This window comes from Chelon labrosus, assembly GCF_963514085.1.
Source record: "Chelon labrosus genome assembly, chromosome: 3".
In the NCBI taxonomy this organism is placed as follows: domain Eukaryota; kingdom Metazoa; phylum Chordata; class Actinopteri; order Mugiliformes; family Mugilidae; genus Chelon; species Chelon labrosus.
The window spans coordinates 22,451,360-22,511,820 of NC_140339.1; the positions used below are offsets into that span (position 1 = coordinate 22,451,360).

Consider the following 60,461-nt stretch of genomic DNA (forward strand, 5'->3'; position numbering starts at 1 on the left):
AGTGGCCCTTTGAAGAGACTAATACATAGGCTGCCTGTTAGTGCTATAATGACATATGAAGTTTAAAATATTTAGCTGCAATGTTAGTGAGCTAGGCCTGAATCAAAATACATTTATATTGTGTTCCGTCAGATCCTCCAAATACCCAGCAGAGGTCGTCTTGCGGACTCCTCAGCTCACACTTTCTCCAGACAATTAACACAGAGCTTAATTTGCTCATTTTGACCAAGAGGGTGGTAGTCTTAAAAAATATCTCGGGGGAAAAAATCCGATGTGCAGCAGTAGCTTTAAATCCGAGCACGGCTTAACGTCTTCCATCCGTCTGGTGCAGGTCTGAATGAGACAGTTTTGCCGCCAGCAGCTAAATGTCTAGAACCTTTGGAAAAGTGTGCGCGCCGCCCTGCGCCACACGGTGATGATGGGTGGACCGAGCGCAGCGGAGCGATAGGGCGCATTCCTTAATTTCCCTTCAACGCCGCTTCCCTCCCATCCAGCCCTGGACATACGACGAGACCGCGGGACGGCCGTGTTCCCCGTTCACACGCGAGGATTGATCCAATGTATTATTTACGAGCGAAACTTCAGCAACTTATCCACTGGATATGGCTCCCGGTTTGAGGAGTGGGCGGACAGGTCACCCCGAAGTGGCAGTGGTGGGAGCCGACGGAGCGGAGCCCGGTGGGTGCTCGCCGCAAAGGACGGATGCCGGAGGAAAGGGGAGGTGTTTGAGGACCGGGTCGCGAGCCGGATCAGCGGGGATGCTTGCGAACTGTCTGCTGTCTGTAGCAGCGCTTTTACTTCTTGTCCGGTGCGCTTTGGCCGCAGAGGGTAAGGAGCTATCTGTCTCAACACGCCGACACACACACACACACACATGCTGGTTAGTTGCGTTAACCTCTTACACATCTGGGCTGCAGTGCGAGTGGCATCTAGTGTGCATGGAAAAATGAAAATACAGAGGGGGATACGGGTCTTTTGTTTTACACAGCGTCGTTTTTTAATCCGCTCCTGGGTGCATGATTCACAGGCTGTGTGGATGGAGCTGTGCTCGGATGAATAGCTTGTTAATGCATTTTTAGGAAAGATAAACTTCCATTCATCAACTATGTGCTACCCAGGCATTTATAAGGTCTTAACATGTGCTGTGACATCCACTGAAATCATGGTAAATGGAAAATGTCCACAAGGCTGTGTACTCAGGATGGATCCTCTCTGACCGCACCGACTTGACATGTTATTTGAGAGATTGTGTTGATTCTGCGCCGCTGAGGGCTTTGCTCTTATGTGATGTAACTCTCTCACATCTTTCCACCTGAGCCTGGAGCCAGTCAACTCCTTTGTCTCAAAGATCAGATTCCACTGCACAGAACACAGAGTCTCTGCGTCTCGACCTCGGCATTATCTTCCAGTCCAACTCCACTTTTCCATTTTTTTTCCCTCTGCTGGCATTTCATTTGGGTTGCATTTCCACGACGGAGCGTTATTAAACATTATTCTTGCCTGTAATGGGCCGCAGGGGGTTATTCTGGGAATGCAGCGCAGTCACAGGACAGTCAGTGTTTCAGAGCATCTGGGTCAGCACTAATGACACACATACTGTTGCCCACTGTAGGTCTGCTTGTCTCTGGCGGCGTGAGAGGCAGCTGGGGTAAGGCTGGCCGACTTAGCTGCCCTTCAGACATCAACAGTGACTGCAAAACACATCTAGTCTCTGCATGTGCACTAATTTACCTGCACCAACATGCACACACACACACACACATGATTATTTACATTACTTCACAGGAGATGGTTTGAAAACAGAGCTGCAGAACAAGATGCTCTTTGCATGTGCTGAACTAACAGTGGCTCTCTCACCCTTCTCCAGTCTGCAAACTGTGATGTAGTGGCTGTAGTCTCACCTCTGCTGATGCACTGCTACAGTAGCAGAGTCTCCTCCTCCTCCTCCCTCCTCCTCCCTCCTCCTCCTCCTCCTCCTCACAGTCAGCACATCCATTCTTAAACATACGAGCGCAGCAGCACCTGAGCTATACAGTATATTATTGGTGACAGAAGTATAGGACTGCTTTTGGTATTCACTTACGTCAGATTCTACGGACAACAGACCGTGCCCTGGGACTGCAGGCCTTCGTGTAGATATAAGAACTGCTTTACTGTTGGACTCGGCGGTCTACCACACTGGTTGGTTGTTTACAATAGACTGCATGCTGTCTTTTGGCAGTGTTACTTAGAAGATGTTCTCTTAGCTCCAAAATATGTTGCTGAGGCCTGACGATTTCATGTTAAATTTGAGTATGCGAGACCACTTAACTGACTGACTCATTTTGAACCTCTAGTAAGCATCACATCAAACAATCAAAGGCTCAGTTTATATAACACAAAAGTCATAATGTCTCCATCCATTGTCTCCACCATTTTCTACTCACCAAAACCTCCAGATAACCAAACGAATGGCAGCGAAACACAAAATGACAATCCTCAGCCACACGGAGATCTTAAATCCCAAAACTGCTGCTCTTCATGAATCAGCCCACCTCAGTTATATTTGATTCGGACATCATTTCTAAGCTTTGGCTTTTTCCAAATCTCCTCCTTCCATGGTCCTTTATGGATCTTTAATGAGATACATTATTCAGTGAATTAGGGGTGCGCTGATTCCGATGTGCTGGATTGGTCTTGACACAAATACCAGCCTTGTTAAATGAATCCGGTATCGGCCATGAAGCCCTAAAGTCTTTTTTTTTTTTCTGTTCTGCCATTATAAAATAATGTTTTTCCTTCATCAGATACATTCATTCAGTGGGCCACTGATTCAGGTTTTATTGCGGCTGTAATCTGTGGTCTCTTATTCCCTCTGGGTTGGGGGACATTTCTGTTCACAGCTGTGGCAAAGTTACACAATATGATTACCATCATAGATACTTGTAGGACGCCACGAATCCCACTGCTTGTGAGGGTAAAACAAAGGTACACAGGCTAAGAAACACTCTGTAATCCTCCACAGTTACACTTACCACGAACTGTGCGTCGTCGGAGAGCAGTGCAATGGTATAAAACCATTTCTAGAACTTAGTGTTCCCGAGAACAATGGACCTGAGAGAATGTAGCTGTCCGTCTAGCCAAACTAAGTAACCAAGCAATAATGGGCCTTGTTCGGCGAGATGACTAAGAACCCACCCACCTCTCAATATGCAAATAGAGCATAAGGACTCTTCTGCAAAGATGGGAAGATGGTCATTTCAGCAGCCCTCCATCAATCAGGCCTTTAACGTAGAGTAGTTGGACTGAAAACACTATTGAGAAAACGGAATATGACAGCCCGCTTAGCGTTGCCAAATTTCATTTAAAAGACTCTCATATGAAATGAGTCAGAAAAAAAATAAAAACCTGTCCATAGCTAGAGAAGACTTATCCAATAAACCTCAAAGTTTGAATTGTTTCCAACAGGGCTTCTACGAAGTCCTGAATACTATGGATGAAAGATTTTTAAGTGGCTAAATTGGCAGTTTTACCATAAAAACTATATGTTTGCAAAAAGTCATTGTGTCTGAATCATTTCTAGTATAAAAGTAAAAAGAAATACAAGAAATGTCCAACAAGGCATTGTATTACATTTTTATATCGTGTTGTCGTTACATAGTCTCTCCACCAGAGGGTACTGACAAGTTGATTTTTCAAAAATCACTTTTAGTATGTACAATGTCCCACAATACTAAACAAAAAAACATCTGATCAGAAAGACAGATCTTGCCGAGATTCATACTTGTATGACATAAAACAATACACTTGCACACATTGAATACAAAACAAGCAAATATTCAGTATTTGTTGGGGCCATAGTACTTGGTTGCTTGCATGTGTGTGTCTAAGGTTTACTGAATGAAAAACATCCACTGCTGCTGTTGGCCAGTACTGTTCAGACTCATGGCTTAAATCTCTTAATGCGTGGAACCAGCACAACATGTGGTTTCTAAGGCAACTCCAATTTTTGTGCTACAATGACATTTCCCCCACTCTCCGTCAGACCCCTCAGTAGTCAGAGATGCTGAGTCAGTGTTTTTATCTTGAGTCATTTTAACAGCAGAGATGCCTTTTTATAGATTGATTTTAATTAACTCGCAGGATCTCTTGTCGGCTTTATTGCCTTCTTATTAACATCGGCTGAAATTATGCTGAGCAGCAGCTCGAGGACACGGTGTAGAGCGAGCTGAGCAAAGGCTTCCTTGCTCCTCCTACAATCCCGTGACCTCTTTTGACGTCAGCTCTGTTTACTCCTTGAACCGCAGCCCCGTTGTTTGTGATTGCTGACAGCTAGGTTTTGACATGGGTTAAGCTCATGGACCTCTCTGTATGAGACACTATCCACGAGCGGTTTCCAGTCATCACTTCCTGTTTAGGAATTCATTGAAGGAAGACATGAGAGCAAGGTTGAAAGCCATTTCCTATGTGCAATGCAGTCTAGGGGTTTCACCCATAAAATGACTGCTAATGTGCATCAAATGACTTGGGGCACGATGTGTTTGTGTTTCTTTAATGCTTCTACCTGTGCACTTTGTGTCGCTGTTGTCTTTCCCTCCATCTAGATTAGCCTTTTCAGAGCAGTCAAGAAGGTTAATGTTAAAATAACTGCCAGGAATTGATTAAAAAAAGAAAAAGAAAACATGACTCACCCTTGGACTTATGACCTGTCTGTGAGCTCTGCATTTTCAGGAGTACACAGAGGACATGTTTATTTCTCTGATTTCACTTCACTGCAGAGATTTACCGTACAACAGTTAATTATGTTGTGGGTAAGCACGTCAAGAGGGCTTGAGATGTATGTGCCTGAGTGTGGCTTCTGTGTGTGTGTGTGTGTGTGTGTGTGTGTGTGTGTGTGTGTGTGTGTGTGTGTGTGTGTGTGTGTGTGTGTGTGTGTGTGTGTGTGTGTGTGTGTGTGTGTGTGTGCGTGGTAGCCAGATAGATGTTTCCTTCTTTAACTGCATTTAGCTGCAAACATTTGTCTTGGTGAACAAATATTAAACTTAAAAGCCTGAAAATATCTCGGGGAATTAAAGCCTTGTTTATATAATGCAGTTCTTCTTGGGCTTCCTCTTGCATGTTATTTTGAGAGAAGGGGACGGTGTGACTTCTACTCAACAATACGGAACAACCAAAGTGCAAGAAATGAAAATGCCAAAAGGGCAGACAGAGTCTTGTCGACTAATTAAAACTATATTAACAGTGGCAATCATTGTCAGAGTGAAAGAGCATTCATTGCAATCTTTCCCTGCTATAATTTACCCACAGGGCTCTTTAATTCTGTTTCTGTCAGATCCTGAAAACAGTCAAAAGGTCTGCAGTTTTCTCTCCTTCCCTGCTGTAAATAAAGCAGGCAGCACTTCGACAACACACGGATGTAATCATAGGAAAAGCGTACAGGCTTCTAATTAGTATCATGGACCATCTGCTTTGCATCATCCCATGTATAGTTAAGCGCAATTGGGGAATATTGTGACTGTGCGTTATGAGCTATCTCCATGTTTCCCTCCAGTATCTCCCTGTACCTTTGTTCAGCTTGTGTTCTTTTGTTTCTCCCTCCCGTCTGTGTTTGGTGGAGGCTGATGGCAGATGAAGGTTTGGCTCTGCTGCTGCCCGAGAAAGGTTAGCAGGCAGCCTGATTTATTGCAAATACTGTATGATACACCACACCGCTCTGCGCAAGGCCAGCGGTCATCGCGCCTGCGTCACACTGGATCCCAGCAGAAGACGGCAGGAAGTCAGGAAAGTCCGACTGTAAAAGAGCAACGCTTCAGATCAGCTTGTTTCTAGAGACCAGTAATTCGTGCCAACTCAAGTTATTTTAGTGTTTACATGTCCTGCATTCCTACACAGCTGTTTTATTTGTTGTGGCTGGTTAGAGTGCTGCTGAGTCTGAATGTGGGCATAGCTGCATAGGATGTCATCCAACCTAATATAGTAATATAAAGGTGTTATTTATCTCACCCCAGCACCTGCAATAAATCAAAGAAGAAATTTCAGCACAGTCTTGGAAATAGTTCCAATCAGCTGAAGAAATCACCTCCTTGAGTTTGAATTAGTCTGCGTGTTTAACGTTGTGTTTAATCTGAATGTGTCTCTAAGAGCTATTCCAGAGATGCACTTGTTTTGAGCATCAGATTGAGCCTTCACACTGGAATGATATCAAAGGTGAAGATTTCAAACAAGCAAATGAACAAGGCTGGATCGGATCAGGTTTTAAGTCTGTGGATAATAATGCCAGACAGACGGTCAGAGAAAGGGAGGTTTGCATCTTCACAGCGGGGGTTATCGGTCAGAATTAATGGCAAACTGCCATTGTATCACATTTAGATTTTGTCTGCTCTTGTTATGAATGGAAATGCTACGTGTAGCTGTAGGCTTTGCTTTCTCACACAGATGCCTCCGTGGACTGTGGCATTTCAGCACAATCGCTTTGAACCATGGGAGGAGGGAACGTGAGATCACAGAGACGTTCAAACACTTTCATTACATATTCATTCAAAAATGTTACACTCCTAGCAGCTGGCAAATTCTGCACGCACCATGGCCGTATTGAGGAGAACTGGATATTGAACACCAAAGATGGTGGCCACTCAATGAATGATAATTACTTGCATAATTACTTTCCCCTCTGCCCATAGGTATTACACTGTCATGACATTTCCAAATATAAAATCTCCATGAATATATATAAAAAAATATAATTTAAAAAGAATATAATAAAATATATATATATACATATATATATTAAATATTCAATTCAATTCAATTCAAAGCACTTTATTTGTCCCCAAGGGGCAATTTAAAAAGGCGCATAGTAGTAGCTTATTCAACAAGGGACAAGAGACACAGTCAACAACAAAAGCAGCACGCATACTGTACAATCAACCAGCACATATTCCACAGGCACACTGCACAATCATACACTGCATACCACATATCGTCATTCATCGCATAGTATTGGTTCTAAAAGTTCTAAGAGTTCTTAAAGTGCTTCCTTAGTGCTTCAATTAAAACAAAGTGCATAAGAGGCAGTTAAAATCATGTGTTCATGAGTCTGTTGTCATTCAAAAGCTGGACAGCCCTCGGGATGAAGGTTGCCTTCCTCCTCTGTGTCCGGCAAGGCGGACAGCGGAGTCTGCGTCCTGACGGGAGCCTCTCGAACTCAGAAAACAGGATGTGAGAGGGGTCCTGCATAATCCTGCGTGCTGCCTTTACGATCTGTTGGTCACATAGGGCAGTGAGAGTTCGGACGGGCTGCTCAATGATTTTTGAGCAGACCTTAACCACACTCAACAGGCGGTTTCTGTTTTGCAGGGTAATGGAGTGGAACCAGCTAGTGAAAGAGAAGGTTATTATAATATAATATAATATAATAATATAAAAAGAACTTAAAGTGACGTCAACTGGTCTATGAGAAAATGTAATTTTTACTCACAATACTGTGGCCACCAGGAAGACCTGCCAACGAGGCCGAGTGGTATCGGTCCCTCCAGAGCATGCACATACTCGCAATGCAAACAAGCTTTGCCGTAAGTCCTACTGATTTATTATTATATGCTTCTGTTAGAATCAATGTTAAGCACATTTGCTGGAAGTTGAGCTGCATTCACTTTTTTGGCGAGCAAAATAACTCACACGAAGCACAACATACAGCTGTACGGTAGGTATGAATGCTCTCATGGCTAACGTGATACAGACACATGTGCACTTACAAATCTACCAGATGTTAATTACTATGCAAATAGTTTTGGTGCGTCTGAGTAACCGCCCACACTTTAATCAAAGTAGCTGTTAGACTTTTTTCGCTTGATTACTTTTGCTTGGCTCAAGGGAAGTACAGTACAATGGCGTTGTGTGAGCTTTTATTTTTTATTTTTTTATGAAAAATTAGTGCTTGGAGCCAATGCAATACAGTTATCTAACTTAGACCGGTCCCTAAATTCCTTAGTTTTCAAGGCACACTTAGTGGTGGTGACTTCTTTTGGGGGAGGAAAGAAGGAAAGATATTCTACCACATTCAACCACAGTATTTGCTGTCAGTGATTTTCTCTGTAGACTGTCCATGTCCTTGTTAATAGTTTAGTTAGCATCAAGCCCTGTTCCATGAAGTACTGCTGGTCCGCCTCTTTGGCTGCAAATAGTTAATTCTCATAAACTCTCATGAAAAGGTAGTTTTTTTTTTTTAACTGCAAATTGTGCAGCGCCATCTGAATGACTTCTACCTTATACATTATTTTGTCCGATCGCTGCAGCGTCCAGTCAGCTAGAGATCAAGACGTCTCTTTGAAACACAGGAGCACTGGTCATACTTTCCAATGGAGAGGGAACTAGTCAGTGACAACCCTGATTTCACTGAAAGGGGAAGTTCATCCTTTTCCTGCTTTGAAATAGAGACAACCAACATTTCCAAATAAATCCGTAATGTTACTGACATTGTGAGTTATTTCAGTGCGTTTCTTCTGTTAAATGCGATAGCAGAATTGTTTTGCTTCATTGCACGGTGCCACTGCGCTTTATTCCGGATGTATTCACCTAAAATCTGTTATGTACTGAATCAGATGATTGCGAAGAGTCCATTTATTCTTCATAAATCTTATAGTAGCTGTATTACAATGGATAAATGGTAGCCGTCTAATGGTTACTGGGGGTATTGCTACCCGAGTTAAACCAATTTACCCATTGAACGGATCTCCTTAACAATCATAACATCAGTTGCCCTCATTGAGAGATTTGGCATGATCTGCCATTTAACGCTCATGATGTAATCAAAACCCAGAGATTTCATATTTTTGCAGAATGCAGAATGTAAAATGAATTCCATTTCATTTCCCACACTGTTTTTTTTGCTTTTTCCACAAAATTCTGGCCTCGAGCGGCACAGTGGCGTGGTGGTTGGCACCGATGTCTGACAGCAGGAATGTTCTGGGTTCGAATCCAGGCCGACTGGGGCCTTTCTGTGTGGAGTTTGCATGTTCTTGTTGTGTCTGCGTGGTTTCTCTGGTGATTCTAAATTGGCCGTAGGTGTGCATGTGAGTGCGAATGGTTGTCTGTCTCTCTGTGTTACCCCTGCGATGGACTGGCGACCTGTCCAGGGTGTACCCCGCCTCGCCCGATGACAGCTGGGATAGGCTCCAGCCCCCCCGTGACCCTCCAGAGGACAAGCGGTTACAGAAGATGAATGAATGAATGAATTCTGGCCTCTGTACCTGTTCAAACTCAGGGGAAGTAAATTTGTGTCTGATTAACCAAAAGAATCTAAAAAGGTTTTTACTGCAACCAATTGTTTTATTTACTTTACACACATTAATTTTATCAATGCAGGACCTTGCCACTGAATGGTTCTTTGTTGGTCTGTGACCCCTTTTTCAGTTTTCAGAATTCCCACGACGCTACCTATCAGAGCATGTTCATATCGTCATGTACAGTAGGTCTGAGTATGTCATTCTTTTGTGTTCTCTAATTGGATTATATGGAAATTGAGGCTATGCTGTTGAGGCTAATTGTCTGTTATTTAAATCAACTATTCCAAATCATACAAATCATAATTTAATATGCAAAAAATATAGTTGCTATCATTTGTTATGTTTACCATGTGAGGAGGTCTGATTTAATGGGTAACAGTGGAATTTGCAGTTTTAGATACACTTTCTGACCCTCTATTATTACAGTTTCATCCATATAAATACACCCACTGACCAACACTACTCAGTCTGTATGTTAAGCGTCCCAAGTCCAATGCAAAGAAAGGTTGTTTCTGACTCTTAAAAAGAAAAATCAGCCTCCCATTCAAAGCCTGCAGAGAAGCCTTTAATTTTAAATCCCACTGACATCGCTGAGGCTCACTCTCTGATTTCTAGCTTCGGTAAAGCAGGTTGAGAGTGGAGGCAGCCCACTTGCTGCAAAGATGACAGTGTCACTGCAGCATCAAGAGTTAGCTGAACTCGGATGGCACTAAAGAAGTTCAACAGTTCTTGAAGCCTGTCTTATTAATCAGTGATCAAGCTGTCTAAGGATTTCAAAAAAATGGTTCTCATGACAGAAGATAGAAGAAGTTTGGGAGGGAATTTGAATCTCTTGCTGTTCCAGTGGGCTGCAGGACATGCAGTTACAGAGTGTGAATGCACTGAACTGTAATCCTGCAAAGACAAAAATGTGTCATACCTTTTCAACCCGCACAGCACGTAATGATATTCATGCACTTTTATGCACATTAATAAATCTATACCATGTAGCATATGTTTGATTTATGCCCTTACTTTAGATCTCTGAAGCAACCCCTTAAGTCTTAAAATAAGACAGGCAGTTCCCCACAGGCCAATTCATTACTGGGGTGATCTGAGTGTGTAGCTTCACTGCCTCTGGAGAATTAACCCTTTGCATACACACACGCGCTCCATACATATGTAGACAAACACAGTACCGAGCTTCAGATTTTGTTTCCCTACTTCCTCCTTGGATACTGTCCCGTTATGGTAGGGATGTCAAACTCATTTTAGTTTGGGGGCCACATTCAGCCCAATTTGATCTCAAGCGGGCCAGACCAGTAAGCTAACAGCATAATAAACTATAAATAACGAGAACGCCAGACTTTTTGCATTTGTTTTAGTGCAAAGAAGAAGAAGTAAATTATTTAAAAAAAAGAAAGACATTTCTTAAGTAAAATAAGTGCAATTTGGGCACATTGCCATCTGCTGTTTAGCCTCGCATCTCAGTGTTGTCTTCTGTCCACTTCTCTTACTAAAACAATGGACAAATTAGGGATATCAGTTATTTTCACTGAGTTTTCGCACTTTGCAAATTCATGCTGCGGGCCAGATTAGACCCTCCTGCGGGCCGCTTTTGGCCCACGGGCATTATGTTTGACACCTGTGCGTTATGGGCACATTTGTGCATGTGTGATGTCTGTTACAACTTTACATTCTCAGTACTTTCCAACCTGTTGCAGAGAGACGATAGTTTTTTTGCAATATTTAATGTTATAATACTACGGAGCTACTGCATTGGATGTTTACTTTCTTTTGTAATGTCAAGTGTATTGTTTTTAAGACAGAAATACAGCACAGCACAAGACTTGATGTACTGCACAGGAGACTTACAACTCTTAAATGAATTAAAATACAGCAGTGAACGTCTCACGGTTTTCATCCACTAACCAAACAAGCAAACCAAATAAACTGTTTTGCAGTGCAGTGTATCAATGCATTTCAGAGTTGGACTTGTGTCACAGCGACACGTTAAATGACCCATGAAGGTCGAGAGCAGGATTAGACCGTGATGCGTCATGGTATACATACATCTCAGTAATGATATCGTCACCTAGGAGACAGGCCTCTCCTCGACAGCGGACGCCATTATGAGACACTAATATCACCCATTAAGTTGTGGATAATAAATGTTGATGTAGTGGGATAGGGAAGTGTCCGAGATCAGATTAGAAGATTGACAGGATATTCAATCGTCTGTGTAAGTCTGCGAGGAAGGATGACAAAAAAGTGCAGCTTAGAGATGATAGAAAGAGACAGATGCTGTTTGGAGCTGGAGGTAGAGTCAAACTGACAGAGGGAAACTTTGCGTTTTAATATTTAAAGCCATGTATTTAAAAATCAAGGCATTGTCTTTGTTCTTTTCAAATGAATAATCATTAATGGTTATAAACAATAAATTGCACTCCTAAAAGCCAAAAAAAAGATAAATAAATAAATAGTGAGAGTACAGGAAAAGATAGTATGACACAATGATAAGAAAAGTCACATCACAAAATCTAATTTCTGCCCTTCCCTATGATAATTTCCTCAGAGACTCTTGAAAAAAAAAATTGCACAATCCTACCCTCTTAAATTCATGTGACACACATCATAAAAATGTCCCCATTTTCATACTGATCTGTCCTATTTCTCATTCTAAAAGGAACCTGCTTAAAAAAAAAAAAAAAGCCTACCTAGCCGAGCCGGATAAACCATTCCTGAAAAGATGGCTCCCGTGGGGGCGTCCATCCTCTTAACAGTATCTGTCTGTCCAACATTTAAATCTGGAATAAATGTACTGCACAACAGCGCACAACCCTGAGTGCATGTACAATATTAGTCAAAAACTCGAGACGAGGATTGGCAAGAGATTTCGTTAAATTATGAAACGTCTTCCAGAAAAAGCTAAATTAAAAAATATGCTCATAGCAGATGGTCCCGTCTGAACGTTTACACTCCTAACAGTTTGCATTATTTGTCTGTCTGCAGCTCTGGTAGTTGAAGCAGTTAAAACCCTGTGAGAAAAGCTATTTTTCAAAAATAGTGTTAACAAGTTCTCTAACAAAGAGAGAAAACATCTTTGGATTATACACTGATCAGCCACAACATTAAAACCACTGACAGGAGAAGTGAATAATATTGACCATCTTGTGACAGGTCCGTGTTCTGATGGGAAACTTTTGGACCTGGCATTCATGTGGATGTTACTTAGACATGTACCACCCACCTAGACCAGACCAGGCACCCCCCCCCCCATAGCAATGACACTCCTTGATGGCAGCAGCCATCCCCAGCAGGATGCAGCCTGACACAGACACACACATAAAAACGGTTTAGGAACAACTCACAAAAACATGAAAAACAGCGCAAGGTGTTGACCTTTCCTCCAAATTCACTAGATCCCAAACTGATCAAATATCTCAGGGATGATCCACAGAGGCCCCTCCTCTCAACCCACAGGACCCAAAGGCCCCCACTAACAACATTCTGTTGCCAGACACCACAGGACACCCTCAGAAGGCCCATGTCCATTCTCTGATGAATCACAACTGTTTTGGAGGCACAAGGAAGACCTACACAATATTAGGAAGGTAGTCATAATGTTATGCCTGATCTGTGTAGACCTAGTATATACAGTCAGTGGTGTAGACTGGTGCCATTTGTCTCACCTCCATTATACTTGAAACCATTATAACATTAGTATACATGGTCAAGTGGTGTACAGCTGATCTCAGCGTGGCATGTCTTATGTTCAGGTATTCCCAGAATGATCTCCCAGACAATTTACCCTTTTCACTTGCAACAAATGTTTTCAGGCCATGAAAATCGTATTTCAAAAATTGAAACCCCCTCTTCACCCTATTTCCATACATGGAGCAGGTGTCCCTTTAAGTGCTTGATTGAATATTATGAAGTCACACAGCTGGACCATGTGATCAGCTATACTGAAATGTGAAATGACAGCTGGGACGTGAGCAAATGTGAGTCCTTTACTAGACGTCAGAGCATCAAGACACTGCATCTGTCCCGGGCTTACATCGTTATTAATTGGCGCTGGTGTTTTGCCGTGTATCATGCCACCAGCGTGTGTCGCACTTAGAGCTGACAGTAAATTATCTTGCTAGCTGCACAGCCTCACGGGATCTGACATTGTTTAACCAGGCTTACTGTACAGCGTGTCACTGTCTTGCAAATGACAATTTTTCCTCGTCCGGTCTAAAACGCCAAGACCCAAAAACCTCAAAACTAGTACTGTATATCATGATGGATGAAAGTTCATGTTTGTTTGTCTTGTAACAGAGAATGCATCATTAGTTTTTCCCTCCACACCTTTCTCTACAAGGTGATCTGTGTTCATATTGACCCCAACAGTGGGTGCTGCTGACCTAGGAGGTCTTATAACGTCATTAAATAGGCATCGGCCGGGATATACATGAGCAAACAGTGACCTAGCACTGGTTATAAAGTCATTACAAAAACAATATCTGTATTCACCGCTGACACTATTTTCTGCGCACCCTATGTCGAAACAATTACAAATGAACTATCCCCTGATTATTCAAATCCTATTAGGATAAACTATTCTGGCTGTGTCTGTTTTCACCTTCCACACAGCGCCTGGTTCTTTATTTAAAAGCTGTCGAATCTGGTGCTACTTGCAGACAAAACCTCCACTCTTTTACCTAACTCCCCTTATAAAAAGCAGCATTTGACAACGGGTTTAATGGTTTCAGACGCTGTATGTCTGTTAGCTGTGAGCTCTTTGGTTGCTCAACTGTTCTCATAGTTAAACCAACTTAATTAAATGTTTGTCTTTTTACTCAGCTGAAGCAGTGTTGCATAATTACCCCTAAATCATTTAATTGCATGTCAGTTTTTGTTAAAATGGAGATTTTTACACAAGTCTGCAGTCACAGCTGCATTATAAAGCAGCGACAGAGCGAACAGTCAGTTATTATAACCACTTCATTCCAAAGTCAACGGAAGGTCCTGCATTGATAGTAATGTATTCACAGAAGGATGCTCACCAGCTCTTTACCAGTGCTCCGTTATGAATATGAGCAAAAATTTGCATGCACCCTTGCTTGTCAGTGTTTGTCAGAAGCATCTTATGCGGCCACCATCACAGCAGCAGCTGCAGTGTGACGCCGCTGGCCCTGCAGTGATGTGCTGAATTGAGGATGTAGCCGAGGCCTTTGCTTGAGAGCTCATCCATCATTCTGCCTGCCGAAGTCAGTGGTGATCTCTTTGTTTGCTTCAGCTGCATGGAGTGTCAAGGTTGAATGTCTGAGCGCTGTGATGTGAAGCGTGAACAGTGTCGCTGTTGTAGCACAAACACGCGTTGTTTGGCCTGGTATTCAGCCGTGATAAACTGCATAATGCAGCCGTGTATCAGCTGCACACTGTAGGTGTAAGACTTTTTATTTCCCTTGGACTTGGCAGGAGGAACTCATTGGCATTTATTGGTCAAAGGCCGCTGCGACCCTATAAAACCATAACTCTCTGGATATAATTTTGGCTAAAAGGATAAAATTAGGAAGTGATGACATTTTATATGGAAAAAGGTCAAAGGTCAGCTTCACTGGGACACGGTAATGTTCTGCATCAGCACTTCCCTGTTCATTATTCAAGAGTATAACTCAGGAGGAGAAGGGGAGATTGTGACCACGTTTCAAAACAGATACTGACTTTTCTAGTTTTTGGTGTTCACCTCGGAACTGTCATGATTATACTGTATGCACTGCGTGTTGCCAGTTTGAGGATGTGTGTGAAGCATGCTGTGGAACGTGTCGCTCCTTTGCTATGACGTCCATATTTTAAGTATTGCCTGTGTGCATGATCATGGCTACACATTTGTGTTCCATTGCAATGTGCTCTATTGGACAAATCTGTTGGACTAACAAACAAAGACAAGTCAAATTTAATTTATTCAGATATCCTCATATTCCAAATCAAAAATCTAACCCAAATTTCTTCACAGTTTTCACTACTGGTTTAATTTGAGTCTGGATGGATGAACCCGTGGAGTTGGGTTAAACTATAGGCCTGCAATTTAAGTTTGTTTTCATAATCTACTCCTTTCTTAATGAACTGACCCATGATTTAGTCATTTAGTCTACAACAGCCTACAAAAACTAAAATCCTATCACAATTTCCTAAAGCTCATGTTGACATTTTTCTTTTCTCCAGCCATCAGACAAAACATTTTGTTCACTACACAACAACTGAACCACACACTTTTTTAGCTTAGAATAGTGAAGCAGTTCATGTATTATTACTATAAGTAAGTGATTTATGATTTGTTCTGCAAACGGTCTTAAAGGATCACTTCAGGACTTTTGAACCTGAGAACCCATCTATCTGAGAGTCGATGATTGATAGGAATAAAAATCTTTGCAATTGGCTAGCTGCCCCAGAGCATCTATCTGCATCAAGTTATGTTTACTAAAACTGCTTGTCTTTACCCCTGATTGACTCACTTGATACTCAGTATGTACTGCTGACTTACTGAGGGATGACATTTGCCGTTATCCTGCCATGCTTTCACGTGTACTGATGCCAAGTCAACAAAACAGCACCGTAGACGTCATCCTGGTTAAATTTGTCGCTCGCTGCAAACACGATGTACAGACGGGTGTTGGCATCCGGTTTTCACAACTTCGCTGTGTTCCTGTCCCTGAAAGGCAGCCTGTGAAAGTTCTGAAGACAGTTTAGAAATATACCAGCTTAGATAACTAAGCTACACTTTTAGTTGTCCGACTCTGTAATGTGACTCCACACAACTCTCACATCAGTGTGTCTCCAGAGTGAGACTTTTCCTTGATCAAGACGTCTCCTGTGGGATCCTTTCCATAGCCACTTATAGTAACAATCTGAGTTTTTTTTGTGATGGTGAGGATAGCTGCCCTGCAGGATTATATTGTGGCCATTTTACGGTTTCTGTGTATACTATTCTTGATAAGTTGTGGACAGATTTTTATCCCTAGCAATCATTTCAACTCAAAAAAGTGGAGACATGAGCTGTCTTGAAGGGGCAATAGTTTGGTTTTGCATTTTACCAGTTATAGAGGACAGCGTAACAAGTGCTGTCCGAAGTTCCCCCAAAATCTGTTGCTGTTGCTGCAATGACCTCTGATCATAGAGCTGTGTGATTATGCATTTTGACATTCTTGTGCTCGACTCTTGTGTGCGGATTTCACAGGGATTCCTGGAGGCTTAAGGGGCTTATCCTACCTTATATCATTCATTGCCCTCCTCCCTGCATCGTCCTCGAGGCTCAGCTAACCTTTAAGGCACTGTATTCAATAAATACAATCAGAGTCCATACATCTGCTCGGCCGCACAGGTTATTGGTTTTCAATCTTGGGGTCTGGACCTCTCAAGGACTTGTGAGTCGAACATGCGGCCGTGCGGTATGATTTATTATCCTGCCTGTTTCATTTTAATTGTCTATTTTTCATTAATTCAAGCCTTTCCTAGTGAAACACTGAATGAGTCAAAGGCCTGTGATCTTTCGGTTTTCTCAGATTAGCAGCTCTACCACCTTGCATGCATGATCAAGGTCAAACATTGGATAGATATTATTTTTAATGGTACAAGCAGCAAATAGGTGCAGTGTCTTTGTAATGTCACTTCAGAGTCTTGCAAATTGCCTGTTTTTGCACCATGTTTATGTTAACACACCGTGGAGGCAATTCGATTTGACATGGAAGGCATGAATTATGCATGGATGTGATAGCATTAGAGTCACTTTATTCACCAAGTACAATAAATGCACTTATTAGTGACAGTGATGCTAAAACTTCAGAAACAAGATGCCAGCAGTGGGAATTTGACATGAACAACCTATTAGTAAAGTCATTTTGGATCGTTTGAATTAATGCCATAAACAAATTAGGCCTTTTAGAGGTTAGTGACTGGCCTTAATTCCCTACTTGTCTACTGCATGGAAAAAATACTGAAAGAATAAAGAGCGAACTGTTTTCCAGCACACATGGATGAAAAACATACGGTATATGATGTTTATGACCTATCACTATTGGCTTACCTGTGCAATCACATGCAGATAAATGGCAAGGAAGGACAACATTTACCCGCATTTGTGATAAATATGGTTTAATGTTCAAGGTGCTTTGCTGCATATTATCTCATTGTGCAGGAGTTTAGCGCAGGGCATGTAAGGCACAGCAGGTGCAGTGTTCAGCATTCTGTCCCTTTACAGGATGAGCTCTGACTTCCTCTGAAGTCTCTCCGAGGGCCCAATTAGACGGTCAGAGGCACAGACATGTGATCTCCTCTACAGCAATACCAGAATAAAGTAGCAGAAGCTGACACAGGTGACTGATCTGAACTTCACCTGATGGGATCTGATGGTCTTTTGAATGGCAGACTGTATACCTCACTGGGGGGATCACGCTACACGCACACATTATTTTTATTGATCTGTTTTACTTATAGTTTGTTGTACTGCATTTTTTTTACTTAAAGGTATGGGCATGGCAAATCAACATCAAAGAACTCAACTGTGGTGTCGCCACACTTGAACACACCGCAGAGACTAGAGCCAGCGGCCCGCTTGCACACACATTCTGCTCCGTTACTTGAAGCGGAATTAACGTTTTTTTACAACCTGGACCTTATTTCTGGCATAAAATACGATCGTTTACTCACCCATATAACTTTGGTGTCATTTGGAGTCGTTCGGACGACTCAGAGGTTAGTAGGTCAATCTACAGACCCCGAATGATGATAACAGGTAACTCCGGACTCAACGGGGAATAGCACTAGCGTATCATAACAAAATATTGGTGAAATGAACAAGTTTCGCAGCAGATAATGCGTTATTTAGAGGCTGCGTTTCGGTGCCCCGATCACTCCTACTATATGGATATACACGCTGCTCCACTGGATTTAAATATCGTGCAAACGACTCCAAATGACACCAAAATTATATGGGTGAGTAAATGATGGTATTTTATGCCAGAAATAAGGTCCAGGTTGTAAAAAACGGTAATTCCCCTTTAAAGGAAATCTCTTCGCACCAGCAGGTGACACTAGTCTGTATTTGTCATTCAAAAGGAGAAACTGGAGGCGCTACTATTAGCTAGAAGGCTAGGAAGTGCTACGAACCATTGTGCAGAGCTGTACGATGGGGAGAGCTTCTGTGTCTTTTGAACTTTGTCCAGTGCTTACTTTCATCATCTTTCTTCTTGTACACTTGTACAGGAATCTCTCTCACCGACTCGTTCTGACTCTAATTCAAAATGCTAAATTGTCTGAAAGGCTGTCAGCCAGTACCAGTGGTATGGGACTGCTGCTGCCTAGGGCCACAGATGTTCACTAACAGTCCTTCACCACCAAACACCGTCTCTTTGGTGTGTCGTGGCCTTTAGAAGTTCTTGATTCCAATGATGGAATGTACTCTTGTACAATTTTAGGTAGTACTACTTCATTTATTTATGCTGTATCTCTTCTCCATTAATCTTCAGAAGGAGATATTGTTCCTCTTTATTAACTATATTCATATGGCAACTGTAATTGCCAGCATCTTTACAGTTTAAGATTAAAAAAGAAAGGAAGAAAAATATCCTTATAAAAAGTTTAGTTTGGACCCCTAGACATTTATTTATTTATTTTTTTGTGGTTTTTAATGTTTCTATTAAAAGCAGAATAGATCAGAAAGAAGCAATGTGTGCTCGCATTAAATTCAAGGCCGACTACTGATTTTGTTCCAGTTTATGAAAATAGACTCAAGATTTTCTATTTCCGTGCTTTTCTAATTTAGGTTGAGCATTTAGTCGTACTCCATGACCCAGTATTGAAACAACTGTAGCAGAATGGCATTGGATGACTGACTAAACTTAATGTTACACACGCAATGCCACAGCTAATAATTGAAACTTTATTTGGAAAAAAACGAACGTATCGTATTCAGGGATATGCCTAAAACTAAATGCTGTAAACACGTCTATGTTCATCTTTGTATGCAGTCAGTCTCTGTGTCACTATCCAGATATGATGCTCTCCCTTCACAGCCTGTCTTGTCAAATGGCTGCTGTAATCCCATGACCCATCACAGCCCCCCGGCATGCAGCTAAACCCCTACACTCGTTTCCCTGCCCGCTCTGATTTGTATGTCCTCAGGAGACGGCTGTAAGCTCCAGTTTGATAAAGTCCCTTCTCTCTCTTTGTGAAACATGCGCACACTGTATGTAGTCTTAGACTGTACCAGGATGGGACGGTGTTATTTTTAGAGTATGTAGTGGTATGTATAGTAGTTCTGGTGATCCATTTGATACGAAAGATTTTGTTATATGTTTTATCATTTCACCAATCTTTAATTAAGATAAAACGGAAGCGGCATGTAAATGTAAGCAGCAGATTTCATTTGTACGACTCCGCGGCAAGACAGCGAACATTTATTTACCTTTGCTTTAATCTCTTGAGTTCAGAGGCCAGCGTTGCCTCTGGGCAGGGTGCTGAAGTGAAAGATGACTTATTTTTGGAAGTCTGCTCTTGCCTGGAGAACCATGCTGAGGCCTCTGACTTCCAGTCTTCTTGTCTGCCCCGGCAGGGTTCATCTTATCACTTCATGCATCAAAGGAATATTTTACCCTGAAATATTCTTACATGCTTATATCCCATTAATCTTTAATGATCAGTGCACATGTCTGCTTGTAATCCAAGAAATACTAGTGGCCTTTTAAGATTGTTGATGAACAAGCTTAGATTTATATGATACATTTTACAAATTTAAATGCATACATACATGTTACTGCGTTTCATTTTATAGTTAGTGATGCAGTTCCAGGGTCCTGGCATTATTTCACACTGGTTCACTGGAATGGGCTCTTTCAGGCCCTCTTTTTTTTTTTTTACAGTAGATAATTTGGCATGTCACAACAGGAAAATTGCTGGTGTTAATGAGAAAAATGGTTGAATGTCATTTAACTCCTTCAGTGTCAGGGTCCTGCCATTGTACATGCAGGATCATTGCCATACTTATTTTTATATATTAAAGGCAACCTACTAACTGCACATCTAATGTTCTGGTATTTAGTTACTACTGTCTTCAGAGCAGTATCCTCTTGACGATACGAAACAGACAATCCTGTAAGTGTATAATCGCACCATATTTTGCTTCTCTGCGCTGCAGGTGATGCTAAGGAGAAGCCTTTCTAATATTAATATCAGACGGGCCAGTCAACTGTTACTTTCGCAAAATTCTCAGATTCTTTCTCTGGAAGATCTTTCATCAAAGCTATAAACACATGCAACATTTATTTGGTCTGTTCGGTGCCAGAAGTGTTATTTGAACCTGCTTAACGTGCCTTACTTTGAGCTGCAGTGTTAGACTTTCACATATAAGTGAACATCTGTTACATTCAAGCCCTTGCGCACTATTCACACAATGTTTATAAAGTCTATCGGTGCCAGGTGTTTTGCAGAATACCGGATTTTAAATTTGTTGTTCGTTTCTGCGCTGGTGATGTACAGTACGTAAATGATCGGCGAGTAGTGTATATAAATATGAGAATACTTTCAAATCTGGAAAATCTAATGTTAGCTGCAAATACTGCATTACTACACTGTCTGATGGGTTTTATGTCAACCTGCAGATAATGGTTTGCCAGAGCTTAATAGGGTGGCAGCCATGGCAGTGTAGATGGAGTAGGCTACAGCACCTATGGCAGAGGCTGTGGTGGGAAAACCTAGGAAGCATCCCTGAAACATTTCTGATGCCCCAGACAAAACTCAGCTCAGCCTTCAGCGGAAAAACTACACAGAATGCATTTACAATTACTTTCACTGTAAGAAGAGGGAGGCGAAAGTTCTGCACTGCAGGTTTAAGGTCTTTAAAGCGTTTGCACCCTCCGTATTCATTTAGTTTATTCAAACTTTTTACTGCTGACATAATAACTGCTCATATGGTGGTTTATTTTATCGACCTCACCATTACACAAAACTGTTAACTAAAATATGAACCCTCTTCCATATATTTGTGTATACGTGTTAAACAATAAATGTCCTTAGGCCTCAGCTCAGTGTTACAATCAGTTGCTGCCACAGTCAGCATTTATAATGGGCCAAAAATTAAGATTAGATTAAGCATATTTTTTGGAGAGAGATAGTGTATATGGCGATTCATTTAGTACTGTAGTCCAGCTGTCATTCTTTTCTTATGAAAACAGTGAGGCCCAAGAGTTATTGCATGAGAATAGAGACACGGATAGAAAAGGTTTATTACTTCCTTGGCCTGCACATTTGTTTCCATATTATTTCTCTGCATATCGAAGGTACTTCCTGTGTTTTGGAACTCTCTTGTTCTGGTTCAGATTACCAACATATTGCAGCAACATCTTAACAGATGAAAGAAGGGACATCAAATGAGAAGATTTGTCATGTATCGTTCTGCTGAACCGCACCGATACGATATTAATTCACTGGATTGTTGCAGCACCTTCATTTCTGATTTTACATAATGAGGCAGAGAAATCAATTAATTTTGGCTTCTGCTCCTCTGATTTTTGCCAAGAGCGTCTGAGCAAGCAGATATACAATCCCCCATGTGAGAGTGGAGGGAAAAAGTCCCCTGTCACCTTCCAAAAAGCTTGCTAAAAGCCTTGAATTATGGCACTCTGGTGTGTTGTACTAAACCAGTGACGGCAGTGACAGACATAGAAACACTCAGCAGGAACGTTATACTAATGTGTGCCGTCTAGAGACGCAGACGCACAAAGAAATGAGTGCTCATCTTCAAAAATCGGGATTAACATCATATTGCTCAACCCTAAATGAGGATGCTTCAAACTCGGGGACAAGGGCAGCGGAGAATAGCTTTGTTAAGCAGTAACAGGAGTGGACAGACAGCAACTACATAAGCCGTGACTACAGTGTCCTGAGCTGCATCGGGACAGAAGTCAGTGTGTCGACGCGTCAGGCTGAAAAAAGCCGAAGAGCTTCAGTGGAAAGGCTGACTCTCATCTGGGAGGAGTGAGGGATAGAGAGAGCGGGAGAAAAAAAGACAAGAGAAAGAAGGAGGGAAGGGAAAATAGGCAGCAAGAGAGTGCTCAGCTTTCACTGAGTCGGTGTATTGTCCAGTGCTGGCTCTTTTCCTCTAAGGGTGCTTTTTTAGAGCCTGGCTTATACTTTACTTTTTTTTGGGTGGGGGGGATGCCAATAACAATTTAAGAGAGTGAAAGAAATGTATTTCATTTTACCGCATATCAGACTAGATATTTGCTGATACCAATTTACTTCACATCACATAAAAAGGATGGACTACACGTGTCAGAGTATTGCTGCATTTGAAGCACGATGATGAGAACAGACATTGGAGCATGGAGGTCATTAATGCACCAAGGCTACACAAACTTCAAAATAACTTATTTTAAGACAGTAATAAATGCATTTTCAGTCTGCATCAAAATACACATACCGTATGTCATAGACAGTCATAAAGGACATGTACCTGATTAGATGCCCTGTATTGCCATGTTAAGAAATACATTCTAGGATATGTAACGTTTACTGAGCCGTGTCCTCTGTCAACAAGTGACATTACAAGATAATAGAAAATGCTCAAATGTAGCCTGACAATACAAAAAGCATTCATGGTCAGCAGACTGAGTAATGACAGTTACACAACAGCATCTATTTAAGGTTTGCAAACACTAACTGTCATAAGCAGCCTGTCGCTCCAGACGAGGTAAAGCTGTTTGTATTGAGCAAAAGTGTGTTTCACTGCTTACCAGTTCTATTTTTTATTTGCAAGAAGAGCGTGTTTTTTTTCTTCATTCCAAATTTACACAATCAAACTATTTTTAAAAAAAAAATCCGAATTACAAATGAACCATCAAGCTGGTCCTAAAACATACTTTAACCTCCTCGTCTGGGGTAATGGATGAGTGTACGTCTGATTGAACACATATCGGCGTGTTTGCAGGGTTAAGTGTCCGCTGGGCTCCGTTCCATACAGCTGATGCGTGTCTCATCCTGCTGTGCTGTTTGCACCATCTGAAAAAAAAAAAAATGAGGCATAGCGCTGTGAGTGTGACATCCCCCCCTCCCATCCGTGCTGTCACCTCAGCAGTGCTGCTCGAAATCACTGCCAAACCCTCCTCCCGCAGACCTCCACAGACATGCTTCCACACAGACGAAAACGATGTGAAATAAATATCCTCATATACTTTTTTTTTTTAATCATAATTTTAATAGAACAACAGCTTAAAGCAGTCATATAAGCCTTTGCCTTGCACGAACAGCCAAAGCATAAGAGGGACTTTTAATTCGCTTCCTCGGAAGGAGTTGACCAGGCTTCTCAAATCTGTTCTCTGCTCCCAGGGTTCCATCCAGCTCACTATTGAATTATACTCTCTTGTTTACCATTTTCCGCACATAAGAGAACAAAAACAGCTCAAAGCGAAAGGAGAAGCAGTGTATAATATGAGTGGAACAGCGGGAGCCCCAGCAGTGTCATGTCTGTGTCCTGGTAGCTCAAAGATAGTGCTGGCTGCAGAGGGGGAAAAATCAGCGTGGAAATTAGGTTTGGGCTTTGGGGGTGCTGGTTGGAGAAGGTTTTAGAGACAAGTCAGGATGTACTGTAGTAAAGAGTATGTAGAGAGGAGAGCAGGTTTTGAGTGACCGTTGCATCGACCATGCATGCTTGAAGTAGGAATTTCTCGTTGGAGGGTAGTCCAAATTTATCTTATTCAGCACTGCCTGATACTGTTGAATTCAGATGCATAAATTGTATTACTGCATATTCCAAGTTATGACCATTTTTATTTTTATGGCAGCTCCCATCAAATGGAAATATGCTAGATGTCTTGTGCATGGTGTAGGCACAATATCGTCAAGATTGCAATTAAAATTCCGTATAATGTTGCTGTGGTTTGGAAGAATGGTTTCTTATGCTTCCTTATATGCCATCTATTTATTTTTATTGTCCAAAAAAAAAAAACATCACAATGTCCATAGCTCCAAGTTACATTAATATTTTGTTAAGCCAGATAGTTTAACCGTTCTCACGATCACAAAAATTCACTTGCACTTACGTTCAACTTTAATAGTGTAAGTACTAATACATCACTATTTACTTGCTGTAATGTGATATATATTTTAAGTCACTAATGACGGGAGCCTGGTGATGAGGAATTTGTTGTGAATGACCCACAGATGGCCTCCAATTCAACCAATTTTTATTTTTTTTTACCAGCCAGTTCTTTCACTGATTCACTCTCCATTTATCTGCGCACCTTGTCCTCCACAGTCCATTGTTAAAGCCCTCCCATATGCTCAGCTCTGTCAGAGCAGGTGGCAAACCGCGGGTGGACCCCGCATGTCCGTTTGGACTGGCGTAAATCCCGCACACCCAAATTCATGTTGCCACTGAGCTCGCTAATCAGTGTGGAGGACAAGGGGGAGGGCTGGGGTAAGAAGCTCTCTTCCACTTTGACGACCAGGTGGTGTCTCACTGACCTCTTAGTGGCCTTGAAGCATGGTCTTTATTTTGTTGGCGCTCTTTTGTGCATACACGAGTGTAATTCTGTTATTTCCTCACTCTGTTTTTTTTATATCACCAGTTCTTAAGAATGGATTAAAAATGGCAGTATAGCAATTTCAATCATCACATTTTAAGCATATATTGAATAAAGGGAATTAAGCGGGATCATGAATACAGCATGAAGAGGCTGGCTTTAAGAAACGAATACTGGCAGTTAATGAAATTTCAGTGATTTATTCCTCTGAAAACAAATGATTAAAAGCATTACGCCGATCCACTGGGAGACTGGTGACATTTAAGAGTGCATTCAGGGTTAGTAACTAAATTTGCAGGTATTAGATTCTATTACAGGTACATATTTAATATACTGCAAATATTAGATGGGGGGAAAAAAAATCCATGCCAGCTGTGTGAGTACACACTGCCTCAGGCTAATCATCGAGTGTAATTCTGAAAACATGGTCTCAGAGGCCTCACATTTCTGCAGAATGCGCCGGACAGCTGCTCTCAGGTCATGCTCAAGTGTGTCTTTAGAAGAACAAATGGGATTGTAAAACAAAATAGGCAGTATTTCTTGCTATGCAGTTGCATGTCTGTATTTTAAAGGGTCTCCTCTCCTGCTCATGTCCCTCCAATGCTGCAGGAGTTGCGTTTTAGTGTTAGCTGGATGCACTTCATCAGGAGAAACGCGCTGAGGTGTGACATGACTGCAAAGCTTTAGAAATGGACCAAAGAAGCTGTGTTGAATATGTGCTAGGAATAAAAGGAGAGGCAAGGAATGGATGCGAGACAACTCGACGTCAGCCATATTGTTTCAAATAATCACCTCCACCATCTTCATATCTCTTTCTTTCTGCCTTGTACCGAGGCATCCGTTCTGCAGAGGTGCAGAACGCTCTAATATATATATATAGGAGTCAATTGTGTGTTTTTAGAAGTGGCTTTATCTTTGCTATACTTTAGCTGCTATCTCTTGAATAATTCCATTTGTTCCTCTTTGAAGTTTGGCCCTTTTTTTTACTCCTCCTTGTTCTGCCCTTGGTATACTGAGACTATTAGAAGGATCTGTTTACAACCCAAAACTTGGTTTGTGTTTGTGCTGTATGTGTTCACCTTGGCCTATAGCCAATTAAACATGAAAGTAAACTTATTTTTCATTATAACTTCGACGCCTCGAAGGCCACATCAAAATGAATTCTGACAATCATCTGCTCATGTATACTACTTGAACCTTACATGGACGTGTGACACACCTGGCTCTTGCAATGGCTTCTGTCTGACTGGCTCAGAGAATAGTTCAAAGAAGGTAATTGTACGGCGACATGCAGGCTCAATGAAAAAGCACGCTGCTTAGGCAGTTTGATTTTCACACCATCAGTTAATCGGACGTGGCGTCAGCTTGACACTTGCGTGCAGTTTCTTGGCTTAAAATAATACGAAATATATAAAAAATGAACATCCATTATATTCAAGTGGAAGAAGTCACATTTCTAAGAGAACAATCCTTTAATTTGAGTCCGTTGATGTAATTCTTACATAGCCCACTCCAAATAATCTACAAATACCAACCTGTCCAACATCAATAAAGCGCTTTTAGCACTCTCCAAGAGGAAAATCCACACTAGTTTATATGATCTGTGTTAGTGTGCAAGCAAGCATTGTTACGTACAGTAGCTGTTACATCTCTCAGATTACTGGCCTGTGGGCTGGTGCATAATCAGTCCAATGACTCTCTTGGTAGCTTTGTAAGGTCCAAGCTGGCCTAGCTTAGCTCTTATCTTATACGACTTGTCCCTAGACAGTCCAGGTATCACACCATATTGTGTGGTTCAGAAGTGTTCACCAGTAGGCACACATCATTAGCTGCTGTATGCGTCAACAGTGTTTGTGTGGTTTCTCTCACTACCAGAAGAGGGGGACAAAAGTTCCACACTATAGCTTTAATTAAGCTTCAGTAGAGTGTTTGGCTCTTTACTCTCTGGAAAAGAGTAGCAGAGCGTTTACACCAACATCCGTTTAGTAATGATTTACTGCAACATTTTTAATTGTTAACTTGAGGGGTTATTTAAAGGTAAGTTTTGGTTCAAGTATACTTACATTAAGTGCATGTAGAAATCAGCCTGGTCAGTGCATTGGCCAATATTGGTATGTTGGTGTCTGTGCATATGCTGATTGATAAGTAACAACAAATGTCAGTAGGGGAATGGCAATGAAATGTAACTTGACTGTTAATTGTCATCCATCCCTTTCTCTTGTGTTGACAGAAAAATCCACCTTCGATGCCTCCGGCTCCTCACCTTTACCGAGCGACCCTGCAGTCACGGGTGCCCGTGCTCACCCACTGGCTAACCTCTCAGGGGCGGAGGAGGTTCATTCAGATGGTGACACAGAGTCTGAGGGGGAGGGTTTATCAGGGCGGCCTGCTTTTTCTTCTGTATTAACTGTGATGGCAGAAACTGTCAAACATCCAGTGAGCCTTGGTCAAAGTAGAACCTTGCCGACCATCACCAGGGATGAGACCCACACCACCCAATGGCCTTCACATAGTTCCAGCCAGGCCCCGGGTATGTCCTCCTCATTGTCATCCCTTGCATCCTTTATGGATGGAAGCAAGAATGTTTCATCCTATCCATCATCAACAGCACGTCCAGCTCCATCCATGTCCTCTGTTTTATCATCCCCTGTGTCTCAATCGTCTTCCACTGAGTGGAGAAACGAAACGGCTTCATCAAAAGGTCAAAAGGCTGAGACCGACTATGTGCCTCAGACAGAAACAGCAACATTATCACCAGCAGAGTCTCAAGGTTTGACAGACAGTCTAGCAACTGCACAGTCCACCACTCATTCAGTTGTGGCTCTACCAGCTATTATACAGGAAATGCAAAGCACAACAACCAAGCCGTCACACTTTCAACGGGAAACCGCCTCTGAAAATAGCAATAACAGGACAAAACACTCCTTCTACTCGTCACTAGATCAAATCCATGAAGTGAGTGAAATATACTTGAGGAGTGCAAACACTAAAGCAAACGAGGCACCATCAACCAGCACGTATACATCATATTCTACTCCTAATTACTATCAGAATCTTTTAAATATTTTATATGGACCCACTCAAACCCAGAACCAAGGTATAAAATCTGCGTCTGCTAGTAATCTAGAAGTTAGCACCTCGTTTCATTCCAGTCAAGGGAATCAAGCTGTTCAAAGGCGAGAGGGAGCTTCACATAATCCAGCATCAGCCCAGCCGCCTGCCCCTCGTAAAGACTATTCAGTTTCAGGTCATGTCACAGAGCAGATGTTTATCCAAACAGCTTACATGGAAAAGGAAGAAAAGGCAGCAGCAGATAGTCACACTTTTGTTCACAAACTCAGCTCACATTTATTAAATCCAACTGTATCACCAGCATTTTTCACAGCTTCCTCAGAGACCCCACCAGGTAGAACGTCTCTCTCTGAAACTGCAGACGCCGAACTAACACGTATCCACTCTGGCATGGTGTCCTCAGAGCATGCATCTAATCCCGGTGATTTACTGATGGCAGCGGGTCGCAGCAGTCCCTCAGTTCCTGCCATCAATGTAATTTACAGTCAGGGAGAGGTAGCAGGAGCAGAGCTCAGACCTGTTTCCGCTCAAGCTCACCTGAATAACTCACTTTCACTCCCAGTGCTAACACCTGAGGCCACCGCCGGTTCCATCCTCAACTCAGTGACCAGAACAGGAGCAACCTTGTCCCCGTCCGAGTCACATTTGCCTGATTTGCAGAGAAGTAATGTCAGAACTTTTCAGGAATCTGTAACGCAGACTCTGTCTTCCAAGGGCATAACTCAGGAGCACAAAGAATGGACTGCACTAAAACTTGTGTTTTCCTCCAACAGTAAGACAATATCTCTTTCAGAGCCAGTAGAGTTGGCAAAGGATATGACTTATAAAGTAATGCATGAAAGTCACTCACAACTCACTCAACCTGCATACTTATTTCTCAGTAACAGCCCAAACCATAATAACTCAGAGAACATATCTTTCAATAGTGAAGTTAATTTTGCAGACGATCCTAAAGCTGTTTCATCTCCACAAACAGAAAGACCTCTTCAAACACGATCTTTGCATGGTTTCCTCCACAACATCCATACTCCTGGTTTATTTTCCAAAATATCTGAACCGACAGTAGTGTCCTCACCTGAAACCTCTGCTCATATAAAATCCGACGGTGCCGCTGAGACTCAAACAAGCACACGAAACAATAAAACGTTGCAAGTTGCCGTTACTCACATGTCACATGAAAATGATCCCATACAGCATCTCCATAGTTACAATGCCAAGGGCTCCATGTCTCCTTCATTTAATGGAAATGAAGCGTCTGCTCTGATCAGAGACTCTGCATTTTACAAGAAAGACATTCCACCAGGGCAGTTCGCGACACACTTCCCATCTTCCCCATCAAAGGCTTTCTTAATGCTTAATAAAGGCTCTGAAGGCAAAATATCTTCTGCTGACATCCCTTTTCCCCCAGTAACATTTGATTCTGCATTAGAGCCCCTTAAAACTCTTTCTCATAAAGATGATGTAACACTGGTGGACCATTATGAGCAGTCCTCTCCTTCTTCTTGGTCAAAAATCCTCCTAACACAGAGGCCAAACACTTCCTCTTCCTCCCAGGGACCAATCATCAGTGTAAGTAGTGATAAATCAAATTTTTATTTAGGCAGACAAACAGCCATTGCCTCCACTGCTTCCTCTGCTGTAGCTACTTCCTCCAGCGATGGACAAAACGGCATGGAGACACTGAGTGCTATTTTCAGCTTTGGCACAAAACTAATGGCACCGTATACAAAGTGGAAAGCCACCAAGCCTATGCCTTTTCAAAGCAGTGTTTTTAAATCAGAAAATACATCTACTGGCTTTGATAGGGCAAAATCTAATTTACCAGCAGATGGCCCGTCCTATGAACAGCCAAAGCTGGAAGACGGACAAATGCGTGTGCTGAATTCAACAGCTGCTACCAGTGATCCATATCCACTTTATCCAACTGTTGGAGAATATCCCTCGTTTACCTTTGTTAAAGGAACTGCAGACTACAAGAAACCGAGCTTGAATCTTTCCCCAGCTGATCTCAGATCTGCTGCGCCCGTCCGTGTGCAACATGGAGCCACTTTAGACGCTGCTGCTACGTCAGCATGGGGTTCAGATGTTTTTCTGCCCCACTCTCACACAAATACTGACTCTGTAACATCTTCGCAAGCTACTTCTCTTGCACTGGGGTACGAAAGCAAGCACAGCTCCCCTCAGGCAGGCGTTCCCTCTCCTGAATCTGCATTTGATTCTGCTGCCACGCATCCAGACAGCAACCCTGACGGCGCTGGTAATGCGACAGATTTAATTATGAAGACGTCAACTTTACCATATGACCAGGTGTCATCCATCTCTTCATTTCGTTTGCCATCGCCACCATCAACATTTCCCTCACCATCCTCATCCCACATGAATCCTACCATTTTAGTGTCATCTTTGACAGTAAATCCAGCTGATATGATATCATCGACAACACCAACCACGTACCCAGCTACCGCATCATTATCTGTCTCTGTAAAAGTTGTACAACCCACGTTTTCATCGTCATCATCGCCAAGTTTGACCTCATCATTAGATTCTGTTCGCTCACAGGAATTGACTAAGAGGTTTGTTCTTTCAGAGGCAGAAATGGATGAGTTAACTGCTGGAACATCCAGAGCAGTTGTGCTCACCTCTCCCAAAGAAAAAGACACCAGTCTAGCCCCCTCTCAATCAGTCAGAACCACCCTTTCTGCTGGGCTCACCGAGAGGACATCTCAGGTATCACCTCTGACCCCACAACAGGACACCACCACAGCCTCCGTGAAGTTTACGACCACAACTCCAGCTTCGGCCACAAAAACTAAAACCACGCCTTCCCTAAGAGTCACCACGCAACTGACCACCACTACAACACCGCAGCCCACACTTGTGACCAGGAGGGCCACCACGACCATCAGGACGCAAACCAGCAGAAGAACGTTCACGCAACCTGTCCCGAGAACGAGCCCTCCCAGGGTTGTCCCCACTGTCTTCATCTCCCCTTTCACCACTACCACAGAGGCTCCACCACAGCAGTGCAACATCACAGAGAGAATGTGGGTGAAAACAGGTAAACAATACTTTTTGATGGAATTGAAAAAAATATTGAAATTTTACTATGTCTCTGACATGATTTGTCTGCAACCTGTCAGCTTTTCTACCTCTTTTTGTCTCTTAGTTGTGTCCATCTATGTGAGGAGAAACAGGCTGGATAGTATTCAGAGGCAGAACCTCAGAAGGGGACTAAGTCAAGGCCTCAGGAAAGCTTTGAATGACACTGCTGCCCAAGCACAGGTCAGACATTACTACTGTATGTCTTTGTTGTGAATATAAAAATATTATTATTTTTTTATTTTCTTGCATGTTTTGTCACGTCCGTAAAATGCTGGAACTCGTGATTGGAAGAAATTTGTGACAGTATTCAATCAACTTAACAAAACAACGTTGACATAAATAAATAAGAGAGGCTACAAGAAGATCCACACTACTTCTATGATTTAGAATATGTAGTGCCAAAGAGATAATACTCTGAAAATAGCATACACTTAAACTGATATTGATTTTTTTAGGTGGGCACTATGTTTTGCTACTGACCCAGAGCAGTTTGTTGCTTGGCTTCTTTTCTGCTTCTCCAAACTAGGTCTGCCAACAACATTCTACTGCAGGAAATACACAGACTATGAATAAGCGCCTCATGCAACTCTGCCTCAAAGAAACCAAATTATCCTTTTCGAAACGTGAAACCACTGTCCCCCTAGTGGTTGCCCCTAGAGCTTACTCAACATGTTACCTTTAATATGCATTAATCTCGACACATAAAATTGCTGACTGTTAAAAGGTAGTGAAGAAAGTGCTCACAACGTATGTATAGGGACAAACTAGACAACAATAGGCCTCTTTGTCATGGTACCTAATAAAGCAGTTATGCTCAGTGTTCATCCCGAGGTTGACCTTGCGGACCACATTTGACCTAGGAATGTTGCCTTGATCTACTCTGATTGGCGGGGTAAAACCATATGCTTCTCAACCTCACTGAGAGGCGTAGAAATGATCAAATATGGTCGCCCCATAAAGGGTTAAGAAAGCAGCTTCTCAACTCATTAACAACTTAATGCTTCTGTTTATCGCATTCAGAATAGATGCATTTTGAGATTTGTGGTTTTCAGTAGACAGAAAGGGTATGAAAAATTTTAATCTAAGAAGTAATTAAGGTTGAAAGACAAATGAAATGGAGTAAACAGTACCTTATTTGGCTCTCAGATGTTGTGAAGCAGAAGTATACAGTTGCATAAAACTATATACTTGGGTGTCTGTGGCTCAGTAGGAAGGACCAGAGGGTTAGTGGTTTGATCCCCAGTGCAGGGACCACATGCTGAAGTGTCCTTGAGGAAGACACTGGACCCCAAGTTGCTCTGAGTGCTGGTGTGTAAATGTGGCTGTTACTGTAAGGCACTTTGACTATAAATACAAGCCATTTACCTTTTTACCATTAAATGGAAATGACTAAAATACAGTACATCCGCCACTGTAAATGGTGGTGGTCAGTAAATGAAAAAGTGTGTTAAATCCAGCCAGCCTCAACACAGACAGAGACTAAACTGTTGTGATAAGTTTCTTATAAAGTAAAAACAGCCTCTCACCTCAGCAGAGTCAGGATCAAGATGAATGCATGTGAAATCTGAACAGAAAAAAATCAGTCATCTGTAGAATACAAAGGACTGGTCCTCTGATGCTGAGAATGTGGGTCACTGTAGGAAAGGTTGTGTCTTACATATTATGTGACTAGCGTTTATAGATTTAATTTTTTTCTCTAAAGCAGTGTTGTTTAAAATATGACATTATAATTTATAACCTAATTTTGTAAAAACTTATGCTTGGTCTTTAACTTAGACGAAACCATATTTTAACACTTGTGAAGGGTTCTTAACTGTGCACTCACTAGAAAACTGGAGGTTTATTAGCACATTTACCAAGGACCCTTAATGTAGGCTGTGTGAGAAGAGATGAGGACTAATATAGAAATGAGGTTGGCTGAATGTGTCCCAGGGTGATGTCACATATTTGAGTAACTGTACCAACATTAAAACAAGATGACTACTGTAGCTGAGCCGAAGATATTTACCACAAACAGTCAGCAGAGTCTATTCACCAAAAAGCAATCTCACCAAAAGAATGGGCACACCAGATTTGGTTTAACAAAAACTCTGGAGGAAACCAATCTCAGCATTTCCCCTGCAATAATACCGCTAACGGATCTAGTGTGCACACAATGATCTTTGTGTGTGTGGATTAGTCGTTTGTGGAACCAGTCATGGTTCAAACTCCCCAGTAAGCCTCTAATACCTCCTCTCAGTGTGACGTTGTATCAGGAGCACCCCTTCCCTCTGAGAAGCTACGTTAAAGCAGCAATACGTATACTTTATGTGTCTGGTTGTGTTGCACACTTGGACACACAAAGGGACTTCCAGGCTTTGCATGTGTTCAATTTTTTTTCCTTTATCTCTCTTTCCAGCAATTACATCAGTGCAATACAGCTAGTTTAAGCTCTTCAGGCATGCTACACAGGATGCAAGTGTGCTACTATGTCCCACCCCGAAGGACCCCTAAGCTGTGTGATCTTTACTCCTCGTAACCATGAATTACCACACAAATTCATTTTCAGGGGGTAGATGATATTGTTTCCATGCAAAAAAAAGTATTTCCTTTTAGTTTCCAGTGAATTTGAAGTGCCCCTAGAGTGTTGCAGTGTTGAGCAACTGTCAAGCGAATCTGCTTGTGTGCATGTTTACTTGCGTGCGTGCAGTCCAGTGAAATGTCTGGCCGTGTTGTATTTCTCAATGTGGAAGTATCAAATAATTGCGAGTGAGGCCTGTGTGTTTGTCCTGCCCATGTGAAGGTCAGCGCTCTCACATGTTCCCTCTCTCTCCCTCTGTAGTCTCCGAAGGTGTCTTGCTTCAGTGCGCTCCTGTCACCCATTTAAACATTGCTAAGGTTCCTTTTAGTGGCACTGCTTTCTCATCCAATGGGAAGCAAGCTGTTGGCTGGGGAAATTGCTTCTGTGTTTAATTAGGGGTTATAAATGGTAGGGAAGAGAGCGATGTGCCGAGCTGATGCTAAAAAGATGATGAGAGATAGACTAAATGAACTGAACCGCAAGGTATTCTGAATCATCAAAAAAAAAAAGGAAAAGTGATCTATTTTAGTTGTCTTTTGTGAAGCTGAGGAATGCCGAAACTGAGATCTGTTGGTTTAATCTGTTACCGTCTTTTACACTCTTTCAGATGAAGTTAGTATGCTCGAAATGCAATCTCTTAATAACACCTCCGCAAGGGCAAAGCCTGAGAGGATGAAGTGATAATAAAGGGCTCTTTTCACGGAGCTAGTAACAAGGCTGAATTGTAAGGAGGCAGAGTGGTGACTCCTAGCTACGGGGACTAGGCTCTCAGTGTTTCAGCCAGTGGATCGCCTTGTCAGCGCGGCCTTTCAGTTGGGTTTAGATAACAGATCTGAATGGTTTCACCTCTCCTAGATCTGTCATCGGCACCTTTCCGGGTTCCGAGTATGCAGAGTTCACCAAAGAGTCAAACTTTGACTGAGAAACATGTATATTTTATTGTGTCGTGACCCATACCATTACCAAAACACACAGATTGTTGCATGTGACAATGAAAATGATACCATACGCCTCTTAGGTTAGAAGAGAAAATCCTCTTTATCCCAAACTCACCTATTTAACAGTCTCTCCAATGTCTTGCTCATCTTTACTCTTTTCTCTCTCTTCCCATCAGCCTCTCAGTCCCTCCTGGTTCTCTTCACGTATTTGTATTCCATGATCACTCTTTCTCCTCTTCCTTTAGCTCTCATTAGTTACTAGTCGGAATTTAATCTTAAGTGCACCGTCAGTCCACTACAGTTCTAAAATCTTATCATGCAGCTTGTTAGCTAATCCGACTGATAAGATTCAGGGCACGATTCCGCCTAAAAACAAATAGGCTTTTGAAGATTGGCTGAAAACACGTTTTATTAGCTGAACATTTTTCAAAGCATGCATACAATTTGCTTCAAGTTGGCCCTTTTCACACAAGACGTTTTTCACTTGTCATAGCGGGAAATGCACGCGTGTGACTAATGACGATTCTCTGTTCAGTTCAGGTGCCCCAGTAAACCTCTGCAGTGTGACAGTGAGTCAACATGCACAGTAGCAGGGCCCTGAAAATGAAAGAGCCAATTCAGCCATCTTTAATTCATTAATTTCACCTGTGCCTTTCCCACTGTAACATGTCGAGGGATCATCTACATGCTGGCAGTCAGTCCAAGTCTGTGACCAAATTTGATCTTCCATTGGTGACTTTGGCAGTAATAGCTGACCTCAAGTGGAACTTGTGAGCTCTCATGATATATCAAAAACAATCGCGGTTATAACATTAGAAGTCTTATACAGAAAATGCTTGGCATTCGAGTTGTAATGGCGGCCATAAGTCGCGAGGCATCTGTTTCCGTCTAAAAGGATTAGCAAACCAGCAACCAGTTCATTTAATGTGGGAAACGGAAATGTGTCAGGTGAAGACTTTGGGAACATCAACATTTTATTGACATGTACTCTATTTGCATGCAGTATATTGACATATAAAATTACAATGATTAGTCAATATAAGAGCTTTTCTTGTGAACACCGTACACCTGAGAACATTTAAAGGCAGCAAATGTAAGGAATGTCCAAATTTATCCTGTTCACGGTCATGGATAGTGTGTTTCAAACAGTATTCAAATGATTTTTGTGTTTTTGTGTACTAAAATGAATAAAAAACAATGTTCTTACCATTACTTTATATAGTGCTAATACCAATTTATTGTGGATAATGATGCAAGTCAAAATAACAGCTTTATGCTAATGTCTTTATTCCTCGTGTGATGAGTTATTTTACCCTTCAGGGAATGCAAAAGGAGAGCCGCAACTTTGTCAGGAGGGCATGCTCTTTGATTTAGTTTTATCGCAGTATTTATTCATTTATTAAGTTTGGTTTTACTTTTTAACAGCGTTAGATATATAGTAGAACTGCTGCGTCATTTATCTATGCCTCTGTTTTGTGGGTTGTATTTTTAGCTACTGATGTACAAGTGTACCCCAAGATCCTGTGACATCAATGTTTGGTGTGGTTGAGCACTTCTGACTGATTGAATTTGCCTTCACAGGGACTAAAGCAAATACCAATATGGCTGCTCAAAGACAATTAAACCTCTTGTTTTTCCCCTTTGTCCTCTCAGGTGGAGACTGTATTTGGCTCTCCCAACATGACGGTGGCTTATCATGTGACTGGTGGGGACATAGTTTACCCACCGTCTGTAGTGCTGGAGGGCTTGGCGTCCTATGGCCGCGATAAGCTCATTGCAGACCTGCGACAGTACCTCCCCATGGTAACGGCCTTGCCCCTCCCAGTTGCATTATGGAGAATCAACCCGGCCACTGGCTTCCAGCTAAAAACAGGTCAGCTCACGCTCACGCAGGATGAGAATAAGTCAGAAATTTACTGCTATGTGTTCCTGCTGGTGCCGTGCACTGAAAGACTAACAAAAAACTAGCAAAAATTCAGAGTAGAGAAGGATTTACGTATATAAGAGCCAAAATAATATAGTCCTGTTCTAAATGTACCGACAGTGTATATTGTACAGACACTGTAAACATCAAAAGCATCTAGCATCTCGGAAAATTGATGAGAAAAATGTGTCAGTAATATATTTTTGGTGTGCAGTGTTGTCAACTTCATGTTGTTTTACTGTTGCAGTGCTCCAGTTTGTGGGAGCAGGCGATGATCCCCGGTCCTGTCGCTTCTCTCAAATGATGGAGCAGAGGCTTGAGAAGGTGTTTTCTGAAGCGCAGGCCAAAGTGCTCAGCTCTAACAGCAGACTCTCTGTGCAGGTACTGTGGTGGAGCACTTGTGCTGCAGTCCTAGATGTGTGTACACGTTCCCTTTAGCTAGTGTGTTAGTGTTACACTGATACTGCTGTGGTTGTTCATTTGAAACTTGTGCAGTGAAATGGAAACGAGGTGTACAAAGATGATGTTTGCTCAGCATGTTAGCTTTCTTTTCGGACTGTGTCATGTATACATTTCGGAACCCAAACAACGGTTCAGAGTAAATGAAAATATGGTAGAAACTACTAAACGCTGTTTGCAGCATATTATAAGAGATATTCATGATATATAACTACAATTGTTACACTTTAATATCCCCATGTGGTTTATGTGATTTGGCAACCACAAATGGATGCAAACTGTGTGTAAATTGAGCAAATGTGTACCTTAGTGTATCAAGCTTTTCTTAAGAGCGCCGTCTGAAATTAAAATTAATTATGTTGAAGACACAATGTTTGTATTAATTTTAATGAGCTGCCACATTAAAGTGCACCGTATATTAAAGCTAATTTGACAGTTATGCACGAATGAAGACATTGATTCTACAATATTTATGCACTTTCATGGCTTGCCAATTTCCCTGCTGTCGTGTTTCTCCATGATTTTAAGAATGTTTGTTGTTCCAAGACAGTAATTGATTTTTTACTCTCACCAGTGCCATTGAGAAGAAGCTTTGATTATCACATTACAGCATAAAATGCAACCCTAGCTGCATTTGTTGTAATACCTGAGTCTTTCTTCTCTAACCTCCATTCTTCATGTATATTTCCTAGATCCTGAGTGTCTCTCAGGCAGCAGGTTCTCCGGCTGTGTCATTGGTGTACACTGTGAAGAATGGGACTGTCTTACTTAATGGCACCGCTGCCTCAAACCTCCTCGGTCAGCTTTCAGCCGAGCTGGTGGGCTACTTCCTCTTCTATCCACCACTTATCATTGCGGAGCGTAAGTTACCGTTTGCATTCAGAAATATGTGTGTTTGTCAGGAGTAATTGAAAGGGGAATTACCGTTTTTTACAACCTGAACCTTATTTCTGGTACAAAATACGATCGTTTACTCATCCATATAACTCCGAGTTGTTCGGAAGATATTTAGATCCAGCGGAGCGCCATGTATATCCATATAGTGGGAGTGGCTGGGGCACTGAAACACAGCCTCTAAATACCGCATAATATTCATTCATTCATCCTCTGTACCCGCTTATTCCTGTTAAGGGTCGCGGGGGTCTGCTGGAGAATATCTCCGCTGTCATCGGGCAAGAGGCGGGGTTAACGCTTAATATAATATATATAATAATAACTGCCGCGAAGTTCGTTAATTTCACCAATATTTTGTTATGATACGCTAGTGCTATTCCCCGTTGATTCCGGAGTTACCTGTTATCTATTCGCGGTCGTGCAGCAGTTTGTTGTTCTTTGGCCAGCTGCTCCTCTCTCTGCCTCCGCATCCTCCTTTCAACGAGCTCCTCATCCGTATACTCTGGCTCAAAACGGTAAGGACGTCCATCATGAACAAAGTCATCGTCCACAGCCTCAGAATCGGAAAAATATTCAGCCATGTTGCAAAAAACTAGCAGTAGCAAATTACAGGTAAACAAGCTGACCATAGCGGGTGCGCGCCGCGCTCAGAGATGACATCATCCAGGTTAGTAGGTCAGTCTGCAGACCCCGAATGATGATAACAGGTAACTCCGGACTCAACGGGGAATAGCGCTAGTGTATCATAACAAAATATTGGTGAAATTAACGAGTTTCGCAGTAGATAATGCGTTATTTAGAGGCTGTGTTTCTGTGCCCCAGTCACTCCCACTATATGGATATACGTGCGACTCCAAATGACTATATGGGTGAGTAAACAACCGTAATTTATGCCAGAAATACGGTCCAGGTTTTAAAAAACGGTAATTCCCCTTTAACAGTCCACAGCATTTGGTAAAAACCTGGACACAGGCAGAAACTTCTTGGTCAAAGATTAAGATCACTGTGACTTCACAAACCTCTTTGTGGTTCTACCCAACGAATTCACTTTCTGTATGTCCACACAAATGTCCAAGTTCACTATCCCTAACCCTGATTGACAAACTGGAGAGAGGGCTCACGTTCTTCTGTTAGGCCACCGCAAGCTCATTGGTGCTGAGCTTCTGGTTCAGTTCATTCATTCATTCATTAATCTTCTCTAACCGCTTGTCCTGTGAAGGGTCATGGGGTCTGCTGGAGCCCACCCCAGCTGTCATCGGGCAAGAGTCGAGGTACACCCTGGACAGGTCGCCAGTCTATCGCAGGGCTAGGTTCAGTTCAATTCAATTTCATTTATATAGTGTCAATAACAAAACTAATTGTATCAAGACTCTTTACAAAACCTAGCCTGAAACCGACAGAGCAAATACGAAGGTGACAGTGGAAAGGAAAGCTCCCTTTTAACAGGAAGAAACGCTGAGTGGAACCCAGCTCATATGGAGGGACCCATCTGCTTGAGGCTGATGGTAGAGATAGGGCGTAGAATAGAGAGAGAAGAGAGCAGCAGGAGGAACAGGATAACTGTGTCTATCTGTCATAGATACATACATCTTAAGTTGATTGTCTGCTTTTTATCAGCCCTGTGTACTCCTCTGTCTCTAACTGAAGAAAATATGCTTCTCACTAAAAACTATTTACATATCAAAATAGTGGTTCAGTGTCCAGTTCGCCAAAAAAATGCACCTATTCTTTACTCTTTACTACATTCAACACACTATATGTGTCTAACCTAACATGGGTGTAAATTACAGCTTGAAAAAATAAATATTTTTTCCTTTCACACAGACTCGGACAGTCTATCTAGATGATGATAAAACTCAGGATTTGAATCCCTAAGTCTGACTGACGTCTGGTTTTCCAGTAATTGGATGTTTGTGACTGTTCTGCTGCTCTTACGATCGCTATTGTTTTTGTAACGTTTGGGTCACTTAAAGATAGTTGATGAAAAGCGCAGGCCTTTCATCTCAGCCTCCATCGAGGGCATAGTCAGCCTCCATCTGTGTTTGCATTGCACTCAGAAAGAAACAAATGAAGAGTGACAGGGAATCAGCAGGAGTCTAACAGCCACCCCAGTAGAGTCCCAGTGCCGCCTGATGCATCCCCAGTGTAACTGCTCAGTAGATTGAGATGGGTCAGATAAAGGACTCAGATGCAGATATAATGAGACATCATGTTTCTGGTGCTGGATTAATCCTTGGAGGAGGTGGTTATAGTTTTGACTGACCTCACAGATTAACCTCACAGTAAAGGTTCAGCAGATTGCATGAGATCCCATTTTATACACGGGCCATGTATATTCAAATTTTAAAGCTGTTTATCTGTTTATCCTCTGTCTAACCAAAGTGATTGTGTTAGACTCTGAATGCTTCTAAAACACATATACACCCAATATTACGCATTAACGCAGCTTGTGTAGACACTGTGAAATCACTGAACTCAGACACATTTCAGATTTTATGGAATCTGGCTACATCATTCGTAATGTAATTGTGTATATAGAAACGTGCCTTATGAAGCTCAAAGACAGACGTCTGGGGAAGATCTGTAAAAGGATACTCTGGATCAAGATGACTTTAGAAATGCAGAGGAAGCCAGGGGTTTGACAGTGGATACAAGAAGCCTACGAGTGAAAAGTGCACCTCTTGTTAACTCTCTGTCCAAGAAGAAATAAGACTCTGTATCTTAATTCTAAGGGTCTCTAATCAGCTGCAGTGCCCAGATTTCACTGGTCACTTTCACAAGGCTGAACTTTGACTATATCAAGATCATGCTCAGGATCACGGCAGAGTTGATGTCTAAGCCATGACTTAAGCAAGGGGCTTCCAAGTAATACCCTATGGCTGAGCCCACCCTTGAAAGCAATCTATTTGAACGTTTGCAGCTCTCCTTTGCTGAGGCTTTTGTCAAGATAGGCTAAGGATCTTCTTTGACCTCCCAAAGTGTACCTGGCTTGATCATATTTGACAGAATTTAGAAACATGTCCATCCTAATACTTTTAAGACAGAAGTATGTTAGGTAATAACTGTCCATCTGGAAAGATACACTGTTTGGTGGACTGTTTGGACTTCTACTTTACAATAGCTCTCTAGCTCTGTATTACCTGCTGACGAATGGCTATCTGGGCAGCAAAGAATTACTGAGTTCATGGTCTTCATTATTCACACCCTGCTGCGTCCTTTCTATCTGTTCAATTGTGGTGTATTTAGAGGTGAACAATGACCAACCAGACCAACCACCATAGTTGGTAAATAAAGTATAGTTACATATTATTTCCGTACATTATGAGCTGCTTGTGCGACGCCTGAATCTTCCATTATGTAACGGGCCAGCCTGCAATGAATTATGGGATACAGATGGTGATTGAAGATAGACAGATATTAGATTAGATGTGGAGGCTGTGTTTTACAAACTGAGAAAAAAAGGAGGTTGGATTTCTCAGTTGAGTTTGAAGCAGTCTTTGGGTTGGTTGGGTTGCACTACTTAAATCAAGCCCCAAAGGATTTAGCTCCTGATCTGAGAAACCGTCTCACTGAGAACAAATGGCAGTTTTGGTTTACACACAGTTTAAAATCAAGATGAGTAGGATCTCTGGTAGTGAACATTAACTTAACAATCACTTTGTGTGTTGATTGAATTAAGAAAATCAAGTTACCTTCAGGCAGGATGTTTTTCGTCACTGAGCAGAGAAGGCCTTAGAGTCCCTCTTGACGCAAAGAAGAGACAGACTCTAAGGCAGCAGAACCTCACGTGGAGGAAAACCCAGTGGAACAGGAGAATTAGACGTAACGGGGATTTTGCTCTTGTTTGTTTTGTAGCCTCACCGTCAGTGATATTACACTGCTCGCAGGAGGTGTGAGCATATGCTAGCAGCGGCTGCCTCCTCACTTCAAAGCCAATTATTGCAGTAAATAATTAACAGTGGGGGATTCTGCTACCACCTTGGGCTCTGCTCTGGCTGTAAAGGACGAGGATCTCACACCACTCCGGAGTGCCTATTTGCACCACCATCATTCTTGTGCTGCGTTCAGCTCTTTTACTCCCCCTCTGCTCTCCAACAATTTCTCTCCGGTGGAAAATAAGTATGGCTGTTTAAAAAATCTCTCTTTTTAACCTATAACAGTTGAAATCCACCACCTGCGTGGAGGTGAAAATATGAAATACTGTTTGAGATCTTTTTCACTTCTTGAAATGACTTACAAACGCTCTTTGGTTTTTCCCTCCTAGCTCTCATCACAACACAACAGAGGTTTGTGTGAAACCTCCTCACTGGTTAATATTCTACATGTTGCACGCTCATAGACGGTGCTGAACTGATTTCGCTGACAGCCCTGCAGCCCTATCCATTACCAATGCTAAAACCCTTACTGTTCCTCTCACCCCCCCTCTCTCCGGTCATGCCTGAGTGTACAGTTCTGCGTGTCGGCTTTCACAGGCCACTGATACAGCATTCCCCCAAACACTGCACCAGCCTCCAGCACAAGAGCTTAATCAGGCAGGAAATAGATGTAAGAGAACACAGAGACATCCAGAGCTCAGACGGCTTAAAGCTCCCCGTTTCCTCTGTATTTGTCTGACATTCAGTGATAATGAAGCTTTCAACTAAGATCTCAACCGCACATAAACAGCTAACTGGTCCCCCTCTTCCTTCGTTTTAGATGTGGCAATGAAAATTACACAGCAGTGTGAAAATATGATGTTTTGGGTTCATTTCAATTTCATGTTTTTTGTCTTTGCAGCGCTGGAATATCACAATCTGAACACATCCATTGCAACCAGAGACTTCTGGGTTGTTACAGGTGAGGAGGACATTGCTTCAAGTTTTGCTTTATTGATCTTTAAAGAACACAAATTGTTCTCGGAATCTTCTTGGATTCACGCAAGCAGTCCTTTCTTAACTAAATCATAGCACAAAAAATGGAGGCATAAATGCACAATTGCACTATTTGTGGAGACTTTAAAACACAATGCATATGCCTATGCATCTAAACTGTCTCCTTCCACATGAGCAATGTGATGAGTAGGAGTCCTTGATAGTATTTACTTTGTGGGTTTTATGAATGACTGCGTATGCTGAGCAGAAGCAATTCATCTCACAGTGTTCAAGGGCATCCATACACTTTTGCTGACTAATGGATGGGGCATTCACATCAGACTGTGTAGCTCATAACCCTGCCACACTGCAATGAGAGGCCAAGTCAGTTCAAGGTCAGGCCTTAGATAATAGGATTTACTCACGCTGAACAAGATATACAACCAGGATTATTGCTTTCCAGAGCAACTGTGTCAGCTGACATTTTCTACCAATAGGTAACAATATTCTGAATGTTGTAGGAAATTACAAAAACAACAACAAACAAAGCCAACAGAAAAGTGGCAAAATTGCCAGAAGTGGGAAATACAGCCCTCCTCCTAAAGCTCTCCTCTCTTTGTCCTAATCTCCTTCCATCTGATGTGTATGAGCATACGCTTTGTGCAGTATCATCTCAAACATGCTTGTGATCCCGTTATGGTTATATAATGCCAATATGAAAATTGTTGCCCTGCCTTTTCAGACGATAAACTGCGATTCCTACTTTAAAGGTACATAGCCATGAACCCAAATTAGCCACAGCCGCAACCATGAATATTTGGCTACTGTTGGATTAACTGTTAGCAATATAGCAGATCAGAGCCAACTGTATTATTACTGATTAATATTACAAGAAAATGAACGTGTGTCACTAACCTGTCCAGGAGAAGAATGGCAAGCTTGGACTCCAACTTCAGGCCTCTTTTTGATAATGTAGTTTTACACTGTAGCCAGTGTAGATTTAAAGGGGAATTACCGTTTTTTACAACCTGGACCTTATTTCTGGCATAAAATACGATCATTTACTCACCCATATAACTTTGGTGTCATTTGGAGTTTTTAGGGAGATATTTAGATCCAGCGGAGCGCCGGGTATATCCATATAGTGGGAGTGACTGGGGCACCGAAACACATTATCTGCCGCGAAACTTGTTCATTTCACCAGTATTTTGCTACTCAGCGGGGAATAGCATATGATACTAGCGTATCATAAGAAAACATTGGTGAAATGAACGAGTTTCACGGCAGATAATGCGTTATTTAGAGGCTGCGTTTCGGTGCCCCAGTCACTCCCACTATATGGATATACGCGGCGCTCCACTGGATCTAAATATATTCCGAACGACTCCAAATGACACCAAAGTTATATGGGTGAGGAAACGATTGTATTTTATGCCAGAAATAAGGTCCAGGTTGTAAAAAATGGTAATTCCCCTTTAAATCTTCCTGTTAAATCAGGATTTCCACCATCTCAAGGAATGTGTATATTCGACTGCATTTGTAGATCAGGGAATAGCACGGCCCTTTCTCTGAACTTGAATTGCACAAGTTTGAAAGTTTATTGGTCCAGAGATGCCAAAAAAGTATTGCCTACACCATATTTGATGTCTGAATTCATATTGTACTTTGGCAATACTCTATTTAAATATGGCCACGCCACTAAAGCCAGTTAAACCGAATTTACTCCAGAGTAAACTATACTGGAATGTGAAATCAGGTAAGATTTTTCTAGCTCTGTCTTTCTGTCTTTCCAAGCAATTCATATTCTCTCTTTACAACAATCTGGCCATCTTCTTTCTTTCAACTACATTTGCAGTGATCCAGGATGTGGATAACGCCAGCCTGGAGGGACAGTACCAGAGCTTTGCCAATCTAATGGAGCAGCGGCTGGCGGAGTTGTTTGTGCTGGCAGGCCAGCAGGGCACTCGTTTTAGACGAGCAACTACTGTAGGCAGTTTCACTGTCCAGGTAAGAAACTGGCACAGAGGCCCATAGGGAATGCCAGTTCATTTTAGATTCTTATTCTGATCTTCTGCCTGACTGCCCTGGCATGTCAGACAGAAGTTAAATTAGTTAAATTGTTATGTGTGCTCATTTCTAACGGCATGAATATTTCAGAAGATTTGCACTTTGATACGCACTTGTACACACGCTTGCATGATTACGGTACTTGTGGTCAGCCCCTGATAATTAGGGAGCTTCTGAGCTCATCATCTGCTAATTGCTCATCAAAACAAGCCAGAGGTTGAATCCTTTACTGAACAAGCACTCTCTTCTATCCATGCGTTTGTTTTTTTTTCCCTCTCGGGAGACTCTACGCCTAAATGCACGATTTTGCTTTTGTTTTCTTTCCTGAAATGTAAGCCGATTCACAGCAGGGAGTAATCCATTCAGTCCCGTAGTTCATGGAAGCACATCTCTTTTCAACTCTAATCAGATGGTGAGCATCCGTAGAGTCTCAGGGTTGAAGAATCCAGCAGAGATGACCTACTACGTCCAGCACAATGGCGTTCCTATATCGGGCGCATCAGCTGCCAAAATCCTGAACACAGTGGATTCTCAGACCATGGCACTCACCTTGGGCTACTTTGTCCAGCTGCAGGCAGAGCGTAAGCACTGCGTCCTCATGGCATTTGACAACCAGGCAAATCGACAGAAACACTCACAGACATGCAAACCAAAACACATGACTCATGTTGAGCTGGGAGAGAAAAGCTCGTGCTGGGCTCAGGGGCATAGAAGAAAAAGTTGAGGAATTTCTTTGCTCTTGAAAGTGTCTGAAATGCTCTCAGCAGGACATTGTTTGTTTGGGCTAAAGGGTTGCTGACTGCTACGAGGAAGAGAGAGAGAGGGAGAAAGGGTGAGACAGGGTTTGCAGAAAGAGAAAGGGGGCGGGGGGCATGCAGCATTCTCTTACAGATTGTTGCTTACAATAGCTGAATCCAGTACACTGTATATCAGGTTGAGCTATACACAGTGTCACTTAGAGTGGGTGTGATGAATGCTTCTGCCTGTTTCAGCAGTGAAAGTAGACTGTGTATTTTTATCTGTCCAGTGAACCATTCAGCTGACTAACGGTTATCATTTAGTCATTTAGTTTTAGGTCTTCTTGATCCCGTGACATGAGGTGAAAAATATGTTTTTTCCCTTTTTCCAGCTGTGGTCAAGAACCCTCCTAATAACCTCTGGATAATAGCGGCAGTGTTGGCCCCGATCTCCGTAGTGACGCTCATCATCATCATCATCACAGCTGTGCTCTGCAGGAAGAATAAGAATGATTTTAAAGCTGATGCCATCGGTAACCTCAATCCTCGAGCTAAGGTATCCATCTGTCTACATATCGCTCAGAAAGAAACTTTATTTAGTTCCCTTTGTTTTGGGAAAATTATAATCAGCATTTTTACTTTCTGATAGATAAAATGGTTGATTGAGAAAACAATTAGCAGATTAATTGATAATTAAAATACTCATTAGTTTCAGGGCAGTGCATCTGACTGTGTGTGTGGGTGTGTGTGTGAGTGATGAGGGTCTGTGATAATGGGATGTGTAGGGGACTTTTTGTCTTCTGCATTATTTACACTGTGCCATCTATATAGTAAATGCCCTGTAGATGCAGATGCCTAGACATTCTTGAACTACTCACAGTTTAAAACATTTTCTCTTGCTTTCAGATGGCGTATCGGAGAGATGTGGGCTATTATCACCAGGTACCTGCCTCTCTGTATTTCTTCTCATTACCGAGCTGTGTTTTCATTTTGAGGGCTCAGCTGAGCCAACTGTGGGATTTGAATGGGATTCTGCGCAGGCAACACCTTTAATATATTTCAATAAATCCTGCTGTGCTGAAGAAAACTAAGGATACAACAGCACTTCTGAGGAACAAGCTTTGACGATGCGATTATCCTGAAGCGCTGGTATTGCCTATTCTTCTCATAGTTGGTCTCCAGATGGCAAATTTGAAAGATTTAAGCTTTGCCGAGAGTGGTTATAGTGGAGTTCTGAATGCAGGAGGATCGCCTGTGTTTATGTGTGTACAGAATCTTGTTTAATTTGTGTAGAGAAGATTGAAAACTGTTTCCATTATTGTTGCGTCGAGGGTTGGCATAATGTCCTAATCAAAGTTATCTCACCACCTCTGGGTCTGCTGTTTTTTGCGCTCTGTGGTTCACTGGCATACATCAGTGTAGATAAATGAAGATGCAGAGTATAACACAGGGAGCATCCTACTGCTTTATATATGAAATTTCATTAGAGAGGAAGCAATAGAATCTTCTATATTAAACTGCAAAAGCAACTTAAAGAGGAATTACCTTTTTTTCTTTTTACAAACCTTTACCTTATTTCTAGCATAAAATCCAATCGTTTACTCACCCATATAACTTTGATGTCATTTGGAGTCGTTCGGACGATATTTAGATCTGCGTATATCCATGTAGTGGGAGTGACTGGGGCACCGCAACGCAGCCTCTGAATAATGCATTATCTGCCGCGAAACTCGTTCATTTCACCAATATTTTGTTATGATACACTAGTGCTATTCACCGGAGTTACCTGTTATCTATTTGCGGACGTGCAGCTGTTTGTTGTTCTTTGGCCAGCTGTTCCTCTCTCTGCCTCCGCATCCTCCTTTCAACATGCTCCTCCTCCATATACTCTGGCTCAAAACAGTAAGGATGTCCATCATAAACAAAGTTGTCGTCCACAACCTCAGAATCGGAAAAATAACAAAATATTGGTGAAATGAAGAAGTTTCGCGGCAGATAATGCGTTATTTAGAGGCTGTGTTTCGGTGCCCCAGTCACTCCCACTACATGGATATACGCAGATCTAAATATCGTCGAACAACTCCAAATGACACCAAAGTTATATGGGTGAGTATACAATCGGATTTTATGCCAGAAATAAGGTCCAGGTTGTAAAAAACGGTAATTCACCTTTAAGTGATACTCAGAGTTACCACACACACCGTAACGTCCTGCAGAGTGTTGTCAAGCATCAAAAACTTACCAGCTTAATTCCATCAGAAAATTAATTATTATGGCATGTCTAGACAAGCCCCCACATCTCATGAAGAGTACATAGCTAGTTATATCTCAAAAGTTATATCTCGAAAAACCATGAAAAATTCTTAAAATGCTCAAGGTCACTCCTAAAAATGAAATCTAACTCTTCTAATACTACCTCTTCTGCACTACTCACTGTCTGAAAGCCACCCCCTTTCATCATATACCCTTGTTAGAGTTTCATCTTTTCAGATTAGCAGCAGAAGCACTTTAACTGGATGCAATGAAAATCTCTACTCTCTTGCGCTGTGTGTGCGCACGGTTTAGGCAGAGAGGGACAGGAGTATCACGCATTGATTTTTCACCACGGCTTTGCTCCTTTGAGGCAGTGATGTGTGTCTGACAATTTATGACACTGCGATGAGAGTAGCCCTAAATATTTCAGTGTATATGTGAGTGTGTATTACCGTGTGGGTTGGAAATATTTTGACCTTTACTGCACCTTTCTCTATAAACTTGTTGTCATCCCTCCTTTACAACGGTGAATTCTCATGTTTAACTACATCCCTGTATTTTCATGCAAGTCTGTGGTTTTCTGCTTAAAGGTTTTGAGACGTCCATGTGACTCTTCTGTTTGGTTTCTCACTTTTCCGTCTGTCTCTCTTCATCTTCACTCAACATGTCCATCAGCCAGTCCAGGGTTTTGACTATGCCAAGCAGCACCTGGGCCAACAAGGGGGAGATGAGGAGACGCTGCCTGTCAGCCAGGATACCTTAGTGATGTCCCTGCAAATTCGGGACACACCACTTTCGCTAGAAAAGGGCCTGCAACAAGACGGGACGGCCAACAAGAAAAGCCTCACTGCTGACAAACGTAAAAGGTATCACTGACAGATTCACGCCCTCATGCTGATACATGTATCACCAAATGAAATTGTGAGAAAAAAAAAATTAATGTAGACAGGTTCAATGTATTTTCAGGTTCAAACATATGTTTTTAGAAGGATATTATCTACCGTCAGGGATTGCATGTGGGTGTAGCTGGTGACATTCAGTCTAGCAGAGGAGTGGTTTACTTTATCTTGTGTGCGTTTGTATCATTTGTGGTTTTTACAATATCAAATTAAAAGCTTATTAACGGAGCACTTTAAACAAAACACGCTCAAGGACACAAATAGCATGAAAACACAACGACACAGTTCATTTAAACAGATGTTTGTCCACTGATTTGTGCGGGTAAAGCTTGGTTTATACTTCTGCAACGGATCCATGCAGAGCCTGTGTGAGGTGTAAGCAATTATACTTGTGCGTTGGTGTGTCGCCATCGTTCTGCAATTATGCGTGTTGGTGGTGTGATTTCTGTGCCACTGCATTGAGATTCGTCATGTGCTTTAAACAATGCCGACTGGAAATGAGCAGAGCTTAAGTATGTAATATTAACTTAAATCACTACAATGCAGAAAAGGGAGAAGATGACAGACTAGAAGGCATGTGTGAAGAAGTAGGTGAATTTTCAGTGCTTGCCCAGCCACTGAGAGACATGGACTAGGAAATTAATTTCAGACCAATTCTTATTCTGCATTATATTCCTGGAGAGGGGCATGTTAGGCATTAGAGCTATTCCACACCAATACTGATCTGATTCAAAAGTTACAGAAATATGCCTTTAAGATATGAGATATAGATGATCCCATGGATGCTCTCTTTCTCTTTTTAATAGACCCACATGGCATTGTGTGGTCACGTTTGTATAACAGGACAGTTGGGGAAAGGCCACGTTGTCATTTAAGCTAAATCAAACGTGTTTATCATTTGTTCAGCAGCCATTGGGATATGACAACCTCAACTTCACATGCTCAGCATAGCTGTAACATCTCAGCCGTGTCAGTTGTATGTGTCCAGAAAAAAAAACATGAGTCGTATTAATTTATTTAGAAATAAATTAACATTTTTCCTCCATCAGAGGCTGCGAACAACAGTAATATAACACATGTGTTTACAGTATGTATTATCTCTGCTGTATTACATCGCTCATTAGGAGTCACATAGAGAGAGAGGAAGAATGATGATAAAATGCAAAGATCCCTCCAGCCCTGCTGTCTGTCCTCGTTCTACCCTGATGCTGAATGATAGGCGATCATTAACAGGGTTCAGGTGAAATTGACCGTTTTCCTCATCTGTCAGTCAGCTGCCGCAGAAATTAATTGCCATGTTAAATCGTGCTAAATTATTTAGGGAAGGTAGAACGGTGTAACCCTTCAAAGCCATGCTGGATAACGACATCAAATGACATTTATGTCAGAATGGAGAACGCATAAGCTGGTGGGCCCACAGCAATGGTTTTTAGAGACTCCTGAGGCAGGAAAGGCAATTCAGTTTAATACTCATCAAGCGACTGGTCTTAAGGATTACAAAGCCCTTCCGATATCATTGTTCAATAGTGTTTGATAGTTCTACACCAGCTGCTCTAGCTGCTTTTATCCCAATAAATAACACCCTTGTTCTAATGCTTTACTTCCTGCTTTACACACTGATGTAACATCATAAGTGAAAATATTGCATTTCAAAAATTAGCCTGAGCCTGGTTGATTTTAACAAGCTCCCACCAGTTATAAGATACCAATCTAACAATCAGGCACATCAATCAGGGGTGAGTGCTGCAGCACACCTCTCAAAACACCCGAATCAGGTCAACAGTTACAGTATGTTAGTTGTGTGCGTGGAGAATTTGTAGCCTCAGATTGTCTTTGAAACTGACAGAGAAAGGACAAATAGGATAGGATAGATAGTAACTACAGAGTTGGGGTTGTCAGTGCTTCTGACATGACTCTAACACTGCTCAACAAATCTCAGAACAAGTAGGAGGAAGCCAAAAGAATACTATGAAAATATATAATATAAATATAGAAATATACTGTATATAAATTGCTTTCTCTTCACACAAGACAAAAATTTTGAATATTTCTTTGCCAACATCGATCCTTAAACATCACAGAAAGACACAGTTCACAAATCACATGTCTTTTGTTAAGAACAAAAAGTGGAAAGATTGAGAAAAAGGAGTTGGATTGTATAGTAGGACAAAATTTTACACGATATCAGTGGCAAAGATACAAATTATGTATGTTGAGATTTTCCTAATTCGCTTTATAATTTCACATTAAGTCTAATACACATTGAAATGTTAATAAAACACAACTTAACGTTGATAAAAAAATAATGAGACTCACCAGTGATGCATGTAATCTGGGTTTTTACAAAACACTAAGTGGAGCTTAATTTCACTTTGCTGTTTTAGTTGCCTCCAGCTGTTTCCTTGTGTTTTTCTCAGAGTTTATTAAATACCCGCAGCCTCGCACAGCATGATCCACAAGCTTCTCCAAACCGAGAGAGTTCATGCATTCACGTACCTGGCACAACTGCAACTAGTTACAAACTATCCTCAACATGGAGGACATGATTTAAGTGTAGCCTACCGTTCTTCACTTCAGATGGGTGAGCTCTTACACAGAGTTATGGGTTTGCTGTTAGTTAAAGTCTGGCCTGTTTACCAGAATCAAAAATCTTTTCCGGTCGTGCCAGATATTTTTTGTGTGGATCGATACTTCCCATAACTATTAAAGCCACCTTTCCCAACTCTTACTCCAACTTGTAACTGAAAGTTCGATATACGTTTAATTTAGAATCTGGATTAAACGTCACAGAAACACTTTGCAGTGCTGCAGCCATTAATATACCGTAGATGCTGGAATATTAACTGTAATACAACTTCAACATGATTAATCTCTGTACTTGATGCAAAAACCACTCATGAGCAAATGCTGCGTTCACTGAACCTGATGTAGGAATGTTCTGTCGACATCAGAAGGCAAAAGCTCAAACAAGACTTTTAAAATGTTTGTGGAGGGCTGCCAGAGAAAAGTGAAGTGCTGGGAAGATGCTGTGAGGTAAATACCGTATGTACCTATAAGATGTATTTAGTATAACAATTGAACGCAGGGCTAACAACAAATCAAAAAGCATATATCCAGGCATACTATATACTTCATTTACCAAGGTCCTGTGAATATCTGTTTTATATATGTTTTAAAACCAACACAGGATCAAACATATAACCCCACCAAACAGCCAGTGTATGCATTATCTGCTCACCTCAATTAATTGTTACTCATTATATATCTTTGTTGAGCATGTGACTGTTGTGTGGAATTAGCTCTCTGCAGCACTGGCTCCGCGGGAGCAGGGGAGGGTAGCCACTGCTCCACTGTCTCCCTTTGCTGTTATCAATTTTACCAGACAATTAGGGGATAGACCATGGTGCTTTGATGTCACTGTCAGCTTCGTGGTCTTCTGAGCCGAGGCTTGATCAGCTCTAATTCCGACTGCTGTACAGCGTTTGAAGCCAGTGAAACAAGAATTGGGTAAAGAAATGGTCTGGTCTGAAAAATGTCCAATTAATGCAAGAACCTATCTTGCTTCACTCTGGACATGAATGCACGCTGCTTTGAAACACACATGACACGGTGCATATGTCGTGAGGACATGCAGTATTAACACATACAAATGCAAACTGGCAGATATCCAAAAGCATACATTTAACAAGGCAGTCAGCAGTTTGCAACATTATAACGTATCTATTTATCCATCTATGGTAGATAGATATAATCCATCTATTGGTTTTGCTGCACTACTGGGACAATTTCATGATTTTTCTACTGCAATAAAACCTGAACACACAGGGCTGGATACGTTTTGATTTGACGAGCAGCTTCTGAAATAAGCTAACAAATAATGTAATGACACATTATGGTGATTGGACATGGGCTTTAGAGAGGGAGGGAGGAAGGTGAGGTTGTTAAAGGGATGACATAACCTGGCCATGAGCCAAGCTTCCTGAGAGCTCACCGCCTTTCCTGTTGCTATGGTTACTTGCAGCAAGTTGCCAAGTGAGGACGGTTCCGTCATCAGCAACGAATCAGAGAAGCTGAATTCCGGCAGGGGCCTGACGGTGCCGAAAGTCACAGCGCAGCAGAAACTGACAAAGGAGGAGCTCTGCAATAGGGACGGTGAGAGTCATGCGTTGATGCAAATACAAATAATTTATTCTACAGCTCCTTTGCAGACAAGGTCAGGTGTGTCACCAATGCCAAAAAAATCTTTTGTTATTCCGTCCTGCACGAAACACTTCCTTAATCTGCTGCACACTGGGACTGCGAGAGAAATGCATTGCCACTGCAGCTTTTTTTGTCATCAGATAGGTAGCCACTCAGCAGGAAGGACCTGATGAATATGCATGAGACAGACACTCTGCTGACATAATAGAGTATGTCAGAGTAGTGGATGCTGTGACACACTGGCACAAACACATACACACCGTAAAAGTGCAGAAAGACCATGCGATGTCTCACATCCTGTGCTCTGCTAAGGTTTTGAGCAATTTCTGTAAAATCCATTTGGATGTTGAATTATTTGCTGTTCTATTCTTGCCCGCTGAAATTAAATGTTCCACATGTGGTGGGTGTGAGTTAAATGAATCTAATTCAAATACTCTGCTTGTAAATTGGATCGAGCTCTCTATAGATTATGATTTTCTTAATGGGTGGATTTGAATTATTCATCAGCTGCGTTAAGGGAAACTAGAATTGAATCCAGTTGTCAGATAAGAAATGAAAGTGCAAAGTAAGTTTCTTTCATTTATCACCAAAATGCACTGACACAGCGTTGAAAGCAAAGTCATCTTTGTGATCTATTCCATCCATTCACGATTCCATTTTGCTGACACAGACGACTAATGTTTGAGATAATCCTAAAGGTGACAAGGTGACAAGAGCGGGTGAGACGGGGGCTCAGACGGAGAGACAAAGAGGCAGGGTGACAGTTTGTTCCCCTTTGACTGACAATGTAATGATTAGAGGTATTTGTAGTCTCTTTGTGAGTGAGCTCCCTCTTTGTTCTTCAGATCCATATGACACCTCCTCTGGCTCCCTGCAGCTCATTTCCATAAAGCCCATGGTGGCTCAGAACAACTACTCACACCCTGCATCATCTGACCGCAGCCAGGACTCAGTCATCATCAATGGAGAGGTGATGCATACGCACACACCTGCAAATACTGACAAACATATGTTTATGAATGAATATGTACGCAGAAAGCCACTGAATCTCCTTCTCATTCAAGTAGCATTCTTTACTTTTCATACCATCTTTGACGTTAAAATAGAATCATAAAGATGAAAAGAATATTCCAGACTGTAATTATTGCATGAGAGTTAGATTTCGTTAAAGCTTTTTATTTTCACGAATTGTCTGATCTTTCAACCACACACGCCTTTCTGGCCGAAGCTAGCATATACCACATACAGCAGGAGGAGCCTGGTGTCTGATTTTGTTCTGACTGATTTCAACCTGTTCCGTTGCATCTTGTCGTCTTTCCTCTCCGCAGGTGAACCTGGCACTGAAGCAGAAGTCAGATATCGAGCACTACAGGAACAAGCTGAGACTGAAGGCTAAGAGGAAGGGCTATTACGACTTCCCGTCCACCAACGGCAGCGGTAGTGGCCGAGCAGTAGCGCAGAGGCAGCGGCCTGGCCATGAGAGGGCAGCCGGTGAGCATGGCAGACCCCTGGAGCCTGACGATGAGCGAGGTTCCACTTATGTCAAGTCTCACAGGAGGTGAGGGCAGAGTGGAAAACGAAGTGGAACCTAGGTTGAATGCACACAGAAAGGAAAATCTGAGTTTGAGGAGACTTTTGTTACACAGATTCAGTTTGAACAGCTACAGTTGTTGCTCGAGGTGACATGGACTTCCTATTGGACGACTTGGCTTTTGACCATTGCCAGCTATCTATTCCTGCCCACTCCTGTCTTGCCTAATTAGCTTATAGACAAGTGGAACTGTCTCCTCTAATGTTGTCATTATCCTGTCTTAGTAGGCAGTGAGAGACCCGTCAGGCCTCTCTGATTAGTCTGTTCGAACTCCAGAGCCTCCACAATAGAGAAAAGAGGATGGAGCGCTGCACGGTCCAATATGCTGGTTCTGTCCTGCTTTTACTTTACAGATGCAGATAAACATGGACAGTTTTTGGTTTACAGATTTAGGTCTAGTGTGTTAATGAGCCTCTCCTCACCAGATTAACCCTCACAAGCCCCAGAACAGCTGCTCTCAGAATGATAAGCAGTTTGGTAGCTATTTTTACGTAACACCCTGATGAGCAAGTAGCGGATATTTACTGTCAAAATTACTGTGTGACTGATCAGTGACACCTCCAACATGAATTCCCCGAGCTGAAGTGATCCCATCGGAGCGTGCAGCTGATATGAATCTTGTCCTCTGTCATTATTGTACATTCTTCTTTGTTGTACTAATTGTTTTATCAGTGTGGCGTTTTGCTTACTTCATTATATTCTCATGTGACATCTGTACCAGCTCTTATACATGATGACTACAAGAGATATCCCGACAATACCTATTTTGTCAGATACTTTTCCTCACCTTGTTCTTCATGTCTGGCTCAACAAACACATTGTACCGGACCTTTTGTCAAACCTCAACCCCTTTCACTGCAGCCATACTGAAACTGAAAAAGTAATTGAAATGTTATAAATGGATATCTACCCCAGGTCTGATTTGTACTGAGTCCACTCTTCACTCTAATTGGCAGGCACTCCCAGGTAGGGCAGACGGCCTATCGCAGCAGACAGAGTCTAAGCAGTCCGAGCCCTGGAGGAACAGAGATGGACCTGCTTGTAATGAGAGAGAGACCCAGGAGAGGCATCCGCAACAGTGGCTATGATGTGAGTCCCGTGTCGTAAACCACCAACACCGTGTAGCCAGATAGATTTGTTAAAACTCTTTTCTATTGCATATTTTAAAATAATACTCGAATGTGTGGACACACTGTGCACAATCTTTCAAAGTTACAGTCTTTTTTTTAGTGCAAATTACCCCTCTTCTTATTCCTGTGGACAAAGTTAACCTGCTACAGAGGGGCAGTTAAAATAGGAAGGACCTTACTAACAATAATACCACTTTGGAAGATGTCAGCTTAGACTCGATCGAACACTCAAAGCCTCACATTTGCTTTACTTGAGCTATAGATTTCATATAAAAGATGGACATTGCGACCAATGAGCCAATGCAGAAGTGGCTTGTGGTTAGCATCAGCACCAGCTAAGGACTGGGACTGTACACAGCATATGCATGTTTGGAAAGACTTAGATCTATTAACATGGAATGAAAACGTCAGCAGCAACAGAGCAAGAAATCAAACCTATTCTGCTTAGGTGTGGTCGCATGTGTGTGCCACCGCAAGCTGAAGGCAAAGAAGTAGTTCATTCATAATTAAGAGCTGAGATTTATAAGGGGCCTGTCGTTTTGATATATAATGCATCTTGGGATGGCTGGTTTATGTCCCCACACTTTTATTGTGCCATTATGGTTCTGTGTGGGTAGTCCGAATACGAGTATTTGAGCTCCTGAGAGTAATCATGCGGACATTCCTAAAAAGTGCTTTCATTCTGAGCTACTGATAGAAGATTTCACTGAACTCCCATTGACCTGTCTGCACATAAGGAAGATCACAGGTATAACTGGCTCTATTATTGTGCGTGTTAGCTTACTTACAGTACATGCATGGCCTAATGGGGCCTTTATGTGAAACGTTAATGGTTTCTATAGTTCTGTGCTTTTCCTACTGTTTATAGTTAAATATCTGTTCTGAAAATAGCCCCTTGTGCTTTCAGTATAGATATATCAGATGTTTGGGACTACAGTGTGGTACCATGAACACAATGTTCAAAACCTATATTACAGAAAACTCTTGAATTTGCCGTGACATATTGGTTCTTTTGTGGTCGAACTCAACCAACTGTTAAGCTCTGTTAGAAATATGACACAATATAGCCGGTACAAGCTACCTCCTTTTATCAGAACTGTCGGCCCTATAGATTACAAAGGGACTAGTGTGGCTGCAGGCCCCATCACTGCAGATGCAAGCCTCTGCTGCTCCGTGTTGCAGGGGGGTCTGATTTATGAGGTGCACCACGCTAGGTCTCCCATGGCTACCCTCTGTTCGCACAGGAAGTGGGGCAGCCTCAGCTCATATTAATTTATCACCGAATATAAGGACTGAATAGATGGAATCTGTGGCTGAAGAAAGATGGAGGGAGTTTAGAAAATGTAAGAATGAATGAATGAATAAATGAGATGGAGATGAAATGAATTATATAGAGTAGAGGGGATGATGGTCATAGAATCAGACCGACGAGCAGCAACACTGCTAATTCAAGCTCTTCGAGCTGATTTGTCTCAGAGCTACATTCAGCCTCTTTTTGCCTTGTCAGCACCTTGTCAACAACCCACAGAGAGATGACAGAAGACATGACAGAACTTGGACTCTTCTTGTCTGTCTCAGCGTTTATCTATTAGTACCCCGTCGATTCAAGAAGGAGAAGTTCAATTTTTTCATATATGATTCAGTAATCAGTCTCAATAAAAACATGCCTCCCCAGGTGACCACTGTATCAAACTCACCCACACCAAAATAATTGCTATGATGCTTCATATAAACAGGTTTCAATCTCATATGTATGACAAATGATGTGTTTTTTAGTGGCTATATACAGTAGTTATATAATAGTTCACACCGTTGTATATATTAGAAGTCAGAGTTTTGGGAGAGTGTGTTCAGTCTCTCCCTTGTGAACTTCGTGTTATAGACTGAGCCGGAGTTGATTGAGGAGACGAATGTTGATCGTCTAATGGGGCCACGGGGATACATGTATGGCCGGGGATTGAAAGGCCACTCAGAGACATCCACTCTGAGCTCACAGCCGTCCATTGATGAAGTGCGACAGCAGATGCACCTGCTGCTGGAGGAGGCATTCAGCCTGGCTTCAGGGGGGCAGTCCACATCCGGAAGGCATTCCCACCACCACCACCAGCCCCCTCCGGACCACTACAGCTCGGCACCGCCTCCCCTCCCTTATGCAGACGTGGTGACCAGTGCTCCCGGGACAATGAGCTGCGGGCGTGGAGGCCTGCAGTGGGTACCATCTTATGGTGCAGACATGTATCAGTGCAGCTTGCCCAAACCAGTAAGTTGGCTAAGAATATCTACCTTCTGTCATAACTTCTAACAAAGACACCTAAACCTTCAACGGCTTCCATTATCCGTTTAAGGCCTTTCGCTTTACGCAGCTCCCTGAGATGGCCACAGGTTCTCCTCCCCCTCTACCACCTCGCACTGGGCCTCCTCCTGGGACCTCCTTAAGACGGTAAACCTGAAGACACATGCAGACAGGCTAACTCAGACATACCACATCAAAAAACCCATAAAACACCCCATATTTATTCACATTCAAATTCATATTCAGGGACTAGAAAGTCACTAGGTGGTGTAAGGCAGCCAGGGTGATTTGAGGCCTTGTATACATTTTAATATTGAACTAGTGCATTGAGAGATGGCAGGAATTTTAATGAGGTACTCACTTTTCCACATGGATTGTGTCTGCCATCTAGTGGTGTAGTACTGCAGCAGCCCTTTGTTTATGCCTCTCCAATCTCTGTCCGACTTAGTTCCACTTCTGACTTGGGCCCTAAAGCAAGGAGCTCAGAGACATCTGTCGCTGAAATGCGGAGTCAACACGACAGCAACCCATATGGGCCAACCACTAGAGCAGCACTTCCATCTATCACTGGAGAGCAGCCTGTGTCCAACTACTCAGGTAAGCGTTCAAGGAGATGACTTTGCATTTTTAAAAAGTAACCCATACTGCGCTTTGCTCCTGTGTCGACAAAAAAAAAAAAAACATTTGTAAGTTTACATGTATGTTTTCCGCAGGAAACCCAATAACAGCTGTCTACGCAATCCCAGCCAGTAGATCCAGCTACTCAGAGTACTTTGTTTCCACACCACCCACCTCCTACCACAGTCCCTCCTGGATGTCGTACCCACCGGAACCCGAGGATGTGCCGCCGCAGTGGGCAGACTCTGTAAGGAAGCCCATTTTACTTGCTTAGGAAAAACACAAACAAGCCAACTACAATGATATTTATTTATGGGTAGCTGCCCCAGTGCCCCAGTTGCTCATTGGCCTAATAATTTGAAATAATTCTTCTGAGTGACTATCTTAAGGTAATTTTCTGCAAAATTATGAAGTAAGTAATTGTTATCAAATTCCTCATCCATAGTGTCTCCTTTTGGCTGTTAAGATCTTTTTTTCCATATCTGCCATCTGATCGAGCACCACAGTATAAAACAACATAACAGAAAAGGTTATAAAGCAATAAACACCCAAACACAGAACAGAGATATTATGACAGAAATGTATCTGTCATATGTACAGTGGGATACTAGTGGGATTGTAGTATTTTGCACACAGTCTCTTGATTCCAAGTGTCTTTTGTGCTCATGCTCTGGTTTGGATTGGGCTTCATTTAGCAGCAGCCGCAAAGCATCCCCCTACCGTCCGTGTTTTGTTTTGTCTTTAATTTATTTAAAGCACGTTCCATTTGCCCTGTGAGATTTGTTATGACCCATGTGTCCCTCCTCTCCTTGTTTGTGTGGAATGTTCTCTTTTTCCCCCCTCTGTCTGTTTGCCTGTTTCAACCAGATGCCTTCATGCAGTGTCTTTTTGCAGAGCCTGTGTCATTTAGAAACCATTTGCTGAGCTGAATGTATGGCTGGCGTTGAGTGGACACAACAAAACACCGGGGTAGTTGAGCACATTTCCTAAATGAACACCTTTTTTATTTATTTTATTTTTTTAACCATTTTTGTGTTGTGAATCTGGCACCTGACACACAGAAACTATTTATAGATTTTTTTTTCAGTTATTATAGTGTATATTTAAACTTATCACCCGTTTATTTTTTAAAAAGCGATGCTAAAGAAACTGTTAACTCTGCAATGTTTAGTGGATAGTAATAATCAAGTCGCTGTATGTCCTGTCTGCACTGTTTTCCAGGTGCCTCTGCCTGGGTATGTTGAGGCTTTTCCTCATCCTCGTTACCCACAGGGGAGCCCCATCAGGCTGCCCCTGCAGTACAACCAGACACTGGAGCAGCCGCCCTCTGCCCCTAGCACAGCATCCCAGCAAAGTCTGCCCCAGGTGCTGAAGGACATGGACAGCATGCCCCTGAGCAGTCTCTCCACCTCTGCACTCGTGCAGGCGATCAGGCAGGAGGTGGCTAAGCTGGCTAAGAAGCAGAATGACATGTTTGAGTTTTAATTCTGCTCTCATTTATTCAGGAGGTGTGCACTGGCCTTCAACGGAGGCACACGAAGGCGCCACTCCTTCAGACTCATTTTTGATGTTTGTACTGTAAAACAGACTGATATTACTGTTATTATTTACCCACGTATTACCCACTTATTGATTTATTTTCACACACTATTCGGTGTTTTTCAGCGCCTGACTTAAGGGAACAGAAAAGAGGATTTTTTAAAGAAAAAAAATATTTCATCCCCTATTGATGATGTCCCAAGTAACTACTACATGCATCTCTTTGTAGATATGTCAATAGGATGTGCTAAATAGAAAAGTAAATTTTTTCCACAATTGGACTTTTTTTTTTTTTTGTGAATCAACATTAATTTAGAGAGAAAAATGGCATCATTATTGTCTGTACTGAGAGGACCAAATTATTCCTGTCAGATGGGTAAGTATAAACCACAGTGTATATGAGCATGTACAGTACAAGGACATCATGTATCTAATCTCTTTTTATACACCGTTAGCTTAAAACATAACAGGCCACATCAATATTCAAGTCCATGAAAACGAACGACATATATGTATTTTAGTTAAACCCC

At 42.1% G+C, this 60,461-nt stretch overlaps 1 protein-coding gene across 1 annotated transcript; it reads left to right on the forward strand.

Annotated features, from left to right (window-relative positions):
• Positions 1–602: 602 nt before the first annotated feature.
• On the forward strand, positions 603–60,135 carry kiaa1549lb (KIAA1549-like b; the record flags this gene model as incomplete). Its single annotated transcript, XM_084540776.1, has 22 exons — positions 603–828; positions 27,036–27,335; positions 30,465–30,935; positions 31,044–31,159; positions 36,131–36,350; positions 36,649–36,782; positions 37,553–37,721; positions 42,531–42,590; positions 44,460–44,611; positions 45,081–45,252; positions 45,801–45,964; positions 46,315–46,350; positions 48,337–48,527; positions 52,582–52,712; positions 53,606–53,730; positions 54,089–54,318; positions 55,308–55,440; positions 57,364–57,741; positions 57,827–57,921; positions 58,223–58,371; positions 58,488–58,639; positions 59,614–60,135. The coding sequence occupies 22 exons, from the start codon at positions 603–605 to the stop codon at positions 59,875–59,877; spliced, it is 4,068 nt and encodes a 1,355-aa protein (XP_084396902.1). The 3' UTR covers positions 59,878–60,135.
• Between the last annotated feature and the right edge of the window lie 326 nt (positions 60,136–60,461).